At 47.7% G+C, this 65,640-nt stretch overlaps 1 protein-coding gene and 1 long non-coding RNA gene across 3 annotated transcripts; both read left to right on the forward strand.

The window, feature by feature from the left end:
- The first annotated feature begins 4,031 nt into the window (after positions 1-4,031).
- LOC139828767 (uncharacterized) lies at positions 4,032-4,839 on the forward strand. Its single transcript, XR_011740696.1, has 3 exons — positions 4,032-4,140; positions 4,299-4,369; positions 4,690-4,839. It is a non-coding gene; the product is annotated as an uncharacterized lncRNA (long non-coding RNA).
- Positions 4,840-27,868: 23,029 nt separating this feature from the next.
- On the forward strand, positions 27,869-60,533 carry CHST13 (carbohydrate sulfotransferase 13). 2 transcript variants are annotated; one of them, XM_065845673.2, is made up of 4 exons: positions 27,869-28,080; positions 31,759-31,891; positions 56,359-56,441; positions 59,199-60,533. In XM_065845673.2, exons 3-4 carry the CDS (start codon positions 56,376-56,378, stop codon positions 60,042-60,044), a joined length of 912 nt encoding a protein of 303 aa, XP_065701745.1. In that variant the 5' UTR covers positions 27,869-28,080; positions 31,759-31,891; positions 56,359-56,375; the 3' UTR covers positions 60,045-60,533. The 2 variants fall into 2 exon arrangements, with proteins under 2 accessions (XP_065701745.1, XP_065701744.1); XM_065845672.2 differs by lacking the exons at positions 27,869-28,080; positions 31,759-31,891 and adding an exon at positions 33,393-33,547.
- The last annotated feature ends 5,107 nt before the right edge of the window (positions 60,534-65,640 follow it).

Here is a 65,640-nt window from a genome sequence, read left to right on the forward strand (position 1 = left end):
TCATACCATGGCAGTCTCCTGATACATCTTCATAGCATCCAGTGCTCTGTCGTATTGCAGCTACTTGAGCTTTAACGAAGACCTTGGATGGACTTTTCTGTCTTGAGTTTGCCTAATTGCCTTTTGAACCTGTAAGAAATGCAGTTGAATTTGTGCTGCTGTGAAATACAAGGAGTGGAATTCCAAATGGGCTGCATTCAGAAACACAAGAATCAGCTCAGAGGAAAGAAGAATTGATCCCAGCGGCTAAGCCTGCCACCATGTGCCAAATATACTTAAGAACAATCTTCTGCTGCAGATGGAGTTGCGTAAAGGACTTTGTGTGAAATCCATTGCAAGGGCACACGTTTTGCAAGAACAGCTATTATTCTGGACAAAAACTGGAAGATTTCACATCCTCCTTTAGTGAAGAGAGTTGCTTCCAAAGCAGAGGTTGATGCATATTGAAGAAAAGTGCACGTTTCATATTATGTGCACACAAAAAAATGCGTGTATCGATTAGACTGTGCCTAGCTGGATTTGAATAGGATTTTTCTTGATGTATTTCCTTACAGATACCAGACCCAGTAGCACTGATTTATTTCTTGCCCATTCTCCTTCCAGCTGCCTCGCTGCTTCGTTGCTCCATGTACATCCCACTCACCACACACACAAAACTGAATTGGAAAAGTAAGTGATGCTTTCTTTGGGAAATTATCTGCTTGTTTCTGTATTTTCTTAAAAAGAATCCGTATTTAAAGTTTTTCATGGAAACTTCAATTTTGATGAAGACTGAGAGAAATTTTGATGGAAGAAAATGCCTTTTGAGCAATTACAGTTACGAGGTTTCGCTTGTCACAGATCCTTTGTTCAGCCTCTAATATTGTTTTGAGGGATTATGGGAGAAAATTCTTACATGTATTTTTATAGCATGAGGTACTAATAACTAAGATCTAGCAAAACAGAAGGATGCTGTGGATGAAGGCAGTACACAAGATGGAATATGCATATCTCCTGGAAAGCAGATGGCTTGTAAGCCTGGCGTTTTACCTTTGCATTTATAGCGTGAAATATTTTGCTTATTCTGATATAAAAAGGTGTAACACAACATAGTCCTTACACTTTCTAGTGCAGCTGCTGGTCTCTCTTGTGTATCATTTATGTCTCCCCTAAACATCATATTTGGATTTCACTCACTGATATATTTTTTCCAGTGAGACTTTCACTGCCGTGAATTATTATTTTAAGCGTGTTCACCATACAGGTCAGGATGTGTGAGCTGGAATCTCACGCTTCTAAGTGCAGGATTGGGTGGGTTTCAAAGGCATTCGGGGGTTTTTTTACAAGCATCCTTATAGGAATGTTGATTTTTAAGCATCCTGAAATCCCACGTTGGCACCACGCAGCCTGATCAGCGCTACGTCAGAAACCCTCATCATCATCATCTTCCTACACTCAGCTCGCAGCGGCGAAGAGTAAAATCAGCTCAGGGATTACCCTTCTTCACGCAAAGGAATCATTGTGACAGACAATCTGAATAATCGCTGGGGCCGGCGCTTGCAGGCACCAGGGGTTTGGAAACTCCTAGGGCTGGAATTTCCCTGCGTTCTCCCTTCGTCACCGTGCGCTTGGAGACGCGGCCTGAGGAACAGGTTTGTGTGAAACCGTGGTGATGGCTGTACAAAGTGCAGCCGTGTGTCACGCGTGTCCTCCCCCAGCCCCGTGCCCGCTGGCTCGGGAGCAGCAATACTGATGAATCATGTTTGCTTTGGCAACCTCCTGCCCAAGTGCCTTCTCAAAGCTCTTCTTGGCTGAGCTTGGGTGCCTTTGGACCCGCGGGTGGGACAGCTGGGACCTACCAGAGCTTCCTCCTGCTTTTCTCTGCTCCTGGTGACATCTACTGGTAGAACCACCTCAGTTTGTGCATTTGCTGCTGCAGAAGGCAGCGAAGATATACATCAAGTTCAATATGTGTACCTAAATGCAGTGCAGAATTTATTAGTGTAAATGTTTCTATATTTGTTCGGGTTATTCTGTGATTTGTAGCAGGAAGGCAAGGCCCTTGATGGTATTGAAATGAGAGCAGAATAAATCACTGCAGTAGGTTTTATAGGCAGTGCTTCAGCTGAGCTATGAATAAGTGAGATTGCGCTGTCGATGCCTCGAAGGCGTTTTTGTGGTTTTGTTTAGTTTGCTTATTCTGTTTTCCTTGCAGAAAGGATCTTTCGGTAGGTGGTCTCACACTATCAGAGGTTACTGAAAGCCAGACTCACCATGGGAATCGGAGCTGGTACTTTTTGTTTAGCATCAATGCTTTCTGGCTTTGACATGTCTCTTGTTGGTTTAGGGAACAGGGGTAAGATGTGCTTTTCTTTCTGGTAACGGCCATCTCTGCTTTGTTTCTTTTTTAGGTGCCTGACATTGACCATGAGACCTCCAGAATACACCAGGCAAAGAACAAGACATTATAAGTTGAGAAGGAGTAAGAAAAATAATTTTTAATAATTTTTTTTAGAAAAACAAAAATAGGTATTTAAGGGTGATAGCCCTGTCCACATAATTAGTGATGATATGTTTACTTTGGTCTATGATTCAGAAGCAAAAGGCACTGCAACTATAATGGTTTAGCTTTGAATTCTTGTGCCTGCAGGTGTTTTGGCTTCACCCAGGGTTAAGTCCTCTGCTTGCCCATCTCTCATCTTTCCTGTGTAAACTTGCACAAGGTACCGTATGGCTCACTTAGTATTTGTGAGACTTTCTGAGGCGCGGAAGACGTTTTCTTGCTGATATTAAAACACTTGATTGAAGACGTTGCCCGAATTCTCTGTGCCTTGCTCCTGTAAGGCCTGAGTTCACTGAGGACATTCATTGACAGAGGAGGAAAATCAGAGGCGGATTCAAAGTGCTTTCTAAATGCGATCCCCCCTCTGCTCAAGAGCTGAACTCAGGCTCGCTCCGTTCTTCTGAATGCAGCATCAATACGCACACAATTAAGCACAAGAGACCGGTCTTGTGATAAGTTCTTATTGATCCTGTTCTGAAGCCTGGAAAAAGAACAGAAAAGGCTTCCAAGATAGAAAGCGCTTCAGTGTGTGTGGGGGGAAGGACATCCCCAGTGGTTTGTACTTTTAATAAATCCCTACAAGAGTCCTAAAGACGGCAGCTGAGATAAAGTAATGCTAAGCACAGCAGAAAGGGAGATAAGAAAGTTAAGCTCCTCTGTATTCAGAGGTAAATTTGAAATAGTCAAGCACATTGATGGCCTGTTGAGAACTGGAGCTAAGATAGGCCTCTGAATGTTGGAAGGCACGTTTAGGGCCACAAGAAATGATCCTGTGGTGAAAAAAATGGGATCATACAATAATCACAGAGTCCTGGAAGATAAATCAAGATTGCAAGAAAAAGTTTGGTTTCTTTTCCTGTATTTCTACTTTTGGCTTTGCAACAAGCAGGTATAAAAACCCAACACAGATTTGGGATTTTGAGGGCACATGAGGTGTAAAGTTCTCTTAGATTTTGTTTGGTCTCGTTTATAATTGTAATAATAAGTAATTTAGATAAGATTGAATACAAACATACTGACACCTAGCTATTAAGCAGGATGTTGCTATGCTCACAATGTCAGTTCATTATACAATGTATGCTTAAACTAGTCTTTTAATTATGGCTTAGAAGATTATGTCCAGGAAGTTCACTAAACCTGGTTCCAGAAAGACACAAAACAAATAAGAGTTTCCTCAGCCCTGCAGGTATTTATTGTGGTAAATGTAGGTGGTTTTCCATGGAAATGTTCTCAGTTTGTCACCATTGTGCTTCTGTAAGAGGCGAAAAAGCCCCTGATGCACTTAGACTACAGTTGGACAGTGGAAGGAAGACATTGCTAAAGAAAACTCATGAATGATGACAAAATAGGAGAAACTCAAACTGCTGCTTTACTGGAATGTGTCTCTTGGAATGAAGTTGCACTGGAAAAGGATTTGAAGGTTTTGATATTACACCTCTCAAAAAGACTCGTGTTTGTACGTTAATTTCTTTTTATATCTCTCCTACAGATTTCCTGCATTTGTCCGTTCCGATGGAATACAGAAAAGAGGGGACCCTGAGAAATGCTCACGACAAGCAGAGGGTTCCTGTGATCCGCATGGACTATTCAATCTTTGGGTAGGTATTTTCCAGAATTGTTATCTACTCGGTATAATTTATAGGGAATGACACGTTTGTCGCTGTGCTGAGACTCTAATGACCCGTAGCAGGATAAATTATGCTGTACTCTCACACAACAGTTTCCTTGAAATATGTTTATTTTCCTGTGCATGCAGGCTAAGATCACAGGATGGTTCAAGACATCCAGACTGTCTCGTGAGCGCATTTGGCTATTCCTGCGGGCAAGGTCAGTTATTTCTGTCAAATTTACACATAAAATAGTAGGCTAAAGGATTCATTTTCCAGTGCAATTTGTAAGAAAACAAGTGAATCATCTCTTGATAGATATGTTAAAGGTGAACGAGAAAACTTTCTGTAATTAACTTAACTACAATGCTTGTCTACACTGTCTGTCCCCAAATTTAGGAAGATTGCAGACCTGGGCACTGACCTGTGTTGTGTGGTGGCTGAGTCCAAGTGTTTGCCTGAGTTATCTCACTTGTGTTCATTGTCCTTTCTCCCTGCCACAAGTATTTACCTTGCTCTTCCTTCCTTTCATTTCTACAGGTGATTTCTTGCCGTCTCCTTCCACTCTCTGATAGTTTCCCTGTTGTCCTCTTGCCCGTATGAACAATCCAGCAGCAGGACCGCGGTGATAAAGCTCTTTCCCAGCACAGGTTGATCCCGAGAGGATCAGGTACCCCACAGCAGGAGAATCTGAGCTCCCTCTCCAGTAACACTGGTGACACCGACTGACCACAGCGTCACACTAAGGTACCTTGGAAACCAGCTTTTAAAACACCACAAAATTAAATAGGGCCACAGATTTGTTAGGCTTAGTACCAACAAACATCATCCTGAAATACAGATCTCCACGGTGGGTGCAGAGGATGCTGCTGTTAATACTTCTGTAGCCGCTCTTTACTTACCAAAAGATCAGCATCTCGAAAGGCTGTAGCAATGGCCACAATAATTTTCCTGGCATTTGGCAGATGATTTTCCTGCAGTGCTGCCCAGCAGCCGGGAGGGGGGGCACAGGCTTTGCTGGTTTATGTGAATGGTTGCACAGGCCTGATGCTGAACACCAGGCTTGGGGTTTGTTGGGTTCAGTGGAGATAAAGCAGCAGCTTGCGGATTAAAGTTTCCAGAGTAAAACACTAGAAAATGGAGGAGTGTTCAGGACTGCACTCAAAACCAAAGCTCTTGGCACTGCTGGCAAAGGCTTGCAGAGGTAAGAAATAGGAGAGAATAGAATAGCAGGGAACTGAAGAGAAGGAAACGTCATGTAGCTGTAACTGCTGCTATTTCTGAAACTGTCTGGGGCAGAAATTGATTTGGGACGCTAGGCTGTAGAGATTTCAGCTTAAAATATATATGTATTTTATATATTAACAGCAAGGACCTGGCAAAATCCAATAGAAAAACTGAGTTTGAACATAAGGTGAAACTTAAGCATATACATTCAGATAAATTAAGATTAAATCCATGGAAATCCTCTAACAGAGTTACTATGAGTTTATTCGGCTGTAATTGTGAACAGAGTCATCTCCAGTCTGTGGGCAAGTTGTGAAAGACTCGGTCTGAGTTTTGTCACATACAAGAGTCACAGTGATACCTGGTTCCTTAGTCACAGTGATACCTGGTTCCTTGCAGGAGGTTTTAGTTCTAGGCTGATAAAACACATAATCATGACATGATAAACCTTAGAACAACACTGTTCTGGTATTCATGAAGAATTTGTTCCTCCCCTAAGCTGGTGCCTGGCTTGGGTGCCCATCTCTCTTTAGGAGCACACAGTATTAATAAAAGGGGCATTCAGATATTTGGAAAACTCCATGACTGCCCAGAAATATCTGCTCTGAGACAGGATGGCTATTAATTTATCAAGTATGCCACTAGGTGAGCATATTTATCCGCTCCAAATGAACTGAAATTGGTTCTTTTGTTGTTCATAAAATTTAATCCTCTGGATGTACTCCCCAAAATACCCTGCAGTGAAGGTCTGTGCTCACACACGTGGTTAACATCATGTCCTAAATAACAATGGACTTGGGCTCTTCCCCAGAGAAAGTAACTGTGGAGTCTTTCACTAACTACACAACGGCAACAGGTCCTAAACATTTGTGTCCAGCGGGACACACGCTGCGTCTGAGCTGTTCTCAGCTACTGGGATGAAAGTCAATAATGAAACTGCTACAATAGCCAAGGGCTTTATCAGTCAGAGGCAGACAGAAAAGCCTTCCCCTCTGTGCTCATCCCCCACACTTGAGAATCTATATATGTATATATGTAATATATATACTCAATATATACTCATCTTAAAACCTGCTGATAATTCACACAAAACTTTTGCCTGTCCGAATCAGGCCCCATTAAAAATTACTCATGTCCCAAAGACTGTCATCTTCCTCCTCCCCTCCACATATTTTTCAGGCGAAGAAAAGCATTAACATCCCATTTTCAGTTCCCAGTGCCATGACACTAGTCCTGATATTGCTGCTGGTGCTATAAAAGCAGCTCGGTCTCCCTCAGGTTTGGAGCCTAGTCGTTGGGAACAGTCAGTAAAAGCTCTTCTCGAAGTCAGGTAAGGTCCTTCTTTCTCAGCTCACTTTTAATTATAATTGCTACCACCTTCCTTTCTTTGTGAGGGCTGCAAATCCAGGTGGGGATCTGGCGAGCTGATCTCTGACAATATCAAATGTTTTAAGAACTCTTAATCGAAGGCAGCCCATGAAAGCACCCCGGGGAGCGCTTTATTCTCTGTGTTTAAAAGGACATGAAAGTACAATAGTTCTCTTTATACGGGTACAAAGCAGCCAATTGATCTTGTCAGTTTAATAAATAATACAATTGCTTCCATCAGACACTGTTAATAGACTCCTGTCTGGACTAATGTTGTACAGAATTGTACAAGTACAGAAATGCTATCTACCTCCATCTGCCCTGGATTAACCACCTCCCCCTTTATCACCTAGGAGCAAAGCTTCCAGCAGCCGGCCCTGAAGGGCATCGGGTCCCCTGATCTTCATCTCTTTCTTCATTTTAATGTGTGTTCTTGGAAGAGACGAGCTAATTTCCTGATGCATCTGTTGTCTGGCTGGTTCCTAGTATTTGTAGAGAGTCAAAGCTTGAGAATGTAAACCAGGCAGTACATTTGGGGTTGGGGTTGTTGTTGTTGTTGATTTTCTATTCATGCACTATCTACATGGTCTCAAGGTGCAAAATTTGGATCATGTTTTTCAAACACTGCAAAGCTGCAGGGGAGCTCGGATGCAGTTTTTCACCTGGGGCAATATGAATACAAGGAGCAGATATCAGCAAAATTGATCCAAGGCTTTGGTTCAAGGAGCTCAGGGCTCTGGGTTGTTTCAGGTTTGGTGCCAGAATAACCAGCTCATGCCCTTCCACGGATTCCTCACTCAGCAGTTGAAGCGGGCCCTGAGGTTTCGCGTTATCAGCACTGCTCTTTAGCATTAGATGGGGCACAGACACGTCAGTGTCCATTGGGAGAGTGCTGGTAACATTACCAGTAGATCTAAAAATGTTAATTGCTTTGTTTTCTGGCTTCTTTCCTCTGCCATGACACAAAGTGGCTTTGGGCTTTGCAGCTGAGGTATGTGATAAACAGTCAGGAACAGAATGTATTTGTCATTGCAAATAGGTTTCCAGGGTTTTCAGGATGTTATGCTTTGAAAATAGTTAATTTTACAGCAGTTATGGATTTTACATTTGTTCATATTTCTGCCTACATATCTACCTAAATATATCTTTATAGCTATATGGGTGTTTTATAGATATAAAACCATAAAAATATAGGTATGTTTTTTATATATATATATGTGCACACATGTCTTAAACTCATCTTCACTGTCAGAGTCCCCACAGGTTGTTTCCCCAGATGAAGAGAGACCCAACATGCATCTGGGAGTGTTGCTGAGCTCTCCAGCTCAGCTGGCAGAGGAGATATTGCAGTGAGTGAAAGGCTGACTGATCCCCTTCCTTCTGTTTGCAAGAAAAACACCTCTGATCTGAATGCTGGAATCAGTTATTCAATCGCTAACATATAGTAATATGCTAATAACATTTTTCAATCTATAATAACCCGAGTGAATAATGCAATGAACAAAAAAGTAAAAAGAGCTGCTGAGAGGTTATTTAGACCTCTATACCTTGTTTTTCTTTTCCCTGCTGTAAAAGGTAGGTAATAACACTGCCAGAATTCAAAGGGGCATTCGAAGGATAAATGCATCATTTACATTGAGCTGCTCAGGTATTTGAGGTACTGGGATAATATATGAAGCTAAGAGATTTTTATCTAAGCAGAGAGACATTCTGGTCGCTTGATGTGGTCCTACAGCAACAGGAGAAGTCAACAGGGATTCTTCTGGATCAGTGGGGAAAGCAATTCTTGGGAATTGAATGCTTGATCCCCAAAGCCTTTTTCCCTGAATCCCTGTGTGATCAAGTCTGTGCTTACACAGATATTGCTTTTGAATTGTTGTTGCATTGCTTGCAGAGAAAATACACTGCTGCCCTTCTACTTGCAGATGAAAAATGCTTTTTATTTTAAATTCAAAGACTAATTGATATCCAGACTTCTTAACTAGTTGGAGATATAACTCCAGAAAGAAAAATCAGTCTTTTAAATAATAAAATGCTTGTACTGAAAATCAGTTTTCTTCGCTCCTGCATCCATTTTGAATTGAGGCTACTGTGTTTGAAGGTTAAGACCTAATAATGTTTCTAAAGTCACAACTGATATTTGAAAGGCAGCTCTGTGCTCTTCTTTGAGTGCTATTGATGCTTTCAGCTGTGGCATGAAAGACCTAGAACTCTGATCTCTGGTTTTGGCAAGTCAAGTCGTTCAATTCAATTTCAGAACCGTGCAGCTGTGAAGCTTTACAGTTTTTGATGTTTAAAAAGGGCAGGGATTATTTCTGTTCCCTGTGATTTGCGAGCAACCGCTGCTTCTGTCAGCAAACCCAGGAAGAAACCTGTCTGTCTGATGTGCACCGACTGCTACTGATACCTGCGCAAACACCCGAGTAGACATTACACATCTGTCTGGACTCTCTGAGATCAAAGCGCTCTCTGATGCTCTGCTGCCCTTTGAACAGCATTTAATTGGCCATGAGACCACCACGTTTTAGGACCTGGGACTGAGCTTTGCGTCCTCAGGTCATGGAGTGAATCCAGTTTAGGTCTGCAGGAAACTGGTTGGTGTTCTCAGCCTCCTTTCTGGCACAGAGAGGGTGGCATTGTTATTCTTATTGCTCCAGAGTGTCACGGTGAAGATGTGTTTGAAGTCCCTGCTCTTTCTTATGGGGGGCTCCTGCAGGTTGTTTGAAGCACATTAGGATGGACTGCTTGGTGGTGATACCCCAGGTGTCTTCTGTAGAGGAAATTTCAGGCAGTTCCAGCCCGCCTGGATCTTATAAGGCTTGTGCCAAAATCTTCAAACACCCAATTCCCTGGGTAGCAGAAAATAGCTTCTGAGTGATGGGTGCTAGCCTGGGCAGGGCTGGCTTCAGACCAGAGCCTGAGAGACTCCTGGGCTTAGTGCTGAGCCCAGGCTGAGAGACGAGCCCTGAGTTTGGCATTCAGTGCCTCATTAATGTACCAAGGGAGAAGAACAGAGCAGACTGTGCTTGTGGGACAGGGCAGAGCTTTGGCCCTGGTGGTTTCCACTTTTTACTAGAGGAAAAGGATCCGGCATTGTAGAGTGAGGCGTACCAGGTGTTCTGTGAAGGAAAAGTAGAGTATCTGTGTGCTAACCACATGTAATGTGAGCATCAGACATGGTATGAACTTTGGGGTCACAGTGTGAACTTTGGGGTTGTCCTGTGCAGGGACAGGAGTTGGACTTGATGATCCTTGTGGTTCCCCTCCAAATTAGTATGTTCTATGATTCTGTGATTCTCTGATGGACCACGTGCTGCTAACGGAAGTTCTGTGGTGTGCACTGTTACTCAGTAGCTCGCTGTGACTCATGATGAGGATGCTGGTGCTTGAGGGTGTTTATTGACTATATGGTGCAAAAAGCTGCTTAGGTCCTTCATAGACAGACCTGAGGTCCAGGTGATGATCTCACAGCCTGGGTAGGTGTTGGATGGATGAGTGGCAGGGAGGTGAGCGCCCTGGACTGTCAGGGGACATCAGGGCACCGACAGCACTCTGCACGTGATGGGTGTGAGGAAGATGAGGAGGAGGGAAGGTGGGACATGGGCAGACGTGCGCTATGGAGGGGAGAAAGCAAAGTCAACCTGCCGGGTGTCACTTCTGAGCAGAGGACTCTGCTAAGGCTCAATTCAACAGCATGCTGCAAGCCTGCTGTTTGCAGCCAAGTCTAAGGGCACCAAGGATGTCAGTGCCTTGCAAGATTAAACTCTTTGATTCCAATCTCTTTAGCTAGAAAGCATGTTGTTTTATCTAATGCTTGTCTCTGTCTGTTTTAGGCTGCGGCCCCTGCTGAGAAAAGGTATGCATAATGAAATGATTAAATCATGCGTTTTCAAATAATCAAAGTCATGCTGTTTCAGCTATGCAGAAATCCTGTTCCTCTTATGAGGCATCGAGCCAGACTCAGAATTTCTTTTGGATTTTATATTTCTTAGAAGGACTACGAATAAAAAAGAGAATCTGGTTAAGGCCAGTTCTGCTTTCCTGGATGCCCAGGGCCAGATACGATCACATTCATATTCTTCTTGTGTCACTGCAGACAGAAAATAACTTTGCAGTCTGATTTTATGCTCTAAAGAAAATCATTCACACTGTGACAGCACTTCAAAATATTTCAATCCTTATTCTGTATATGCTGCTGGCTATGACTGCAGTGCAGAAAAAACCTGTTTCACTGAACCAGTAGTTATGGGAAGGGGTAAAGTTTCCAAATCACTCCTTTCCATCTTGATTTTGTAACTAATCCCTTGTCCCCTGCTGTACCTCCACTTTGACATGTGTCCCCTGTAACTCCGCACTACTGCAAGCTTTGGCTTCCCTGACACACATAGTTGCTCAACACTGCTTTAATATTGTGCATGGTAAGGTCAGATGGTGCTATATGAACTGCTACATATAGAATCGCCCCCTGACTTTGGGAAATCTCCCAGGGAAATGCACCCTGGAGCTGGCAGTGAATCAGAAAGACCCTCATGGTCACAGTCCAGAGACTCCTGCCGTCCACCAAGGAAAGGGCGCTTCTTAAAAGGATGCTGTCAAGGCTGATCAACCTAAAATGAAACCTTGTGCGCTTTCTTGAGTGATGGGCAATGAATGTGTTGCCACATTCTGCTGTTTGGGATTAGTTGGAGGAGCGTGTGAGAAAGCAGCTGGAAACAACCAGGGATGTTGTCAGCAAGGAGGACTCTGAGCTCCCGAGGTCATGGATGTGACAGTGAACTGATGGAGGTTAATAGGCTTATTTTAATGAAGAGGCTGTTTTTACAGGGGAGGTGGCACAGCAAATAACATGGAGCTGCACCGTAAGACACTCTTATAGGTTAATTTTAGCAGATCCTAAATACAGCCTCAGGGAGAAGAGCAGTGAACAAGTCCCTCCCTCACAGTGCCACATTTAGGAAACCGAATGACAATTGCAGTATATCTAAGAAGGCAGAGAAATTTAATTGAATAGCAAAATATCAGTTCTACATTTCAAAGAGAGGAATTATCTTTTTTTGGGCCAAGCAGAAGAATTTAACTTTGACAAAAGGAGTTATAAGAACCCTGCTTTTCCCATAATGGAAACTGTCATCATCAGTCTCATTTTTATTATGGGAGTGCAGTTCCCCATCTCGAAACCGAAACATCTCAGACCAAATGACAGTTGCAGTTTCAGAGAGCCACGTTTCAGTGCTGCAGTGATGGGGACAGAGACCATACAAGGGATGCCACCCTTGCTCTGCAGATCGCATGTTGAAGACAAGGGGATGATCAGACAGAAGGTGTTACTCCAGCAGAAAGCATTAATCAGGGACACCGAAAATGGTAAACCCAAGTAGCTATAAGCAGACAGCAGATGGAGATGGAAGAGAAGGAAATAATCAGATTCTGAATTAAGACAGAGACAGCTTAGACGGCTGCTTTCATTTGCATTCATCTAGTAAAATGAATTTGCTAGTTTTACTCTAGATATGGATTTCCTCAGATGACAAAGCCAAAAAGGCAAAAAAACTCCCTCAAAGCCAAAAAGGCAAAAAAACTCCCCCAAACAAATAAAAATGCCCAGCGTAGCAACAGTGCATTTAAAAAGCAAAGAGCAATTTCTTCCCTCCAGATGAGCAGAGCTGGATGATTATGCCGATTGCCTTCAGCTTTAAAGCACTGATGCAGAGCTTGGCACTCGTCTCTTTTGCTCGGCCCAGTGTGGCTCTTTGGGACAGGACATGATGCTGCCGCAGAAAAACCCACCTTGACAGAAGAACTTGCAGCTATTCAGACCTCTCATGTGGAGCGCAAACCTTTTCCCAACGAGGAGTTAATGTCACCAATGCCCACGTTGGGCCTCTTCCTTGCAGATTTCTGCCTCATTTCCTTGGCTGCTTCACCTCCTTACTTGAACCTAAAACTTTAACCAGCAGCCAAGAGCTGTGTGGGGTTTGGAGTCTTCAGTGCAATCTATTTGAAAAATGCCTATAACTAAAAGGTGTAAAGCCTTTAGCAGTCAAGAGTAGAACGACTTTGTGTAAATAACAGATTATACCAGTCCATATTGATTTTTCTTGCCTGAGCAATTCCTGGATCAAATGTGCTCTTTCTACAAGTCAGAAGGTGATATTTCTAACTGCACTCACCCCAAACTCTGAAGAGCTAAAATCAAAGTTTTTCTTTCTCTGCTCCATCACTGCTGTAAGTAAAAACCTTACCATGAAGACACACCTTATCATTTTGTTTCTGATCCATAAAGCTTACTTTTTAAATAAGGAAAAAGCTTCCCAGCTCCATAAACTGGGCATGGCTATGAAGAGCAATTGCACATCAAAGACATAGTTGTGAGCAGCAATTCTCCTCTTAAGTGCTCTGATGTATCGTGTCCCCTGTCCCCAATCTCTGACCCACAGACTCAAGGGGACAGGAGCGCATGAGGTCTGTCCTCTCCTCATCAAGATCCCTCTGCTCAGATCAGACAGCAGCAGACTTGTTCCTACAATGTTGATGAGAAACACAGAGCACAGTGGAGGAAGAGATGAAAACACCCAAGCCCTTGGGATCAGACAAGCTCAATGACAAATTGGTACCTGTGTTCTTTATGCACTGGTGAGTGTTTGGATTTAATAATAGAATTATAGAATCATTTTGATCAGAAGAGATCCTAAAGATCATCAAGTCCAACTATAACCTAAATCTAGCACTAAACCGTGTCCGTAAGAACCTCGTCTGTACGTCTTTTAAATACCTCTGGGGATGGTGACTCCACCACTTCCCTGGGCAGCCTGTTCCAATGCCTGACGACCCTTTCCATGGATAAATGTTTCTTAATATCCAATCTAAACCTCCCTTGGTGCAGCTTGAGGCCATTTCCTCTCATCCTATCACTTGTTTTTTGGGAGAAGACACCAACACCCTCCATGCTACAACCTCCTTTCAGGTAGTTGTAGAGAGTGATTCCCCATCCTCCTTCTCAAGGCCCGCCAAGGAGATCCTGCTTCTTCTGCCAAGTGATGGGTGGCTGACGTGGCTTGTTGGAGATCTGCTGGCAAAGCCACCAGCCGTGATGCCTTCAGGTCTGTGCGGAGGTTTGGGATGAATGAGACCCGGAGTGGGCCCCACAACAGACGTGCAGTAGCATTGCCTCAAGTAACGTTGTGCAGCCAAGACGACAGATTTCAGGAGGTGACTGAATTTCACATTCATGAGCACACTCTGGAAGGATTCTTAACATCTTTTTTACTAACAACGACAAAATCAGCATTTCAAAATACAGAAAAGATACCAAATACCAAAGGGACATCCTATTGAGGGAGAGGAAATCAAGTTGATTTGACTCCAGAAATCAAAATTGAATACTTTGAATATTTCTCTCTGTACAATAATTCAATATCTTGGTCATTAAGGTGGAGTGAATGTTGCTGACTTCTCAGACTTTCCTGAGAAAACAAGCTTACCAACAAAGAGGTGATGGTGACCAGACCTGGGCTAATAAAGCCCTAATAAGGTCCAACATGTTGTCTGAAATTAGATCAGAGCCCAGCCTACTTCTTTATCTGACTTTAACCTCTAGTCCATGTATTGGAGTGGTGGAACAGAGCTCTGTGACTCCCAAATTGCCATCAACAGCAGGGTCATCGATCAGCCTTAAATGTCCAGGCCCAGGAGTAGAATCATCCTGAAAGCCTTTAATGGGAAGGAAACTCATGCCTCTGTATTAAGTGCAGCTTAACAGCATGGGGTGTTTTCCTTCTGCACTGCATCTCCCCTTTGAGCTCCTTCCTTCCCAGCAAGAACCATGGGAGGACACTTGCATCCCTTTTTTTCCTGATTCTTACCCTATGAGAGACATCCTAGATACCAGGTTAGACCCGAATACCGGACATCCTATATCTGCAGGAAAAGAAGGCACTGCATGGTTATTTCCCCTGTCTCCATTATGTGTGTTTTGCCCTTCACATTCAAACAGAGCACTTGATCTTTCTTAGACAATTTATCTCTCTCATTCTTTCCTTTTATAGTTTCCCACAGCAAGGCCCCAAAAGTTATCTAATAAACATGGATGTTATGACATCCTCCCACAAGAACTCTAAATATCATACAGGAAACATCGCCTCATAAACGATATAATTACTGCAGAGATGAAAACCAGCACTCCTGGAAACACACGGTGAGTTGCTCTTCATCTTGTTGTACAAATTATCTCCATTCTTTTCCTTGAGTGCTTTGTTTTGTCTTGCTTTCCAAGCTCTTGTTTTTTCCTCATCGCTTGTGATCATATGCAAGAAATGTATATCTCCGGGCACAGAAATGTAAAGCGCAGTCGTTCTGAGCTGCCACGGGAATGCAGGTCCACCCAGTTCATTTTTGCCCATTGTACTGGGTGGAGCGGCTCCCCAGACACACTCTTATACACACCCTTTCTTTTTTGGTACTGTTAATTACTTTTAAGCTGCCCTTCAGGTTGGTAGCATAGCTTATTACTGTGGAAAATGGGCAGTTTCTCTCCTTCTGTGGTGACTAGTAAGTTATGAAAAGCTTTTTAGCTCGATTTATTCTGACTTCTGCCATGTCTTGCTGATTTATCCATTATGCTCTAAAATAGGGCCAATTAAACCCAGCAGTTAAACCAGATAGAAAGACATGCGTTTTCCTCCCCAAAAGGTATTTTTTGAAACAAAAAGACACGTTTTAAGCCAGTAAACTGTACGTTTTGCTTTGAACTAAGGACAGCACCGTGCAATTATCATTGACTCCGTTGTCATGGGCACGTTGCATTATCACTTTGCTTTGTTATTACACTCAGTCAAAGCAGAGAAACACAAAGGCGAAGGCTGCTCTGTCAAGGGCTCCGAGGACGGGACTGCTGAACGCTGTGTTTTAATCATCTGCCTTGTTCACATGAGCCGAAACAGCCCCAGCCAAAGTGGAGAGCGCTTGTTGGCCAACCCAAACACAGCTGTTGTGGCCCGTTTTGAAGCCTACCAGCCTTTCCGCCATCCCTTTTCAGAGATTAAGCTTAATCTTCTGTACGCGAGGCTTATGTCACCTCATTCAAGGACAGTTTCACTGATAACCTTGGAAGTTTGTTAGTTTTTTTCCTCATCCCTTGTGGTTTTGGCAGGGAAACAGCTTTAATAGAAACATACCCAGGCAAAGAAAGCAAAATAGTGTAAAACCTGTGTGGTTCTGCCACACAGCCAGGGAATTCAGCAGCTTCTGGAGAAAAATGCAAGCTGATATTTTGGTATGTGATCCAAACCAGGTAAACCCAACCATTCTATGTGATTTGAGCCAACAGGCACATGAACAAAACAGGAGCTGTGTCCTTAATCTGAGTTTTATTTCCCTTTTTTTCAGCTTGCTCTGAGATCCTATTGAAATGAAAGTGTGGGAGGAGGCAGTTGTCTAATCCGTATGGATCAAAATGTCATAAAATACCCGAGTTTCACCAGCCTGCCTCTTCCACAGCCTCATCTGTGTCGTGAGGAAGCCAAATCAGGGACGGAAGTAACTCTGCCCCACTGCCAAGAGACTCATCGCGTTGGTTGATCCAGAAGGGCTCCCGTACCAAAGATAGCCTTTGGCGTGTGGGTAACGTTTTGGGTCTGCTTTTAGAAGAGAACTGTTCCAAGAGAAGCGGAATGTCTGTCTTCAGGTCTGTGATTATTGTCAAAGCCTGGATTTGAGCTTTTTCTTTCACTGCCTGCGTGTCACAGCACTTTTGTAATGACCGCTGGTTGCTGCCTCAGTTGAATAAGTTCCCCAGACTAACCAGGGAAAAAGAGAAACCCTCCACCCTTGGTTCTTTTTCATTTTATAATTATCTGCTGTTTCTCTAGAGTTGCTCTTTTATCCTTATGTTTTGCACTTGTCTGGATGTGCCCAATGCCTTGCAATTAAAACGAAACAGCTCTACGTAGTTCACAATCTAAGATCACACGCTGCAAACCCTTGCTCATTAGAGCAAGCCCAAAGAAGAGAATAAGGCTGTTTCACATCAGGTCTGCTTGCTTGGTGAAGTTTAGTAATTTCTGACCTTTAGTTACATGTTTTGAAACATCAGCAAAATGTTCTCTGACTCACTGTTAATAGTATAATTGCCAATGTGGTGAATCTCTTAAAAATAGGTCCAAATATGTTTATATAACTGTCAGAAACTTGCATTCCCAACGTAAGGGAATGGTTGTACTTGTGTTTTGGCCTGGAGGTGTCCTATGTGCTGTGCCAAAAAGTAATAATTAAAGGGACATGGTCAACATAAAGCTAAATCTATCGAAATTTCTTAACCTGTGCTACTTGGAGATGCACTAGGGTTTCAAAGTGAAAAGTGTTAAAAGTTGGTTTTGCACCACTTAGGCTCTTTGTTCTTTCTGCAGCGCTCCGTTTTAAGTATAAAACCTGTTTTTTCTGGTTTCACTTCTAGTTCGTGTTCGATCACTCCGTGTTTCTGTGCTGTATGTGTTCTGAATTTAAAAGACATCTGCTTCACTTCAGCTGTATCCCCCACTGTCAGTCTTTGCTTCCTCTCGTTACATGCATGCTAAAATATTGCTGGCATGAATATGCGAGGAAAGTAAATGCAAAGCCAGCACCGCAGATAATTGCTGATCCTTTTAAAGTGTCCAAACCTCTCATGAGGTCTTTGATGCAGAGGCTGTTAAGCAAGACAGACTAAGGTTTCACTGTTCTCTTTGCAAGCAACAAGAGCAAGCATCTGCAATTACTTTATGAAAACAACCACTGGTGAGAATTACAAATCAATAAGTGCAATGTGCTCAGTGTACTTTATTTTAATGAAACCCTGCTTCACGCAGCGTTTGGAGTTTCTCAGCTGCCTTGTTAGGTCCCTGGCACCAAGGGACGGTGACAAAGGAGCCAGGCACCTCCTCCACCATTGGCATCGTGGGGCAGATGCTGCAAGCATGGTGAGTAATTCACCAGAAATCACAACTCATTTGGTGGCCAAGTGATTGTGAGTAAAATTGAGATCTGCATTTAAATTAAAAGGATTTAAAAAAAGGATAAAAGTGCATAACACCAAGTGCACAGGGCAGTGTGACGCTCTTGCCAGTGTCAGATGGGGTCAGACAGGGGCTGAGCTGGGTGAGGGTGCAATGCACAGATGTGCCCTGTGCAGATGTTGGAACTTTTCATGCCGAGAGAGCTGTGGATGGAGTGGGGGGAGCCGATTCCTGCCACTGTATTTGTGCACGAAGGGCTCCGAACCGCAGAGCTGGGCACGGTGCCACGGTCCCGCGGCCCTACGGCTTCTGGCCGGCAGCCGGGCTTGCATCTGGCCAGCCAGAGGAATTCAGATCCATCTGCACCCACGGCCCGTTACCGCTCAGGGTGCAGTTGGAGGTTACAGCTCAAACAATCCTTTTTCCAGGAACAATGCTCTGGGCAAGGGCTGTCTGATCCAGAAGATTTGATGTTCCCAAGAAAAAAACATAAAACAACAACCCACAATCTTCTTTACTTCAAAGCCAGGACTTTCCTTCACTTATAGGGGTTCTAACAAGATCTTGTGATCTGACATGGTCAGTCATAGCCCAGAGGGTGTGCAATAGCCCGCTCTGCCAGTGAACTCCTTGTAACAGGTCCAGAGACTGGGGAAAACAGGCAAAAAGCAACATGCCAGCAGAAAGTGTACGGTAAGCTTGAATAATGGATATGCTTGAGAAAACCATGGTCTGCTCATAAGGATTGCTCAGGCTGAGGGGAGGATCCGTGCGCCAAATCGGTCTCTACCAGGGAGCCGTCCCTTTCCCTGTGATGGCAGCGGGGAGGAGATGACCCAGATAAGGCCAGCGCACATTTCCTAAGATTTAAAAAGAGCATCGTGAAATAATTACTAGAAAGTTTAGGTCGTGCAAACGTTCAGTCGGGTCAAATGCCAATGGAAAGCACTCTGTGAGAGCCAGGCCTGTCCGTCTGATGTGCCTTAGCACTCAGCACGCTCTGTAATAGAGCAGATTAATGACCTCCAGAGAAATGTCCCCACCTCTGACAATCTACTTGTGATTTCAGCGATACATCTTCAGATGTGGTTCCTCTGAGCTTGTCATGATCAACCAGCTGACATGTATTATGTGGGACATTTTGGGGAATTCATTACACCCACAGTGCTGATGAGTGGGCGGCTGGGAGATGATCCCAACAAAGTGGAACTGCTGGGGGATAAATCCATCTCCCAAGGGGCGGGTGCTTTGCCATACATGTCTTATACCTCTTCTGATGTTGGGTTTGGTTTTTGGTTTTGTGTGGTTTTTGTTTGGTTTGGTTTTTGGTTTTTAGTCTCAGCCTTGCAATTCTTCAGGGTATCTATTTAGCTGTATTTTTTTTCTTCTAGGATTCGGTAATTACCTGGCTCCTTTCCAGTTGATGCTTCCCATGCACAAAGAGGGAAGTGTGCTCTTCTCTATTAGGGCTTTTACATATAGTCCTTCCCTTAAATGAAAAGAAGAGGGATCTTTGTCTGCACTGCATTTTGGAGGGGTTGGGGAGCCTACAATGCCCACAAGGTTCAAGGATGAATTTAGACAAAATTACAGGCACACTCAGGGGATGTTTTTGGAAGCACGTGGTGCCTTTGTGGGTCTGAGAAGATGTGGCAGTTTGGTGTGGCATTGGTACAGCTGCCCGGGGCTCGGTGGGAGATGCTCTTTGAAGAGCAGCAGAGCCCCTCCACAGATAGACATTGACTTTGTACTAAAAATGACATTATTCCCCATGCCAGTCAGCAGTGACCTGAGCAGGTTGGGATGTAAATACCCTGATATAATAACCTGCACTTAGTTTGCAGTGGAGCTGGTCTCCTGCTGCAGTGGGCATGCTTGGGAAAGGGTGGTTTTGGGGGTTAGAGCATTCCTGGCATGGGGAGAAGGCTCAGTGCATCTCTGCAAAATGCTCCTGCTCTCGCAGTGAAGCCGGTTTCTCTGCAACATTTCATTTCTAATGTCCAAAAGCACATCCCAGCAGGCTGGCCTGTGTGCTACCATACACAGCAAAACCACCATGAGAGCTTGTTTGGATTGAATTGCACGTCTGCACAAAGGGGACCCTGCTGAAATGACAAACCCCCAGGCTATGTATCCATGCTCATGTTTTGATGCACTGATAATATAATATTTCCTGGGGCAAGTTGAAGCGAAGTGACAGGTTTATCCTTTACTCTGAAAGTGAACTTAAAGTGAACTTACACTTTGAGGTGTATAAGTAAAAGAATTTGAATGGAACAACAACCAAAACAAGGATTAGTAGTTAAAAGTTTCTTGCAGGTGATAAGTTGGCAGGAGTCTAGTTGGTTTAATATTAACACCCAGACAGCATAAGAGGCTGTAAGTTAACCATGAGAGACCATTAACTTCCATCCCCGTTCACCTATGGAAAATTATTTTCTTCCCATTCTTCTGTTTTCTCTCCCCTTTGAATATAATCAAATGTAACTCAGCTTTTCAATTCAGTGAAACCTTTTGATCCTGCCTGTGTATGAAACACTTCATACCACAGTGTGGCATTTCATAGTAAATTAAATTAACTCTTCTGTATACTCCTGAACTGCGAGAGACTCTCAATAAATAAAATAAATCTGCAAATAAAGAGAATTTAGTAGAAGGCTGAATGCTTTCCATTCACTGCAGAGACATGCGGATCAGTGTTACCCTCACACGCCTGTGTAGGTACCTGTGTAGGTTCAGCCAGATGTCAGACTTCTCTGCACATCTCTTTTTCTCCTTTTCCTTCAAAGCAAAACCTTCTGTCTTCTGGAAATATCCTGGAGACAGCGCTGCAGCTCACCCACCTGCTCCAGGCAGCCCCGCACCCCTTCCCACCCACACCCTGCGCTGCACGAGGACTCCTCACCCTTCCCAGGCAATTCTGCAGGTCAGTAAAACAGCCAGAAAAACCCTCTGGGTTCGTGATACTCACACAGGATGGGTGTTCAGCACAAGCAGGCTGCTTTCAATGGCTGCATGCAAGCTTTGCAGCACGGGGGTTTCCCGTGGGTTTCATTTTGGAGGGATCCCCTGTCACAACGTGTGTGTTTTACACATTTCAGAGCCTGTGTTTGAAACCGTTTGTCTTCTGCAACGTGTGACCGCTGCTGCTCTAACAGGGTGCAGGATGGGCAGGATCACCTGCGGACACCAGCACCCTCAAAAATGTGACATCTGCTCATCCTCGGGGTCTGACCTGCAGCACGGAGCACGTGGCTCTGCCGCACACCAGCCTTCCAGGGAGACCGGCTTGACAATAAACCTGGACGTCCCACAGGGAACGTTCTCTACATGGGGGTTAGGAGGGAGCACAGATTAATTTTTTGGAGTAAACTGCCTGGAATCAAGTTGTGTAGATCCTCTGTTTTCCTCTGCCACCGACTCATTATTCTATCGCAGGCAAGTCACTTCACCTTGATGCAAGGATTAGTGAGAATGTGCCTCCAGGAGAAAAGTCTGTCTCATGCCTTTCTAATAATGGCTCTGTTTACTTTCTACTTTGTCTGTGTTCACTTGGTGTGGAATTATGGCTTTCCTGTTTGGAAGAGGATAGTGTGGATTAGAAGTCCATGTGACAAGAGCCAAATGTGCAACAGAGCGTTTAAAAATGGTAGCAAATGTGTAATTGGTTAAAGAGTTAAATGGAAAGGAACCTGTGGCTACTGGTAGGGCACAGAGCTCCATGTTCTCACCTCATCAACACACAGAAGTGTTTATGGGGCTCCTACGAAGCTTTCAAGATTCATTGTACGCTTGGCTGTGTACTTTTTATCATAAAGAGTCGTAAATGTGTCGTGTTCCCCGTGGCATTAACTTGTCTGGCAACGTGGCCTCTTCTGAATCGAATGTTTTTATAGTGGCATCACTAAACCCTTTCAGAGCTTGCCGTGAAGCATTGAGACCCACTTTCCAAAGCAGAAGCTGCTGACACCCCTGGGCTGGTGGCCTTTTCTCCTGCCTGTGCTGGCTTTGGGAAGTTCTGCTGAAGGTGTGAGCAGAGCTCTTCATTCCCAGCTGCTGCCCCTCTGGTTTTACAGAGGACTCTGCAATGTGGGAGACTGGGAATAGAGCTTGTCAGGGAGTGGGGCTCTGGGGGACTGCTGTTTCTTTAATGAGATGCTTGGGGGGACTCTCTTTTGCAGATCTTTTTGATGTGCTTGAATAGAAGTCTGATCCCAAAGGGTACTGCCCTGCAAACATCCATCCCAGTGGTCTTCAGGGCTCTTTGTGTTTGATGTTACTTCGACAATTCACCTGTCTTGCCTAGGTAATAGCTGTAATATTCCCCTAGAATCTGGTGGAAGAATTGAGATTCCAAACCCAGGATGCTGTCATTATACTAAGCTCTTTTTACGCAACTGTCAATCCAACTTGTAGGCTGGGGCACCCACTGTGTGCTCCTGCAAACCACTGCTTTCCATCATCTCCTTCTCTAACCTCAGGCTCCTGTACAGCTCTGCCTACATCTTTATACAAACTATACCCACCCCTTCATCCTCAAGTTTCTAATGCAGAGAAGCCACAGCACCTGTCTACTGACCCAGCGGTGTCCCCTGATGTTTCCACTCCTCACCTCCGTGTTGGAATGGGTAATAAAAATGCTGCTTATTTCATCTTTATTAGGCTTTTTAAAAAGACTCGGAAAATGAGATGCTCTCTATCTGAGGCAGTTTCAAAATTCATGAGCTCAGTTAACTGCATGGATTAGAAATCACCTGGAGGGCTTTTTTTTCAATCTGTGAAAATTTAAATTCAGCAACCAGTGTTTCCTCTGCAAGAGAGGGTAAAATTATCACTTCTCGACTGCAAGGAAAAAGCTGCTTTCCCTGACTTCCTTACAATGCTTTAGGTGTTAGTGATTAACAGTACCAGCCTTCATTTCTGTCTTTGTCATCCCAATACCAGATATCGTGTGTATGGTAAGTGATGCAGGTACACCACCTATTGTTAAAATAGACTAGCACTTCCAGCAATAATAATTTCATTTCAGCTGCTTATAGTTTTGCCAAATTGCAACTATTTGCGTTGAAACTTCTCAATCAGAGAGTGTCTGCTTCATGCTGATTAAATTGATCCAAATTTCAGCAAAAATGTTTCAGCTGTACTATGGCCAAGATTGAGGAGATGTGCTACTGAATGTTGTTCTTACTACTTACTGTGTTGTGGTAAAGGTTTCTCTCCTTTTTGTAAAAGGAATTCTACCACCCACACGTGTTGGACTTGAAACTTGTCACGTCTTAGATGTGCTTTCTGGTGCTGGGCAGAGCTGTCCTGAGAGCCAGTATGAAACCAGTGGTAAAATCACAGCCCGTTTCATGGCCTCCTGTCACAGTCTGTCCCCTGGATAATTTGCTTTCCCTGCTCCTGTCCTCTCTCCAACCACCCAAATCGAGCAGCTCGCTGCTGTCCCCTCTCCCTCTCTGCACGAAATCCACGCAGGGTCTTGTTTCCCATTCCCTCTGTGGCTGAACCCGTGTGAATCTGCCCTTGGCTCCTGAACTGGAGGATGGTGGTCCGAGAGCATCTCATGTGGTCAAATGTACCTTTTTGCCCTCCCTGAAGTCAGCAAACAGATCTTTCACCAATTTTCATTGGTTGTATGAGCTTGGACAACCACGCTGGGAACATTTTTCAGTTTTTCCAACCCCTCTGGAGTCAGCCACCAAAACTGGGAGCTGATGTTCCCTTTCCTACTTTCCCAATATCTTCCCTGGCTTCCAGGTCCATCTTTGTCTCAAACGCTGTTCTGGCACCTGCCTCTACCCAGGTGTGTGTAGGGGTCCTGGGAATTGGGTTAATTCAGATGCTGATTTGGTACCAACTCCTGTACTGTCAGAAATGGCACCTTCTGCATCTGGAGGGGGTTTGGACCCTGATCTGCTGGGAAATGCTCGTGCTAACTGGGTTTCTTCAGGCCGATGGTTAATTTTGCTGCCAATATTATTGAGGGCAGACGGGTGGAAGGGCTTTTTGGATAAGGAGAAAAATAGTTCTCCAAAGCTATGTAAGGAAAGATCGCCCCCCCCTATTTTGGACTTAATAGGATTTAAAGTTGGCACGGAAGGTTTGATATGGGAGAACAGAGGTATTCACATCTGTCACTGCAACTAAAGAGCTTTATCTGAGCGCAGCCCAGAAAGTCAGGTGCATTTGCTTTCACTGCTCTTGGATCTTTCAGCAAAGTACTGTTTTTAAAGCATTTGGTTCCCCAGCAGGATTTCCAGCTCTGGTTTCTATGAGATTAATTGTTTCAAAAGCTGGAGTGGATGGAAAGTTTTGTTGGTTATGTCCATATATAAAAATCACCACTTCTCTGTGCAGGAAAAGCTGATACTTTTAGCACTGCCATGTGTTCCTGAACAGTCTAATATTTCACTCAGCTATTACATATTCTTACTTTGCTCAGCCATTATTTAACAAACGAAGAAAGCACACGAAGTGATTCTATGTTGTTGTTGATTTCCTTCTCCTTGATAATCTTCTCATAGTAATTTTTTTTAAGGTTCACTGTCACATTCGCAGAAGTCAACACGCAGTTGCAGATCAGACTTCTTGGAACTCAGGTATGTGAGACACTGTCCGAAATGAGATGTTGCTTTGTGTTATTCATTACCATTCCTAGCCTGGGTCACAGAGGCTGGGATTTAGGATTAGGTTTCTCTTTACTGTGCCCTTGTCCTGACTGACTGCAGAACACATTGCTGAGACTCCAGCTGAGAATGGTTTTCTTTTCTTGGCTTCTGCACAGGCCAATTAAGATTTCATTGGAAAATGTTAACTAGTGAAGTGTATCCCTTCTTTAGAGAAAGCTGTAGCAACCACATAACTATAAATTCCTGTGTAGTCAATCAGTGGCTCACGAGATCCGTGGAGTCGTGCCCGCTTTGTCAGGCTTTGGAAATCTCGAGAGCAGGTCCTGGAAAGCCAGCATCAGCCTTGACTCGCATGGCCGGCTGATTTAGCACCATGAATCTCTGTTGGGCTCTGCAGGAACAGTTTGCTTGGCTACAAACCAACTACCAGAGGAAATACAGCTAAGAAAGCAGAATAGGAGAGGACAGCAAAGCCATATATACTGCACTGCAGTGTGGATGAGAATTAACTGTCAGGGTAACACAGCTTTATTACGTTTTTTTCCCCCAATTCCTAATCTTTTCCTTGCATGGCGCCAGAGTTTATACTCCGGGCCAGCCATATTTCTAGATAATGTGTAGTCATGGTTCCCTCTCATTGATTATCTTACTGCTCAGTTCCAGCTGCTTTGCTGGGCAGCAGGAAGCTTTTCCACATGGCCTGTGGGCATCATTCAAAAGCAACATGAACCTGGTGCTTTCAGCCCAGAGGGATTTGATCCCCGTTCAGCATGGGACTGATGCACAGAGCAGCCGCTGGATCTCACCAGCTTTGTGGTACAAAGCGGGGGTCAGAACAGGCGCCTTGGCCTCCCCACACCATCCAAGCTTGGATGGGGGTCATGGCGCAGCACTCCTCGAATTTATATTTCATTCAGAACATGTCCTTCTCTATCACCCCTGCAATTTGAGCAGTACTTTTTAATTTCTTCATTATTTATTATGTATTCTTAGTCTTGCTTTGATAAAACCAGGAGGCTGAGGGTGGCTTTACTGCCCCATCTCATGTTTGGGAGAACCCTTGGAAGGACTGGAGGGCTGCAGGGGCATTTCAGGGCATAAGCCAAGAGAGGCTGACTGAAGCACTTTGTTCAAGCTCCTCCACTCTCTTAGCTCCAGGATGTGAAACAGAAATAGAACAGAGCAAGCTTCAGCGCAGTTCTCATTGCTTCAGGTTTGAAACATTGAAAAATATGCCTGAGCTACCTTGGGCTATATCTGGCTGGTGTTTCCTGAACATGCCCCCATTGAAAGAGATAATAATGTTTTGTTTAAATTCATTTCTGAAGTTTGAAAACCAATTTCTTTCCAAGACTGCCCAGTTCACTGAATCGAACCTCTGCACAGCAGCCTATTCAGTTGCTGCTGTAAACGGCTACTGCTGGGGTTTTTTTGTAGCTTTAACCACAGAAGTAACAGGAAAAGAAAACAAATAATCAAATGAAACAAACAAAACAAACAAAACCCACCAAAACCTTATTATTTGTCTCTTTGGTTTTGGGTTTTTTTTCTTTCTTTCTTTCCAGTGACACTGGCTGCACTGTTACTTGGAAAGGAGGTTTGGGGAAGGCATATGACTGCGCTTTCTTCCTCAGCTGAGAGAGGCATTTGTAGAGAACATCTGTAGAAAAGAATCAGCTTTTTCTCTCCCCCCTCTCACTGAAAGCAAACTTCAGAGAAGATCAAGCTCATACGTCTTTCTGTGGATTATTTTAGCCACACTGAAGAGGGCAGAGCCCGTCTCGTTGCAACCAGCTGGAAATACAGCAACTGCTTTAAAAGTCCAGGAGCTACCTGCCATCAATATATGGATTTGGTAGCAGCCAGGCAGTTATTTAACATTTTCGGCAATGCTAATGTTACTGCCCAAGAGCTCTGAGAGAAGTCTGGCCATGCCCTAAGCAGTGCAATGTATCATCAGTAACTCAGCCAGCGAGACCAGCTGTGCCTAAACAGGAGGTCACCCTGTGGGTCAGGCTGGTACCCATGGCAGGTTGGACGGGCATGTTGTCTCTGGGCTGCGCCTAACGCGATCATCTTAAAGGTCTGATCCAACCTAAATGGTTCTATGATTCTTAAAGCACTTGGAAACTGAGAAGCACAGGTTTATGTTTCTGGGAGCACGTGATGCAGAAACTCGTGAATCATCACTCCATGGTTAATATTTGCAAGAAGAGGCGAAGGCGTTACCTGCAAACCTTTGATCTAAGTTGCTTGGGCTGCAGTCTGCAGGGCCACTGGGGCTGTTTCTCCTGAATTAATTGTGGTAGTAATAAGAGCTCCAGCTGCAAATCCAATGCCCTGTCCCCTTCTGTCTTTGATGGGTTCTGCAAACACTGGACCAAAGTCCTCATTTGAAAGATTTCTTTATAAAAGAGAGGAGCCAGCCGGCTTGGCTTTCTCTGCCGAGACTTGGAATGTGCTTTCTCCACTCCATCCTAAGCTGATTTGGTAACTTGCCAGGACAAAACTTCTTGCAAAAGACACCTCTGGATCGAGTTTCTGGAGGTGGCAGACACCATGCCTCCTAGATCTGGCTCCTAGACATTCTGGGTAGGTGGTTGTCTGGTTTTAGCAGTGCTGGGGTTTACTAATGCAGACATAATTCAATTAGGGCACCCAGAGGATTGGAGAAAAGCCTTTATTATTTTTAGTCTAAATAAAAATAGTATCTCAGGCTTCCTAGAAGAGTGAAAACACAGAGAGTCATGGACGATTGCTGGACAAAGAATACTTATATGCTTTTTCAGCCAGGGTTTCCATGTAACCAAAGCTGTTTAGATTGGATTTGACCAGGCCTGTCATGTCTAGGCAATTAGTTCTCTATGCTTAAAATTGCAGTAACAAACCTGGGTTTGACTTTATGGCAGTACATGCAGGGTACAGCCTCACAAATGCTATTTAGAGGATGATGATTATTACTTTAATCGTACCCCTTCAGTAAAAAAGAAACTCCGTTTTAGTTATGAGGGAATGTTTCAGCAGTGCTGAAGGGATTTAAGAACCTGAAGACTCATCTAACCGTGGTCAGTGAGGGCAGTACCTAAGCCACACGGGTTCTTTGAAAACATCACTCCATTCATTGTCTTCTTTCATTCTCCTCTTCCTCCAGGACCAGGTTGCTTCGTTGTAGGGACCCTCAGCAATGTCAGTATTTCTGGATGGTCTGATTATTCTGCCAAGATATGGGGTCAGGAGAGGAGAAGGGACAGACCTGACCAGGCTTCCCTGATGCAAGAGGGCAAGAACATAGCAGACATCCATCCCTGCCTGTAACACAAGGTTTTAAGGAGAAAGGGAACATTCTCAGCGTGCTCATTCTGTGGTTCAGGAGACTTTTATAGCACTGCTCTGACCACTGATGGCAACTTATGTTAGTTTTCTTTTTACAGACTGTTTTTTTTTTCCCCTTTGTATTTGGAGCCACTTCAGATGGATGCGTGTATAACAGCAGCAAAGAGAAAGCTGCAGGGAATAAGCACTCTCCAGCACACAAACCCCTGCCGAGAAGCTGCTTCATCTGGCCATGGGCATTTCTCACCCAATACACCCCCTCACTCTACTCTCAAGAACAAATTTGCTTTTGCTGAGACCAAGGGAGTTGGAGAACGAAACACCCCAGATCACAATCTTGTGCTCATTGCTGCTATGCTAAGAAAGGGAACTTTCCAGACAAGGTACTTAAACTAAGGTCTCTTTCTCTTGTTCTATATCTTGGCCACGGGCTGCTTGGACATAAAAGATCACAAGACCAGATCATTTGGTCCTGGGGTTCTGGTCATGATCGAGTCAATGTAAATAGATTGAAGTCCAGGAAACAGGAAGATCTTAAGGAATGAGAGGGACAAATTCCCACTTACAGAGGGAAGCTCGAAACACGTTTTTCTTGCAAGACCTATTTGTGCTTGAAATGCTCTGACTCCTCTTTCCCAGCCACCATAACCAGACTGTAAAAAAGAGCACTGAGTATACAAGTCCCTGCTCTGTGCAAAGCCTTGCTCGCAAGAGATCTGTGTGACACAGTAGAAAAATTACCTCTCTCCATCCCCTCCCTATGAATTGTGTTCCCTTGCCATGCAGAAGCTGTGCTGAGTCGTTTGCTGTGCGTTGATGTACGATGGGCAGGACCACAGCGGTAATTTGCTCCAGGGTATCCAGGTTCTCTTTAGGCAGAAAGATCATTAGCTGGCTCCCACCTCAGCCCTGCAGCAACACTGCAGCATCCCCTTCTCTTTGTGCAACCTGTAGCTGTTACAGGGATGGCAGACAGAGCTGAGCGGTTGCAGCCGGTGCTTTGGGCAGAAGGGAGAGAGGCTGCAGCTTTCTGCTGGGAATGTGCAGGAAAAGAGCAAAGCACGAAGCAAACGCTGACCGCCGGAGTCTCGCGCTCCTGCTGGGAGGTTTGACAGGTTTGCTGCTCTTGTTGTCGGAAGGAATGGCCATTCCCAACGCTGTGCTAAGATCGAGGGCAATTGGCTTTCCAGTGCGTGTCTGTAAATCACATCCCTTCCTCGTGTGAGCCCCTAAATCAGACATCAGCAGAGAACAAGCTCCCAGCGGGTGACAGTGAATAAACTAACGAAATATAAATGCCCGGTACAAAAGGCAAACACAGTCCATAGTTGCCACCACTGAGTAAATGGCTGATGGGAGTTTCCTTTTGATGCAAGCGTTGCTGGCAGAGAGTAGCCCTCAGAGCCTGTAATTTGGTTTGCTCCCATCACTGCTGGTCTTTTTAAAAGCAAACAGCTGCTGCTTTTTTTTTCTCTTTTCTCTCCTTTTTTTACATTTTTCTTCTTTTTTATTTATTGTGGTAGCAAGAACGCTAAATGACTGATTTCTTGAACGCTATTTTGACGGAGGCCAGCATTTCACAATGAGAAGTGAGAGCTCAGCTTTTAGTTCTTGGTCTCTAGGAAGATTTCCCAGAAGATCAGGAGATAATTGCAGAAAGATCTCTGGGAAACGATTAGCATTTTGTTTGGGAACAGGAAGATCACCAAGCTATGCAATTAGCCAGGTGACAATGTTAACTACTCAGGACCAGACTATTCGCACTATCCTAACCCTTAGTACTTTTTTTCCCCTGACAAGGCATATGAACCTGCACAACTTTAGGCAATATACACTGTCATACCCCCCAAATCAGTGGGATTTCCCAGGGTGTGAAGTGGCTTTTGAATCAGCTGCTTGTTCCCTGCCCTGTCCCCCTGAGACCAAGGAGATTCCTCAAGGCATCAGTGCTACTTTATATGAACAAGCGGCAAAATGTGGCCACAGATTTAAAAGATCCACCAAGCATCTTGTTTTATTGTAGGTACTTTTAATTCTCCAGTTACCTCTCCAGAGGTATTGAATGTAAATTCTACCTTTTACCCAATCTGTTTCTTTTATATATACTGAGCCTGCAAGTATTTACTCTACTACTTAATGGTGAAAAGTCCACCCCAGTGTGATTCTCTGCTGCTTTGAACTATGGCTGTTGTGTATCAGTGCAAAGAGGGCATCAACACTAGTGTTTTAATGGAATAATATTGGAAAACTCACATTCTGCAGGTGAAAAGGACTATAGGAGATGGTGGAAAGTCAATGTACTCCCTGAGAAAGCAACTATTCCAGCTTGGTGCTATTAGAGTTAATCTTTCCTGGTTAATACAAAAATGTGCCTTGCGTGTCTTTCAGGGCAAAATGTCTTGGGTCCCAGTTATGACCAGGATGGTTCAGATAAGGTGGTGGGAAATTTTTTTTAGGGCTTGTAGAGCTGAAAGGGATTTCTTGGCAAGATCATAAGGTGTCCATCTTGGGGAAACTGTCAGAATAAGCTGCACACACATCTGCTCAAGAAGGGGACGAGCTGGGGCTTTGCAAGGTCCCTCTCAGCTGACACAGAAATCCTGAAGGGAGGGTGATGTCTAATGCAGTGCTTAGAAAACAGAGAGGGAGAACCCACAGCAATCTCTGTGAATATCTCCCCAGATGTTGGTTTCTGAAGAAAGCCTGTAGTACATCAGTGTAGTTTCCTACATATCCGCCCAAGCCCTTGCTGGCTTGGTAAAATTTGGGGGCTCCGGCTGCAAACACAGTGTGCACTGGTGCCTGGCCACCAGCAGATGGAGGTCTCACCAGCATAAGGCCAGGGCAAAACTATTTCCATGGCATTCAGGCTCCAGAACGAAATAACCGGGTGCAAAATGAAAATATCCTCTAGAAAGGCTCCTTTTCGTGGCAGCTGGAAAACCAGGTTTTGAGAAGGAATTCAATGGACTCCTCAGTTTCCGATGTTTAATTTCCCTTCAACATGATCATCAGACCAAAGCTTGGGGTTAATCTCGCTCAGTGGCACCGAGGTCCTGGGAAACAGCAAGGCATTTGGGTTAAACCTCCTGGGAAGACAGTAACGAGCACTGCTAATGAGCAAGGAGGGAATCAAGCATGCACTGCACCGAAGGCAGCGCATCTTTCTGCAGGCAAAAAGCACCCCCTCTTCACTCACAAATCAGATGCAGTCCCAGGCCTCAGCAGGAACAAACAACTTTCCACCGTACCATGTTATTAGTACCTTTTGACCATTATTCTTGGTTATCAACCTTGCCTTTACAGCCGTAAATAGCTCCTCCATGACCTGAATGCCATGGTGCGGACAGGCAGCATGGTGGCCCTTCCACAGCGAGTTCACGGCCTGGCAGGGAAGGAGCCATTGCCAGTCTCTAGCAAATCCTAATTTCTCAGTTCTTCCAGTTAACCTGGCAAAGCAGCAGATTGAGAGAGCCAGGCTCAACGCTTGCCCGCAGAACACCGCCACGCTTATTTCACATGTGCCACTGAGCACTCGTATTTCATGTGTGCATTGCACCTCAGTTGTTCTCCAGTCAAACCAGTGGGGCTTGGAGAGGGAGGGACGGACTTCTCCAGTGCGGTCTGAATCTGATTTCCCTTAGAAATAGGCTTGGAATAATAGTTCTGGAGCCTGAGAGCTTAAGTTTAATCTTCTGCGCTTCTGGGGTGACCTCTCTCCCCAGGTAAGCACCAGGCACCGTTTTCTGCCTCGTGGGCTGGGGTTGCTCTTTCTTTTCTGTATGGTGGGGATGCAGGGAAGGGGAACGGTACAAGACATCAATATGTGGGACCGGGTTGGTTTCTCACACATAGAACTAGGCAACAGCAAAGCCCTGACCTCCCAGCAGCTGGTGTCATTGTCACCTGACAGCTCTTACCATAATGTACCTCTTTCCCCTTGAAAATGGGTTTGTCCTTCTAAAAAGAATGTTTTAATGTGGAACCAACCTGATTTGCAGATGAATGCAAGTAGGAATCCTATAAAATCTTCATGATGTGCTTCCCCTTACCTCATGTAGCCCGGCAGATGTGAGCAGCGCGTTCACCTCGGACTGTCGGAAGACTGGCCATGCATAGCTGATGTGATCACAGATGGCCCCGGCCTTGCCTTGCGGGTATGAAACACAGACAGCAGCCAGCAGGACTCAACAGGTCAGTGTCTGAGCTTCAACTGCCATGTTTTACTGTATTTTCTTTTAAGAGAATGTCCAACTATGGGTGAAGTTGGGTCACTTGTACTGGTTTTATTTCTCCTGCTGGACCCAGAGAAGCTGAGCTAAGAGGATGACTATTTTCCTTAGCTCCTGTGAGAGCCTTGGTCCAGATTTTCCAGTGTTCAAGTACTAGAAGATACAAATAGTGAAAAACTCACCTACTGTCCGAGTGCACCTTCCAGCTCCTGGAAAACTACTGGAAGGGGGTTCCCACTGCACAGGCTGGATATGCCAGTTGTGGTCTCATTTCTGTTGCCACTCTCTAGACCAAGGCTGACAAACTCACAGGCATAGTTATATTTATACAATCCTAAAATTACATTTTGCCCTTTGAAGGCAACTGCGAGGCTGATGTGGCCCCTGGTGAAAATGAGTTTGCTCTAGAGCATCCAACAGGGACTTTAAAGAGCTGTGTGATTTCATGGTCATAGCTCAACTTGGCCTGCAAGGTGCTGCTCAGGTTTTTATTTCATTCCAGCTTAATTCACTGCAATGAATTCCTCCTCCTGGTTACTCTGCCCTAAATGAGTGCAGAATGAAGGTCAGCATATACACACAGGCAGGCTTCCTTTGTCATTCTTAGTGGCTCCTCCTTGAGCTGTTCTCTTTTTTTTTAAAGCTAAGCATTTTGGGGATGAAGAGAGAAGCAGTGATTGACTTGTCAGTGGGAATCCGGCTATCTTTCTAATTTGGCAAGTGGCCTCTGAGTAGATCTCGAGTGTTTTACAAAGTTGGGTCAACAGCATCCCTGCTATTTCAAAACCAGGGCAACAGAAGCTCAGAGCTTTTTTTGCCTGCAATTACAGAGCCTGGAGGTTAGAGGACGCGGTAAGAGAGCTTTGCGCTCTTGCCTTCCAAAATCACACAGAGATTAGTGGAAAATTATGTCCTCCTTCTATATAACGCCATTGTTTGAGTTAGAATTAGTCAGAAGCATTATTGCTTTCAGTTAAAGACTGCACGGCCAGGGGGTAACAAAAAAAAAAAGGTATATTTTTAGGCTACAAAACTTTACGCTTCCGAACTGCTGAACGTGCTGCGAAAAGTCCTCAGGAAACTCCGCCAGCACATCAGTAACTCTTCCCTTCCCCTGCGAGGAGTTCTAAAGCCACCTCGGCAGTTCGGTGGGGAAGCCCGTACTCCCGAGCGCAGGCAGGGAGCGGGCACAGCCCGGGGCGAGGACACCCCCAACCCCCGGGGCCGCACCCCCAGCCCCTCCCGCTGCCCCCGCCGCTCGGCGGGGCTGGATGGGGCGAGTCGCGTTGCGGGCGCCCAGCGGCAGCCCCGGCGCTGCGGGGCACTCGGGGGGCCAAGTTCCCCTTCCCGCGGCCGAGCCGCTCCGCTGTCACTTCCTGCCGGCGCCGGCGGGGCGAGGCGGCCCCGGGGCCGCGGGCGCGGAGTGGGGCGGGGCGCGGAGCGGCGCCCGGGGCGGTGCGGGGCCGGCGGGCGCTCGGCGGGCCCTGGCCGCGGGGCGCTGCCGCCGCCGAGCCGCGGCGGAGGATGCGGCGGAGCCGGGCGGCGCGGCTGGGGCTGGCCGCCTGCCTGGGCTCGTTCCTGCTGCTCGTCTTCTACTTCCAGAGCAGCCTCCACCCAGGTGGGTCCGCCGCGACCTCGGCGCTTCTCGGCGGGTCCCCCGGCCGGTCCACGGAGCGGGTCGGGGTGCGGGCACCGCGGTCTGTCCCTGTGCCGCCTCCTAAAATCACTTTGGTGTCGGTGGGAGCCGGTGTGGTGCGGAGGGGCCGTTCGGCGGGGGGGTTGAAGTTGGGGTCAGCCGGTGAACCCGTCCGGAGGTTGCACATTTTCTCGGCTGGGACCGTTGAACTTCGCTGTGGTGTTTGCTTGCAACGTGTAACCGATTTACCGGCTCAGCGCGGCCGTTTTGCAATGAAATTGAGATTTCACTTTTCAAGCAGGCTGCTTTTGGGTCACTGTCCCGTTCGGTGTCCCCGCGTTCACTGAAAGCAGGACATGAAACTGGGTCCAGCTCCGTGCGGTCCCGCTGGGGTCAGGACAGACAAAGGAGCCGCTCTGTTCCACAAGTGCCTATTTCACATCCACAGTCACTAAAAGTCATGGAGAATGTGGTTGAGTTGCTCAAGGGACCTCTTTAGCGTATGCTCTTAGAAATATCTGCCACATTGGGAAACAATTCAGTAATAACAGAACTGAAATATAAACAGTTTTCTACTGGAGGGGTTATTTATCTCCCTGTCTGCTTTCTGTTCTTCTGGGGAAATTAGCTCTTCTTTGCTGAGAGACGTTATTGGGTAATTCCTGTAGTTCTAACAATGTACTAATGCGTTCTGATTACAGCAGCAATCCATCAATGGGGCCTTTAAAGTTGCGTCTTAAAATTCAGAAGACTGATTTGACTGAGATGTTAGTGGAATTTTATCAGTGTGGGCTCAATGAAATGTGCTTCTCCTTTAATAGGGGCTGCTTCATCACTTTAATGTTTTTTCCTAAAATAATTTTTAAAAAGGCTTATACTTGTTGGCTGAATAAGATTGAAGAGGAGTTGGGTTTTGGCAAGCATTTGGTGTTTCTATAAGAGCATGTGAAGTTTGTCAGATGAATTCTTGTAATCCCAGAGGACCACAATCAGTATTGTATTCTATAGTAACTTTTTTTAATAAACTATATATGCATCCTTATTTTAGCATTGAGACTGTTCAGTAGAAAGAGCAGCACTGAATTGGCTCCAATCTCCAGGGCTCCTAAAAGAGAGAGAATTGTGTTTTACATGGGATTCGCTTTCTAGTATTTGACTGGAAAATGTGGCTCTTTTCAGGACTCTGGTTTTCAAAAGGAGACTTCGATGTGTCTGAGTCAGCAGAACTTTCTGTGCTTGCTTGGTTTTAATCCCTTGCATGATCTCAACAGTTTCACAGAGAGTTCCCGTCAGGTCGGAGCAAACCAGGTGACAGTAATGGCAATGGCATCTCATGACGGGTTTAGGGGGTTTTGGGTTTGGAACGCTTCCTTGAGAGGTGCTGGCCAGCTGAGGCTTTGCAAATGCCCTTAATAGGCTGCAAATTGGTTTCCTTCATATGGGGCAGGTGTGATTTTTGAAAGGTCCTGTAGAAGGTGATAGATCTGGGGTAGGGATCCTTAACTGGTGGTGTTTGTCACTCAGGGGAAGCCTGAATGTGGTGAACAGCTGCAGATTTGCCACTGAAGGTTCACAAAAGAGGTAAATTAAAGTGATATTGATGTTCTCTAAAATCTGATTATTTTCTAGCTACACAGTTGTCTTCCTGTGTCCAGCCTTCATTGGTTTTTTCACCATTCCTTTCACTTGTTACTCAGTGTACAGTTTTTGCTTTCATCTCTAGTTTTGCGAGAAACTCACCAGCAGAGGAAAGGTCATTGCCATATACAGAAAAGAAACAAGCTAAAAATGGCTTCTTTTTTTTATCCCAAAGGAAAGCAAACTGAGGCAAACTACTTGAATTTTAGAAGTTACAAGTTATAATAATAGGTAAATAATTTGAAGACAAAAGTGTAATCTAGAAGGCGATGGTTGCCTTGAGGTTATTTGGAGTTCATTTGGTTTCTATATAATAATGAAGAAAAACGCTATAAAAAGCAGCAGTGTTGCAAGTTCCTCCTGGGAGCAGTCAGATCCTTTTCTCCCTCTTTAGGAGGATTCAGCAGGTCACCTTTCCTGGGCCACCCGCAGTCCGTGATGTGTAACGTGCTGAATCAATCCTTTCTAACAACACGTCGAGATCGAACCATCCTGTGACCAGGGCAAGCGACACAACCTGGGAAGAAAACTGATATAAGTAGAAACCTTTTAAGTTTGAGAGCGCTAAGGGCTCACTTGTCTGGAGGAGCAGGAATTAACTCCTCCGTTTGCATTTCCCACTTTCAACGCCATCGGGGCAGTCGAGCGCTGGAGCGGTTTGCACTGAGCTCTGTGGCTGTGCTGAAATAAGGGTTTCTTGTTCTACACTAGGAACACCCACATGCCAGCATGTGCTGAAATAACTCTGTTCCCAAGTGCTGCTGAGTTGGTTATTTTGGTGCTGGGCTGAATTTGCTTGTACTGAAGTCAGTGGCAGAACCCCCATTGTACCTCCTGGAGGCAGAGACGGGCTCAGGTGTGTTTGCCAACCTCACGGGCACTCGGGAGAGGAGGGAGAAGTCTCAATGCTCCCCAGGGAGAGCATCCGTATGGCGGTTTGAGTGTGCATTGACTTCACACCTCTGGTTGCTTTGTTTTGGCTTTCCTCGCCTTTGGCTGGACCAGCAAGTGGTGGTGGGGACGTAATGACCTATCTGGCCTGTTGGTTTCAGCTGTCTCACTCCAGAATCGCAGATACATGGCCAGGAGCAGAATATCCGCATTGCAGGGAGGTGTTAGAGTGGTGCTGAGCACGCTGGCAGGTGGAATTTGCGAGGACTGTGGTAGTGGGCAGTTATGGGGTTTGGCCAGAGCCATCCTCTTTCAGCATCTCCAGGCTCTCCTGCGTTTCGCCTGGTGATGTGGGCAGGTACACTCAGCTCCCGGGCAAACCTGCGATCTCAGCTTGGTGCTGGGAGGGATGTGGTCCATCAGGGGGACTTGGCTTTACTGGTATTGACCCACGCCGTCCAGGAGATCCTGCCTGGCCTCGGCATGATTGTCATCCATCTTCTGAGTTGGTCTTCCTCTGCTGTTCCTCCAGGGATGGTGCATCGTTAGTGGTGGCTATGCTGCCTTCTGCACACCATGCATTTTCTGCATATTGAGGTTGGAATAAGCAGTGGGGCTCTCTGTCTGCTGTCTCGTCTGACCGCGATCATAGCGAGTCTAGACTGGCACGGTGGTAAATGCTGGAAGCCGCTGATCCTTGTCTACATCAAAGCTTTGGTCACCGCTGTTCTTAGGGGAATCGCACAGTTTTTACCACCAGCGGTGGAGCTGGGGATGACTGTGCTGGTGCAGATGTGGGGTGGAGAGAAGAGAGGACATCTGAAGGGGGCAGAGGGAGGTCAGTGGCAGGTGGTAGGGCCCTGTGTTCATCTGCATCTGCGGTTTCTGCAGACCTTAATTAAACATGCTGTGGGGCCACCCCAATGGCAAGGTCTTTTGGGGAAACCATGAGTAAGTAACTTATACTGACATCCAGAGAGCTGGCAGTTTTCAGGCCACTAGTGAGGGGCCAGAGGGATGCGTGCACCGACTTGTAGTCTCCTAAGCAGTTAAAAAGCAGCTCCTCTGTCCTAAAATTATGTATTTCCTAATGAGAGGAGACTGAGTGCTATATGAAACATTTTACATAACCTTCCCCCTCTTAAGGCTTCCATCTCTTATTTGATAATAAGTCCTCTTGCAGGCCAGGGGACAATCCCAGAAGTATTTGAAGGAAGAGGCACCTTTGGGAGCCTGAGGCAAGGAGGGAGGGGGAGATAATTTAGTTTGATCCCAGGAGGCCATTGCATAAGAGCTGGGCTGTTCTTTTCTTGCCCTATCCTTCCTGTATCAGGTCCAGTGACCTGTGCGTGCTGGAGGTGGCTGGGGGGGACAGAGGGCATGGCAGCGGGATGGGGAGCGCTCCGCTTCCAGTTGTTTCTAGTTTGTTCCAGCACTGAATCACCTTCTCCAGTAAGAAGGAAAACCCCCTCCATCTCAAAATGCTGCTTTATTTCTCCTCTGGATCTGCCGGACTGAAGCATCCAGACGTTGCTTCTTATATCTTTTTAGCAGCAGTTGCTTAATAGTGGTTCCTATACCCCCCATCTTCTTCCACAAGCTGCTTTTAGCATGAGTTGTAGGACTTTCACGAGGCTTTGCGGTTTAGACATACTCAGCCTTCGATCTGGCTCTTTCACAAGAAACAGCAGAACCAGGAGCACAGTAGTGCCCAGGTTGTGATACCACTCCAGAAAGGTTTACGAGCAGCAAAGCAGCAAGATCCCTTTCTCCATCCTTATCTGCTGCTGCATCAAGCAGCTGAATCTCCTCTGGGCACTGACAGAGCAAAACCCCCTCCAGCCGCTCCTGGAGCCGAGGTACCACTTCACCACCCCAAGAGAAGAGGATGAGGATGTTGCAGGAGGATGAGCAGCAATGCCAGAAGCCGCACCACCACACATAATACATATCACAGGCAGGAAGCTGTCTCTCACCATTCTGGTGTGGTTAGTTGTGGTGGAAACAGAAGATACCCATTGCCACCATCCTCTGCCAACTTTGGGATGGTTTCTGTTGCCCAGCCCAGCATCTCTCAGCACCAGCAGGTCATGGAGAAGCTCTTCTGATCTACGCAAGTCTGTCCTTTCAAGTTTTCTGAGCTGTGCATCCAAAGTCTGGAGTTGCTCTTGTGAACTGTCAGTCAGCTCTGACTTGTCCTTCAAGATTTTTCCCTTCAGGTGGGACAAATTACTATACAGTGATAGAGATTATGGAATTTGTAAGTGGTTTGACTGAGGTCCTGCAGAGTACTAGTCTCTGAACCTACAAATGCACCCAGACCTCAGTGAACGGAGATACACACTTAGATATTAGCAGACCCTAAGAAACCAGGGATTTGTTTTTCAGAACAGGAAAGAGCTTATTTTAGACCTCAGTTCCTCCCCATTGTTTAAAGGTATTTTCAGGCTGAAATTCAGGCGCTGCCTTGGGACGTGGACGCGGTTCGGCTTTCAGAGCCTGGGTGATGTTTGCAGCTGGCTGACACATGTCCGCAGCCTTCCAGATAACGAGGGCGACGCTGCCCTTGCCCTGGCTAGTGCTGCAAGCATGGCCAGGGTTGTGAAATCTAAGACACCCTCTGAGATAGCATTGTTGTTTGTTTTTTGGTTTTTTTTCGGTTTTGTTTTGGGGTTTTTTTTGTTTGCTTTTGTCATGGGGCAGTTTTCCCTGGCTCAGATTCCTGCTCTCAGTGCTCTGAAGCCCAGGATGCACCCTTTGAGGAGCCAGAGCTCAAAGTACAGCGACGTTTATCAGCCAAGGCATTGGGCAACTTGGGCTGGAAAGCCCTCAGCTCTACCTTTTTTGAAGAAGACATGAAATGCTGGAGCCGTGACCTGTCGTGGTAGAAAAATCTGCCCCGTCCGGTGCTGAAAGCAGGGCAGTAATGAAGCCCATCTGCTCCTGAGGGCCAGGCTTTTCACAAGGAATGCTTCTTCTAGTCTTTCTTGGCTTTCTATGGTTTCCTGAGAATCTCTGATATGTGTAAGGAGGGGGCTTAGTGTGCTGGGATTTAACTCTGTGCCTGCAGGAGAGATTCGCATCCCGGTGGCTCTGCTGGGTGGATCCAGCCTTTGCTGGTCCCGCGTCCCTCTGGTATCCCAGCCTGGCTGTTTGGCAGCACGTTGTACCTGCATTTCCTGCTTTGTTCCCACTCCTCAAACCCCAACACTCCTATTTATCCTACAAAAAGGCACATGGTTTAGTGCCAGAGTCAGGTTAATGGTTGGACTTGATGATCTTGAGGGTCTCTACCACCAAAATGATTCTATGATTCCGTGGTTTGAAGGACTCCACAGAAGCATCTCCTGGGAGCAGTAGGACCTTTGTCTGTGTGTCGGTGCAGGAAGGACCTTCTGGTGGTTGTCAGGAAGGTCTGAGGCTGGGAGATGAGTGCTCACACAGTGGCCAGGGCACTCCTGGGGGTGCTGGGGCTTGTTATGTGCTGCATTTTCTTTGCTTCCCACAAGCATCTGAATGGAGAGCAGGACAAGCTCTCCATCCTAATCCCAGTGCAAACACAGCTGTCTCTTCCAGGACTTGCTATCAGAAGCCAGGAAACTACAAAGGCATTAGGTGCTTAACTCCCATTGCTCCCCCTTGGAGCTGAGGACCCAAAGAAGAGCTTAACTCTTTTTAACCTCTGCAGTGCCAAGGAGTGGACATTGAGGCTCTGAGGCACAGCTGGGCAAATGCCCAAAGCTTTCCTTGTGGTGATCTGAGAGGGAGGGGAGCATCTCGCTGAGTAGCTCTGGGGTGACCGTCACCATCGTCCTGCCTTCGCTTCAAGGCTTGCACCAGTGCTGAGAACAGAGACAAATGGAGCTACCCTAAGACCTGGGGGGATATTTTTCCCCTCAGTAAAATAATTGATGGGTGGAGGGGAGTGACTGCTGTCAGTGGAGAGTTGAGCCCTGTATTCCCAGCCTGTACTGTCCAGGTCAGACCAGTCTGTGCTTTCCCGTACATGTATCTGCGCCTGCGGAGTTTGTGCTGCTGTAAACTGGGACACCCCATCTCTGTCCCCTGTCTGGATCTGCAGCTTTGGGACAGGTCTATATTCAACTACTAGCACTCTACAATTTCCCCACTGTTTCACATGGATCTTCTAATTTTTCTCTTCAAATACAACCACCCCCTTGGCAATAAAATGGTTTCAGCAGGGCCGGATGGTGGGAGGTGTTGCTAAATGTGGTACCTACACATGCTGCTGCCCTGTGCAGATCTCCCCCTTCCCTGATGCTCATCTCCAGATGCCAGGATCATTGCTTCATCACCAGCTGCCATGGTTTATTCTGGCCAGCCCGGTTTTTGCTCTGTTGCAGGTTTGCACCCAATGTAATTCCAGTAAAGTCAGTTGTAGAGCTCTGATAAATAGGGTCCAACCTCCAAGTATGTCCTTTGCGGGAGGCAGCACAGTTGGTTTCAGCAGCCACCAGTGCCTGTTCTCCTGTGCATGAAGCCAAGGAGACCCAGCAGCCAGATGAACCTGCAGCGACTAATAGCCTTGACTACCCCCCCACCATTTAACAGCCCCCACGTTTCCTCCCCGTCTCGCCGGGCTGAACCTGGCAGAGCACAGTGTTGTCCTGAAGTGTGCTCTCAAGGGATGTTGTTCGACCTACAGTCTGAGCCCCGCAGACAGGACAGCGATTGCAAAAAGCAAACACACCACACTCCCCTGTGCACACACGCTCCCCTGCACTTGGCAAATACATCTCAGCAGCAGCCCTGGCATCGCTGTGACTTGCCCTGGGCTGCTGCCTGAAAAATGGCCTTTCAGTAGGAAGAGTTTGCGAGCAGCTGTGCGAGAGCCCTGTGGGGTCTGGACCCCAGCTGTGCCATCGGAGATCCATGTTGAAGCTGGTGCTGTCCCTTTGCCCACCCAGCCTGGTGGCACCTGTGGGTGTGGGGACATCTTTACGCTGGCTTGCCCGTGTCAGGGAAGCTGAGCTTTGCACAACTCTTTTTTGGACACTGTTGAGCAGGTTTCATTTTTCCCAGGCCCTTTGCAGCAGCCCTTACTGGGGTGAACATGCTTTCAGAAGATCCCTGCCTCGTAACCCTTTCCAGCGCTCACCTCTTGCAGGGTTGGAGGCAAAGATCTGTAGAAACCTGAATTTTGTTTCTAGATGGACCAGATCTTTTTTGTCTCAGAGAAGGAATTCAAAATCTGTTCAGCTTGCGCAAATCCATTCTCTTGAGATGCCTGGGATGGTACTGAGCAGGTTTAGCTTTAGGGCACTGAGGTGTCCCACCCTGAGCCAGTCAGCGGGGGATTCCTGCAGCCCGGCAGAGGAACAGCCTGGCTGCCCTGCCTGCTCCTGTTTTCCCCATAGTGCCCCTGAGCTCTTCATATTTGGATGAGCTTTCATTAGATAAAAGATTTATAAATTTATGGGCAGGCAGACTGATGGGAATTTGGCTGGGCAGAGCTGGGAGTTGGTCTCTCATGGGAGAAGCAAGCAGTTTTTCTCCCGCTGGTTGGTACTGCAGCAGCTCTGTCACCCTCGGGCTCAGCAGCGACATCCATAGCAGAGGTGTCGTGTCACCGTTTACCCATGCTTGAAAGCATGGTCACATGACCCACATCCTTTGGCAGCTCCGTGCTGAGGTGAAAATCACTGTTTTGTATTAAGAATGGTTGAGAACCTGGTTTTGAGGGTGCGAGTCCATCTGGATTCGGTGTCTGCCTACTCTTGCTGTTCCCGGTCCTTCCCTGCACAGTGGTGAGAGCTTCTTGCACCTACAGCTGGACTGTCCGAGCACCAGCCATTCCCAGCCCCATGGACAGCCCAGCCTGGCTCCTTCGAGCCCTGTCTGCCTCCCTCTCTGTTAGCATGTCCTACTTTCTCTCCACCTTGTCAACGATCCTCCCTGATGCATTGGGGCAATGAAAAACAAATGCATTTGGTGTTCCCAGCGGTGCCGCCCAGCCTGATGGCTGTCACCAAACCCTTGTAGTGGCGTGTTGCATTCTGAAGCTCTTTCTGCAGCTGAGAGATGCTGCAAACTGCCCTGCCCCAGGTCCGAGTTTGGTGTCATGCTTGGATGAATCCGTTAGGTGGTCATGTAAACAAACCATGGCTGAGTGCAGGTGCTGAGACCTGCTGTGCTGAAGAAGCACCCAATTCTGGTGAGACACAGCTTTTTCGTAATGGGATTTAATTTTCATGGACTCTACCAGAGCGTTATCCAGCTGGACTTGAAGCTGCTTTCTCCCCAGAAAGTCTGTTCTGAAGGTATCACTGTCTCTGCAGTGGCTCAAGTGGCAGATCCGCAAGCCTCTAGCTTGGGCAGGCGTTGGCAGCTCTACCCATGGTGTGTATGCACGGAGGAGACGTGCTGGTGATCATTTTGGACCTGCACGGTAATTAATGCACAGGGCATGTTGTGACCTGTGGGCCCCTTCCACCCCGTGTCACCTCTGTGGTATGGGGGGATGCTGAGGTCACGAGTCCTGGCTTCTTGTCACCGCGGTGTTCATAGCTTATTCTTCTCTTTGTAAATGCCACTTGATTAATAGCCCTCCATCTCTTGGCTGCTTTCCCAGCCTTTTCAGGGAGGGAGCAGCGGGTTTAGAGTTGTCCCTTGGAGCGGTCCCTGCACGGCCTGGGGATTTGCAGCCTCATCGCTGACGTGAAGCCTGATCCAAACCTGACCCACGCCTGCTCTCTGGACAGATGTTGCTTCACTGGGCAGTGTTGACATGAGGTTCAAAGGTGATGTTTGTTTGGAGCCGCCGGGTGTGGGTATCTCTGGGGCTGGCTCCCTGGTTCCAGAGGGCTTTCTTCAATGGGAAATTAGTACAAAGTGACTGGAGGTCAGAAGCTCCACAACCATTCCCAGTCGCTGTGCCCTGCAAGCGTGTGGCTCTGCCCAGCTCCCCAGCCGCAGGGGAGCCTCTGCACAGTCGTGTTTCTCCGCAGCACGGGAAGGCAGCGAGTTCAGTCCTGCACACATCTGCAGAGCCGGGCTGTTCCTTTTGGCAAGGGTGCGGGGGGAGCATATTCACAGCTGGGTCTTTTCCAAGTTTACTCCTGGCAGTATCGGAGAGATTGATTTCCCTTTAGCTTAATAGGAACAGCAGACACAGGCACTCTGAGACTGACGTGACGCTGGTGGAGTTTTGCTTTAGTTGCCTATGAGCAGCCGCTGCTGGGTGGGTGTAGATGCAAGAGTCCTTGTTCTCTTCTTCCTGAGGTCTCCATTAGACTTGATCATTCCCTGCAAAATGGAAGGAGATGTCTTTAGAGCGTTTGCTGGTAACAGCCATTCTCAGGGCTTGGCCAGCAGCAGGGAGATGAATCCAAAAAGGACTCAGATGAGGTGCGACCTGTGATGCTGCATTTATTGCATCTCAGTGCTGCAATGATACTGGAGATGTTTGTACCCCCTGTTCAATGTGCTGGCTTTTTGGTGGCTTCAGGAGATGCCCACTACTAAGTGCAGCAGAAGGAGGCACAAGGAGTGATGCAATGAGAGAGATGCTAGAGATGGTTTTCATAGCCTCCAACAGGCTGTAATTAGCTCCTGTCCTCCTCTGCAAGCTCATGCATCTCTTCAACATGTTGTAAAGCCTCTTGCTCTGTATCTTGGGGCAGTGAATCTCGCGGGTTGATGACCTGCGGTCACATAGAAGAGCAGGACACAGAGCCTCAGCTGCTGAGAGCAGAGGGCTGAGAACTGTGAATCAAAGCTGGGGGGGGATGACTGTGTCCACCGTAGTGTGTTAGGACTGTTTTGCTGAATGTGCATTTTTTTCCAAGATCTGCTCGTTGAGGCTTTCATCAATTCCAGATGCGCGAAGCTGACAAGATGGCGTGATGCATATTCAGCAGGCAAGTTGTTGAGCCGCATGACCTTAGAGAGACTTCATTTTTTCTTGTATGAGTGTAGGTAGCCTATGTGCAGAGGGCACAAACAGCGCCTGCCTGAACCAGACCTGACTTCGGCGAAGTTTTGAGCAGATCCAGCCTCGTCCCCCAGCACCCTGGGCTGCTGTGGCCTCAGCAGCTGCGCAGAAGGCAGCAGGCTGGTGCAGATGGGCTCATGGCTGGGTAGATCCATATGGCTGAGCCCAAGAGGTTTTTCTGCACCTATGGCTTGCCTGAGCCTGCCCCAGCGATGGGAGCCTGCAGGGCTGTGGGTGTGCAGGGGAGAGATGGGGCTCTGGGGCAGTTGAAAATCAGCCCCAGTGCATCCCGGCAGGGATCTCTGCCCTGGCACTGCCAGCGCAAGCCCTTCTGCTGCAGTTCCTGTTGAGCAGCAGACTGGAAAGGAGGGGTTTATTGACAAGGAATGGAAATGCTGGCAGTTCAGGCTTGCATTATATATGCAAGCAGCCAGCCGGGGCCAGCAGAGCGACAGGCGTAATGGGGAAGAGAAATTGCTCTTGGAAAGCTTCTAGCTTGGCTTGTGAGAGGACTTAACCATTTGAAAACAGAAGGTTGCGTGGTACTTAAGCACAGATATTATATTTGCTCACATAGGCCATATTCCTGCTGGATAGTGTTAATTTTCTGTTTCCTGTAAAAATCTCTATCGCAATCCTTGTGACAGCAGAGAGGTAGGCACGCTGCTCTGGTAAAATACATCCCCTCACCTCAAATGCCTGTGATCCTTCTATTAAACCTTCCTGACATCTGCCTTAGGCTGGTTCCAGGTGACCAGAGTCTCTTGCCAGCACAGGGACATGTGGGTTTAGATGGAACAACTGAATGGGACGGAGTGTCCAGAGCAGCTGCCTTTGGCTCTGGTCCTGCTCCGATCCCCAGAGATGATGCTGTGGCATTTGGCTGGTTGTGTGAAGCAGCTGGATTCTTTCTTTCCCTCTCTGCATGATTTATTGTGAGCTAATCCTATAGCTGTCACCCTTTTCCATCACTTGATTAGAGTTTCCCTGGCTGATCCTTGACTCAAGTTGACTAAACTGGAATAAGAAAGCCTGCATTGAAGAACAGTCAGAGCTGTCATTGTCTCTGGGGACGAGGCAGCCGCACAGCCAAGGGCCAGCTGTGCCCGAGTGGGGACACTGTGGTGGTCCAAGGGGTGCCAGCGGTGAGAAATGAAGAAAAATGACCTTCAGAAACATGAAGGCAAAGTAAGCTGTGTGAGAAAGCAGGAGTCAGGAAAGGAAAGAGCTTTCATGAGGCATTACAGAAAACAGAGAGCTTCCGTATGTAATTTTAGTATCTTAATGGCAATGGTAATAACTTCTTCCTAAGTAAACCTTCCAGGATCTTGAGCATCAGGAGTAATGCTCTGGTGGTTTTAAAGCATCTCCAGCAGCCAGATCTCTGAATCATAAGTCGCTTCTGGAACCAGCGACTGCCAGTCCCTGTGCTGGCTTGGGTACGGCCAGCGCTCCCCAAACAGGAGTCATCCAGCTGAGGCCTGGGCAGACTAGGGATTTCAGGTTTCAGAGTCTCTTCCAGGCAGTTGTTAAAGGCCGGGCAGTCTCCTGTTAGAGGAGAAATAAAATAGGCAAAAAATGAAGTTAGATACTTATTCTCCTGCCCAGTGGATGTGACATGGAGTAGAAATCTGCAATAGCGCAAGACTCAGTCTCATGTCAGGACTTTAGTGTTCTTTTCGTAGCAGCTTAAAAAAATACATACATCTGAAAACACCCCCCTTGAACCTCCCATCCGCCTTTGTGGCTGCTGTCGGAGCAGTTGTGTATGGCATATGGAAGGCGGAGCTGGCTGCAAACCCGTTAATGCTAAATCATCTCGCAGCTCCAGCGCTAACGGCAGAGTGCTGAGTTTGCACTGCAAACACGGAGCTCTGTGGGCTGGGTTTGTCGTCCAAGCACAAGAAGCAAAACGCACACACGAGCCCATTGTCTCTTTGGACACCAAGGGCTCCAGCAGCCTGCTGGGAAGGGACCCGGGACGGGGGCTGGCAGGGGGTCACGATGGCTTTGCAGCACTGGGAATGCTCGCACGCCTGGGATGGTGAATTCAGTGCTGTGCTTTCCCATTCCTGCGAAATCTGTAAGAGGATTAATAGAAGCGGACCGTGTAGATGACGTTGTCAGCAGTGCCTGCCGCATTTCTTTGGAGCGCTTTCAGCAGAGATCCCTCTTTTTTTTAGTGGTTTGGAGAATCATAGAGTGTCCTGAGTTGGAAGAGACCCACAAGGATCATCAAGTCTGACTCCTTCTCTGCACAGGACAACCCCAAAATTCACATCATGTGAATCTCAGGGTGTTGTCTAAATGTTTCTCGAATCCTCTCAGGCTTACGGCTGTGACACCTCTCTGGGGAGCCTGTTCCAGTGTGCAGCACCCTCTGGGTGAAGAACCTTTTCCTTATGTCCAACCTCAACCTCCCCTGGCACATCCTCCTGACATTCCCTAGGATCCTATGATCGGGTGGAAAAATCCAAATGGCTCTGAATATTGGACCGGTGTTTAGAACACCATGGGGCACACAGGCTCTGGTGTGGCAGTGACATGTTAGACCCCAAGGAGTGAGGATGAAGAAGCTGCCCATTGGAGGCAGGCCCCTTTCGGTTGAGGAGGGGATGGCGATGCGAAATCGGTCTTATTGTCACATTTCTGTAGTCGTGGCAGTGCCAGCGCCACGTGTGACCTGTCAGAAGGCCCTGCTGGGGTGTGATTCTTGGTTCGGATCTTGGTTGAGACATGTTTGAGCTAGAATAGAAGGTTCTGAAGATCAGTGACGATGGGGACAGTGAGCAGGGGCCTGCGGTTGGGAAGGGGTCAGGTCAGCTGCAGAGCTGCCACCTCTGTCTCGTCAGCCGCTCAGGAGGCATTTGCCATCGTTCCTTGGCACAGTGGCATTGCCTCCCCTACAAAGGTTGCCACAGCATTTGGGAGGCTGGACTGAGGCATTTTTTTATGGAAGTCAATGTGTCTGTGTTGAGCTGGATCCAGAAGGAGAAACCTGGAGTCTGGTGGCACTTTGTGCTGGAGGCCAAATGCCCCGTATCTGCCATCTGCTGTTTTATTGCATCTGGCGTGAGTCATTGAGCATGGAAATGTTTATGGGTAGGTGACAGTCACGAACAAGGGACATCGCATCCCCGCACTGAGGGAACAGGGAGCGTCCAGCTGCCTTTTGCCAACAGGTGGAAAACGGTGTGGATGTGTTTAAAACGCTTGGTGCTCCTGGGCTCTCCTTACTCCTGTCTGCCCTCAGATTTCTGTGTGCGAGGGTACCTTGCTGGGAGTATTTTGCACTTTGTAGGTGGCGTAAGTGCCCCAATATCAGAGAGGTGACGCAGCTCTGCTGCCGCTCCATCCCCTGGTGCAGCGTGCACAGGGTCCTCGAGAGCAGATGTCTATGTACAGACATCGGGGATCTCACACACGGCTGGAGGAAGGTGTGCCTGGATTTTTGGTCTGTTTCAGTTCCCTAGAGCTGTACGTTTCTACCCCCAGACATTCACCACAACCGCTGCTGCTTCTGGCAGGCTCAGCCGTTCCCTGTCTGGCTGGAACGAGAGCAGGACCTGTACTCACCCCTCTGCGTGGCTCTTCTTCCATCACTTTCCATAGAGAACAGTTTAGGACCTTTGTCCACGCCCTGAATTAGCATTTCCTGGAGGCATCGCGCCCCTTTGTCCCTCTCTCGCCCATGGACCGTTGCCTTCCAGCCAGGCACATCCCGACAAGAGTGAATGGTTTTTCCTGTTAAAAGCAGCGCGGTCTGTCAAATTATCCCATGTAAAACAGTGACTCATTGTCCCCTCTCTGGAGTGTGTTTCTTGGCTAGAGGAAGATGGTCATTAGTGCCAGGGAGCCTGGCTGCTGTTACCATCCCGTTGTGCCACACAGCCCTGCGACTATGGAGAAGCTGCAAGGTGCTGATTGCTGCAGACAAGGGTATTATTTTTAGGGGATGATGCCTCCTGTCACCTCCTTCCCAGAAGAAGTCATCTTGGACATCGGGGAGGGCCCATGCACAGGTTGTAGCAGGGCAGTCAGGGGTGCCCCATACCTTCAGACCTCTGTATGTGCAGGAACTGTGTGGTTTGAGGATGGAAATGCTGCAGAAGGGTTTCTCCTGGGGGATAATACCTGTGGAGTGTGTGCATTTGGTGGAAGGAGGCTGGAAAACATTGGTTTCCCTCTTGTTTAGAAGGTTTGTACAGCTGGACCTCCTCAGAAGTGAGGACTGTGACCTCATGGTTCCTCTTCTGAGGAAGTGGCTGGGAAGGAGGTACTGGGGATGCTTCGTCAGCAGAGACGTGGGCTGAAAGTGGGTGTTGGGGATGGGGTGCAGCCTTCTTCCCTCCTCTGCACCCCTCCCTCATCTTCCCCTGAAATGGCACTTTATGGTAGCAGCTAAAACATCACTTTCAGGTGACCGTGGTGTCTGCGGTGCTGCAAAACCACCTTCTCCGATATGCAGATGTGTGCAGGTTGATCCATCCAAGCTGATGGGAGAGGAGATTTGTCTTTGGCTGCCGCAGCTTGTCGTGCCTGTTGTACGTATGCTGTTGTCTATATAAACCTCCTCATGTGCGTGTCCTTTCTTGCCTCGCTCAGGTTTGCCTCCGAGCTGCTTTTATTTGTGGTTTTTCCCTTAGCTTTGTGGGTAACCTCCTCACAAGGCATCTCTGTTTAGCCCTCTGCAGTTCCTAAGTGCTGGGAGGTGAGGGGAGGCAGGGGGGGGTTTAATTATTTGGTTTGGCTGTTTCAGAAGAGCTGGGGGGGATGGTAGAAAATGTGTAGCAGTGGAAAAAAAGCCTGAGCTAAGCTTTCAAGCATCCTCGTGCTGCTGGGACGCGGTTCTGTCTGATCCAGCCAAGCTCAAGTCACTCGGTTGGTTTAATTTCTGCTGAATGAAACAGATGAATGCAGGAAAGCAGACGGTCGCTTACTTGGTCATCTTCTCCATCAAACAGCAGTCACTACCTTCAGCAATGTTAAGTTGGTGGGTCCGGAGCTTGTTGTAGGATTTTGGTGTCTGGGTTCCCACATCACCTCGGTTTGAAAAGTATCTTTTTAAAAAAAAAAAAGGAAACAAACAAACCCTTGTGCTTAGATGGCAATGGAGCGAATGTGTTATCCACCAGTACAAGCCCAAACAGGAAAGCCGGAGCTTCCAGACTTGAACTTTGCTTCGTTGAGACCAGCTCTGTTCAGTCCCATAGCTCTGATCCTTCCAGACAGGGCTGCTCCTCACGCAGACCATGGGCCACTGCCCAGGGCTTCGGCTGCTGCTTCCACGTGGGATTTCTTGGCTTCTGTGCCCTGGACCATCCTCACACAGTCGAAGTGCCCAGCTGCCAGCCGGGCAGTGTGTCTCAGGCTTTGCTGTCAAACCAGGAGGGAAAGCTGAGCTCAGACGGCAGGAAATGTCTGGATCCATCACTGCTGCTCTCAAGCTCTATTTTTTTTCTCTCTTTTATTTTTCCCCTCTTGGATGTTAAAATCGAAAATTGGACCCATTGAGCAGGCAGTGGCTCTGGCGAGTTTGGCTTTGAATAACGCAGTCTCAATGACCTCTCTTAAATTAGATGGCAGGATCCTTCTCCTTGTCTCTTGGGCGCAGTTATTTTAATAGCGAGGAGGCTGTCATCACCGAGCAGGGCTGATTTCTGCAGTCAGGGTCAAGTGAGCCATCACTGGTGCAACCAACACACTTGCTCGTCACCCACAACAGGTGCTGGAGAAAAGTCAAGAAGAGCAAAGTCTGGAAAAGCTCATTGCTGTGCCCACTAAGAGATCCTGGTCCTGATTTCTGGCTCTTCCAGTGTTGATCTCTTTATGCTATAGAGTTCCTTATGTTGTTTCCCCTTTTAATATAAAGGGGTAATATTGTTCTTACTTGTTTCCCACTGTAAACTCTTCTTTATTGTACAAATACAGTTTGGCTGCACATCTGTGCACGTGCCATGTGTGCCAGGCAATCAGTTCGTGTCACCCCAGTATTTTCCTATGTTTAAAATCTGTTGTGATGTGGTGAATTCACACAAATGTGGTGGATTCACACACACCCCTTCCCTCAAGAATTTTATTTTGTTCTGAGGGTGAGCATCTCTCTGATGCCCCCAGGACAGGCTGCTCTGAGAGCTCTTCCCATAGTACAACCCAGCACCCATCCCACTCACCCGCCGGGACTCGCAGGCTGTAATTAACACCCAGACTGAGCATTTTGGCACCACAGTTATTTTTTTCTCTTTTTTTAGGTTGTGAGCAGACACAACAGGAAGCAAAGCTGGGGCTGTGAGACAGCGGTGGGGTCAGGATTAGCTCCTTGGTGCCTCTGGGCTGCAGGCTCACGTGCAAACACGCTCTGTCTCTTCGCTTTCCTTGGCTGGAGACCACTGCATCTCCAGGCTTTAACCCTCTCCAGTGTTTCGTATTGGAGACCACGAGTGGAGCTTTTGGCTTCTTGTGGCCCCCAGGGTCCAGCCTAGAAAATGCTCCATCCTCCAGGCCAAGAAGGGTTGGGATTCCTCCTGCTGCATCTCTGCCAGACTCCCACTGATCTGGGCTTTCCAAACCTCTTCCTATTTGGCACCTGAGCAAGTGGCCACGAGGATGGTTGGGCTTGGTGATCTCGAGGGTCTCTTCCAGTCAAAATGATTCTATGTCTTTCATGTGGAACACCTCCCATCGTGCTCTGCTGGCCCTTTCCCAGGGGACAATCGTGTCCCAGCACGGTCCATACCTACAGCCAGCCCTTGCAGCCTCCCATGGGGCAGCAAGTCCTGGGATGGCCCTGTCACCTCACAGCTCTGGATCTGCCTTGGTCCCAGGAGAGCAAAGCTGTCAGTGCTGCAGGTGAAGGTCGCCAGTGGTATGGATAATAGTATTCATGCTTTTATTTTTCTTTTTGCTGCTATGGCAAATACCTCACCTGAAACGCTTCAGGACTTCATTTGCCTTTTTTTATGACTGTCACAGTGGCAGCTGATAGCCCAGAACTAATGCATCTGGGACCTCCTGCCACTTCCAGCAGCAAAGTAGCAGAAACTGCTGAATTCCAGCATTGTGAAATTAAATTCTGTTGAGTTTCCACTCCCCTGGTCCAGGACAAAGCTTTAGTTTCCCTGTTTGGTTTTTCCGTCTCTCCCGGCCTGGCAGCTTTTCTCAATGCTTTGTCCATCATCAGCATCTATTTTTATGTCAACTCATTCCCAAAGTACTGATTCCAAAGCCAATCTTGGCGATATTTTACCAGAAATGCCTAGTGTTTCACATTTAAATGCCACCTGCTTTCCAGTTGCTTGTGTCCCTTACAGCTCACCTCTTAAACTTCATTTTCTCCGAAGTACTTATTTCCTGTGTTATGTCCTATCGTGTGCATTACATTTATCTGGGTGAAGATCTACCACATATGCTTGGTCTACAGAAATGGCTTATTTTATTCACAGATGAGGTTGCATGGGTATAAGCTGCGCTTAGTGAATGCCATGTTGATTTTATTCCCCTGTGCAGTTGCACCCACATCTTTTAACTGTTTTCTTTCCTTCAGACTGTTTTCTAAAGCGTCGGTAATGCTGATGTCAGCCTCGCAGGCTTGTCGCTGCCTGAATCCTGTCTCCTGGCCAAACTCTTCAATTCAGGCGCTGGATTTGCTGTTGTGGTTGCAGAGAACCTCCCTCTGTAATTAAGAGCCTCTACAGCCAAACCAGCAAATTCTTTCACTGGTGCTTCCAGAAGTCTGGGATGGGCATGATCCAGTCTTTCCCTCACCTCATGTCTGTCTGTCTTTGCAATCAACTAGTACATCTAAATATTCACAGCTTTAAAACCTATTCCCTTTTCCAAAGAGAGCTGGCGAGTTGTTGGAAGCGGTATCGGTGTCACAGCGCTGTGAGAGAACAGCTCTGGTTTTGGTGGGATGGCACTAAAATCTGGGCTGGCAGGGGAAAGGAGGGAGGGAGCGTGTTGCCTTTTTAAGCTCCAAAGGAAAAACTGAAAGCAGAGGAGACTCCCAAATGAGCCTGAGCTCCCTTTCAGGCTCATCTGGGTGATTCTGTTGATGTTATTGCCTCAGCATGGGGTTTTCGGTCCCTTGCTCTGCGTCACTCCTATTGCCTTGTCTCGTGCTTTGAAGCTGCAGGGGATTTGGATTATGAATATACACTGTCTTGATACTTGCTATCCAAATGGTGATCCAGCAGTTGCCAAGAGTTGATGTTTTCTCCCCATTAGAAACTCAATATACCTTGGCTAAGTTACCTTCCTGCTTTCAGATGCAATTGTGGTGATGCTAAATTTCCAAGGATTACCATTGCACGTGGTAGAATCTGGGAACCTCAGTAACAAGCTATAAAGTCAGGAGGAAAGGCAGGGTGCGAAGATCTTGGTAGCCCCCGATGATGGAGGATCCTGCTGTACTCAGGGCCATGGTGCCAAAACGCAGCGTGAACCATTAATTTACTCTGATGCTACTCCCTGCTTAACACTGTGATATATTTCAGTATTCCTTGGCCTTACCAAACTTCCTAAGAGTCCTAGGAGCATCCCAGAGATAGGTAAACCAATGGTACTTGGGATGAGGTGATTGACTTGCTCTCAGCAGAAACAGGTGGAAGAAGACGGATGTCTAAGTGCCAGTGCCTGCCTGCCCCCTTCCTCCCTCCTCCTCCTCACGGTCCAGGCTTCATCCTGGGTCTGATGGAAGAAACAGGCACAGATCAAGAATCGAACCTTTCCCCAACTCCCCCTGCATGTTTGATTTTTAATTTCCAGCTGTACAGTTTAGCCAGTTGTGGAGTCTCTTGAGCTCGGCTTTCCTAAGGTGGACTGTTATCCTCTTGGGGTAGGCGGTGAAAGCGAGGGCAGGATGAGGAGAGACTGCAGGATGAGAGTGTGTTGTGGAATGGCACAATGGGACAGCTGGGATGGAGCAGATGTGATTTTGTGTCCAAGGGATGGCCAAGCTGTGTTTGTAGGCAGTGTCCATCAGGACTTGGGGTCTGGTGACCAGGGGAGGCCAGGGAGGAGGATGCAGCAGCAGAGATGTTGTAGGTACTGGGGCTGATGGATGGCAAAAGAGGGATGGCTAGAGCTTGAGGTCACGGGGCAGAGCTGTGTTAGGTGGCAAAGCCAGGTCTGAGTGCGGCTGGACTCGGGTAAATCACTGGCTGCAGCTTTCCACTGGCTCAGGCAGGACACGACAGCCCTGGTTTGCCTGCTGCTGTGATGGCCAGTGCTGTTCTGCTGGGTGATCCCGGATGCTTTGGGCACAGACAGCCAGGACTTGTCTCCATGTGCAGCTGCTCCGACCCCAGCCCTGCAGAGGACAGATGCTTTGGTCCCAGGGGTACACGGATTGGCTGCTGCCCCCTGCACGCACCAGTAACTGTGATGCTGTGCTGAGCTGCACACAGCTCCAGCTGTTGCATCTCCCTCACTGCTGCAGGGTTTAACACTGGCGTCAAAAGCCATCCCCATGGCCCAGCCAGGAGCCCGTTTGCTTTTCCGCTCGGGACGGCGAGTGTAGCGCGAGCAGACGGTTTCTGAGTCTGAGAGAGGAGGCTTCCTGCAGTTGGATGCTTGTTAAAACCCTGCCGGCGGGCCAGGCGTTTGCTTTTGCTCTGAAGGGTTTGGCGACCGCCCCGGGCAGGGGATGGTGTCGCGGTGTGGGAGAGCACAAGCTGTGGAGATGCGGTGAGTGTGCAGTGCTGGCGTCTGCCCCTGCCAGCTCAGCGCTCCCCGGCTCCACCAGCCGCACGGGAGCCGCCTGGCAGCTTTTTTCCTCTTTTGTTTTCTTCCTCCTTTTTATTTTATTTTTTTTATTCTGGAACTCTGTGCAGCACAAGCATAGAGGGGATCCTAGGGGGTGTGCTGCTATCCAGAGGAGATGGATTGTTCTTTGCCAGACCTTGTGCTGGGGAAGGGCTGGAGGAAATCCATTTTGCAACGTTTTTGCTGGGGCTGTTGGCGACAGCCACGCGAGGTGCAGCATCCCTGGCCAGGCTTGTTCCCCTGCCACAGCAGCACCAAACGGCACAGCCCAGAGCGGTCAGAGCACGGATCTGTCCTGCCCGACCTCTGCTCGCTCCCTGCTTTACTGCAGATTTGCTTTTTGTTCACCCTAAAGAGCCTCCTGCCGAGCCAGCTCGCTCCTCCGGGGCCGTGACCTGACCCTGCACCGGGCACTGCCGCCTTTCCCAGGGAATGCGTTTCCTTGTGCCCCTGCATTTGCATTTCTAGCAGCTTCAGGTCAGCCTGAACCACCCAGGATTTGATGTCCCTTGTAAGAAAGGTTCTGGTTGATGCACGTGTTATTCTCAAAAACAAACGCCTCCACATTGCTTTTACTAAATATAGGACAAGTGAGTGCTGCGGTGCAGGGCGCTCGCAGGCAGCCCGTGGCAGGGTCATGCTCTTAAATCGAACAGGAGTTTATCAGCCCCAGCCAGGAAAGGGACTGGAGTTTAATGCTCTCTGCTCGCAGATTGGGGCTGCAGCGCGTCAAGTTTTCAAGGTCGATCTAATTCCCTGTCATTTGCAGAAGGCTGAGCCTGGAAATGTGAAACAGGGCTCCTCTGGGATGAGCATCTCAGCCCAGCGCTGCGTACGTTGGATCTTCCGTTTATCTCTCGTTAGCACAGATGCTGTTTCACCCTCCTGTGGGGTAACTGATACAGGGGATTGAGGAAGAAACTGTACCTTCTCATTAGGTCACATCTCAATCAATCCAGTGCTGCAGGAAGTCTCATTTCCCACAAATGCACAAGCGTACAGGCATTGCTGATGAAATCTGGTGAGGCCAGGCAGTCATTTCCCCCTAATTACCGCTCCGAGAATGAACAGTATTTAGCTTTGACCCTGGTGACTTTGTGCTTTTGGAGCAGTTTTCACTTAAGCAAAATATAAGCACACAAAAATGAAGATGGGATTTGGATTTTTTTCCTTCTGGTTGTTTTGGTTAAAAATATGCCGCCTGAGGCTTGCATAACAAATATCGTTTTATTTGGTGATGGTCAGTGAATGAAAAGCTCCAGAGCCCGAAACAGTCGTGCAAAAAGCTTCTGTGTTAGAAACCTTCCTGTTGCCAGAAACGGATTGTGAGAGATGTTTTTCCCTTCACCACATATGTCCTTCTGACATTTTAGAAGGTCCCTGTAGGACCAGGAATTTGGAGGGCTAGAAGAACCTCCCAGGCCACGATCTCTTGAACAATAAGAAACATCCTTGTCCATTTTAAATCTCACAGTGTGATTTCTTCCATGGAATCCAACACCAGGACTGCACAACCTAATGGTTAGAAACCTTCTCGTATGAGAACTGTTGTGGCATTGTCTGCCAATGGAGAGGGTCAGATACGAGAAGCAGAGGGTGGGTGAGAGGTGGGACACCTGCTCAGTGGTGTTACTGCAAGCGAGAGCTTGTGTCCATGTTGTAGCTGGCTCCATAGATTAGATTTGGGTTATCCACGTGGTTCTGCCCACGGTGTGCTGGGAACGGGTCCCTGGGGCTGAGGGATGGCAGCTGAAGCAGATGCTTCATAGCCTGGAAAGTGGTTGCATCCCTGCATAATTTATGAGCATCAGAACTTGAGCATCAGTCACCAACTGGGTGTCTGGCACCGCATTTGTTGCTGGCAACATCCAGCCTCAGGTTTGGTGCTGCAGCAAATAATCTTCCAACATCAAACCAGATAATCTGCGTGGCAGGGAAAGGGTGAGGACTGTCTTCAGCTTCAAAACTCGAGGAGATGTTGCTGTTTAGAAAGGAAAAAAAACCCAAGGAAATAGCAAATAAGAACTTGAAATGACTTACCACATCAGATGACTAATTTGTCTGTTAATGACTGTGTCCCTGGGCCTGGCGATGTAAACTCCGAGCCCGTGGGGGCTCAGTGCAGAGCTGTCGCTGTTGGATCTGCTCCTCGGCTCTGCCGAGCCCCAGTGCCATCTCGACCCTTGACCCGGTGCTGATGGGGGTCCTGTCACCTCTGGGGTCATTCCCTCGCCAATGCAGCCAGCACACACGGGCGCTTCCCAAATGCATGCAGATCAGACTGTCCCCAGGTGCTTTTGAAATGGTAACAAGCTGTTACCTTTATTTATGGTCTTTTATTTGTTTAAAGGTTAGGTCAGGATCTTTTGAACCCCAGCTACAGGTTTTGTTTAAAAATAAGGGGGAGGGACAAGAATTGCTTGAGCATCTTCCCCCAGAGCCAAATGGATGTATCTCTTCTCAGAGATGGCAACTTGGGCATCTCCAGAGGGGGTGAGGGAAGCTGCCATTCCAACCCTGCTGATTCTTCTCACTCTTTTTGCAGCTGCAGAAGACAGGGCTATGAGATCCAGCTGGCAGGGGAAGGCCGGTCGCAGCCCACTCCAGGCCCTGTACGAGAGTGACCAGGTAAGGGGACAGGGAGAGGGACATGGGGGTGAAGAGGGAGTGGGGCGCTGGGGGTTGACCCCTTCTTCCAGCCCTCTGGTGTGTGGGGCCCTGCGCCATCTCCCACCACCCCCAAGGTCCTGAACCTCTGGCTGTGTCCAAAAGACCACATTACTTTGGGGAATAATTATTGATGAACAAATCTGCTTACGGTCCTTCCGGGGACTTGGGCAAATGGTTTCATTACCGGTGGGCTGAGCTATAACTGGCCAAACCCAGGAGATTTCGCTATCTGGATGTTTCAAAGCCAACTCTGGGTCATCACAGGAGGGCAAGAGCATCATTGCTACACTTTCTGAGCTAAAATTGGTAGATAGATGCTTCTATATTGGGAGCTATATAGAAACATTCACATATGTATATGCATATATATAGAAACCTCTAGCAGGGGATGTTACGATAGGAAAAGGGGTGATGGTTTTAAGTTAAAAGAGGGGAGATTCAGGCTGGACATGAGGATGGGCTTGAACTGGATGAGCTTTGAAGGTCCCTCCAGCCCAACTGTTCTACGGTTCTATGATAGGGCGAGAGAAAATGGCCTCAAGTTGTGCCAGGGGAGGTTTACATTGGATGTTGGGAAAAAATTCTTCCTGGAAAGGGCTGTTGGGCATTGGAACAGGCTGCCCAGGGCGGTGGTGGAGTCACCATCCCTGGAGGGCTTTAAAAGGCATTTAGATGAGGTTCTTAGGGACATGGTTTAGTGCTAGAGTTAGGTTGTGGTTGGACTTGCTGGTCTCTTCCAACCAAAATGATTCTCTGATTCTATTCTATGATGCCTTGGCCATGATGCCAGCAAACCCTGTCCCTGCTAGAATGTTGTGGTGATACTTAACTTCTCTGGCTTTTAAAGAAAAGGGTATGTAGGGAGTAATTCTGCTCTGAAGTAACTGCAAGACCTGCAGTTATTCCAGGGGACAGCAGTTGAAAAGTAGTCACATTTATTTGTTGCCATGTCTACAGACATTGTGTCTGTATGTCTGTCTGGTCCAACAGTTTTGAATTATGCAAGTGCAGGGAAAAATACCTGAAAAACACCCCACATTATAAGTGCAAAAAGGGTTTCCAGTTTTAAAAGGTGATGGAGAGCCTCAGAGCAAGAGAATCTTTCCTGCTGAAAGTTTTGGCTGTGTTGCAAGGAGGTGTACCATGAGAATGCCTCTTCAGCTGTGGTTATCATCTCCCTAGGGGCTGTAGCTTCTTCATATCCAAGTAGCCAACTATGTTAAATTCCACTCTTGGTGGCAGTTTGAGTCTGTTGACCTCCATCTGAACATTTTCCCTTACCATCTCCCTTTGGAAGGAGCAGGGATGGGGTGCTTTCTCCCAGCCATGCCTTAGGTTACTGTCCATGCATGTTCCTGGAGAAAGTGGTCACTATGGTGACAAGGTTATTTCTTTTTGTGGAAATTAGATCCAAAAAAGCCTGAGTGTGGTTCATCCCTTGCAGGAGGAGCTTTTTGCCCAGGTGTTAGTATCCCTCTGAAGGTGACAGGTCTGCTGGATCATCTATGAGATGGGCAGTTTGTCTCAGGATCCCAGCTCCTGACAGGAGCTTTACATCTCCACAGAGATGCCTCTCCCAGCCTCTGGTGCCTTCCAAAACCCCTTATAGGCCTCCAGGGTGAGGTGAAGGTGCACCTGAAGCTTGGCAAAGGGTGTCCTTTGGCATGGACAAATGATGACAGCAGCAAAGCTGTAGGGACCAAGGAGGTGGCCTGCCCTTGCCCTTCATCCTGAGGCTGTAGAGACATTTGCTGTGGTGTCCTGTGACACTGGCAGGACTGTCTTCACAACCCCAAAGTGGAAGCCACCGTCATCTTGTGACATGGAGGTCATTGCGTCAAGTTGAAGCAAGAGCTCCGGGGGGGTCAGAGCTCCCCCAGGTTAACAAACAGGCAGTGAAGTCGTTAGCGGTTGTGGGCTGGATGAGGCTGTTGGAGATTCCCAGCAATGACCTCAAGGCTGAACACGAAACCTCCCAACCCTTGTTAGCGAGCAAGTGGGCAGGAGGAGGAAGGGACCTTCCCCTTCTCAGTTCCTGGAAACGGGTTCCTTCCCCAGAGGTTTTTAATGACATTTTGGGATTTCTGATGAAAGCCGTGACAGAAAAGGTCACATCCCCAAATCTGGAGGGGGGTTCAGCTGGGCCAAGGGTCAGGGGACTCTGGGCTCCTAGGAAGCCAATGCAGCAGCTGCCAGGCCTTGGCACAAGGATCAAAAGGGATAAAGAAAACGGACCTCCCCATGAGTAAAGGAGACTGAGAACAGAGCTGAGGCATCGGACTGGGGTGTGTGGAAGAAAATATCCCTCAGGAGAAGAAACCCCGAGCTCTTGGGAAGGGCTTGGAGAGGTTAGACCACACATGCCCCTCAGGACTGGTGTAAGGGAGACCTTTAGCTCAGTGTGTGTGGGTGCTATAACAAATATTTGGTTACTGACCCTCTCTACAGCTCCTGTTCTTCCCTCATCCCCTTTGACTTCTCATCTGGCTCCTTACCACATTTTGTTCTGTGTTTTGCCCCCCAGCAGGTCCAAGGATTAAATGCACAAAAGTTGAGTTCTAAGTCAGTGCTGTCCCTAAAAATCTCACTTGCGTGACTGCCAAACCCAGGAAAGAGGAGGGGATGGAGACAGTTGTGGACCAAGTGTTGTTTGTAGGCCACAATCAGCTTGGGCAAGCTGGTAACCATGTCTTTTTTTACTCTCTCTCTCCCCAGTTTGAGCAGTCGTCACTGCAGGCGGTTCACCAGCAGAGACGGGAGCTGTTGAGCAACATCTGCAACCGTTACACCCGCAAGCGGCGTCTCCTGCGGCCGGATGACTTGCGGCACTTGGTGGTGGACGACACGCATGGGCTGCTCTACTGCTACGTGCCCAAAGTGGCCTGCACTAACTGGAAGAGGGTGATGATGGTCCTGACGGGGCAAGGCAAGTACCGGGACCCACTGGAAATCCCCGCCAACGAGGCTCACGTCTCATCCAACCTGCGCACCCTCTCCGAGTACAGCATCCCCGAGATCAACCACCGCCTGCGCAGCTACCTCAAGTTCATCTTTGTGCGGGAGCCCTTTGAGCGCCTGGTCTCAGCGTACCGCAACAAGTTCACCCGCAGCTACAACACGGCCTTCCACAAGCGCTATGGCACCAAGATCATCCGGCGGCACCGGCAGGAGCCCAGCGACAAGGCCCTGGAGCGCGGGGACGACGTGCGCTTCGAGGAGTTCGTCTACTACCTGTTGGATCCACGGACTCAGCGGGAGGAGCCCTTCAACGAGCACTGGGAGCGGGTGCACTCGCTCTGCCACCCCTGCATCGTCCACTACGACGTGGTGGGCAAGTATGAGACCTTGGCTGAAGATGCCAACTACATCCTCCAGTTGGTTGGGGCTGACACGAGCGTCAAGTTCCCATCTTCATCCAAGACCACCAGGACGACAGACGACATGACGGCCCAGTTCTTCCAGGACATTAGCCCCTTCTACCAAAGGAGACTGTTTAATTTATACAAAATGGACTACTTGCTCTTCAATTACTCCATCCCCTCGTACCTCCGCATCCGATGAGGCAGGGGCTGGGGGGAGAGGCGCGGGAGAGCTGGGTCACTCTCTTCTTGCCGCAATTCCTCTCCTCCCACCCTGTGCTCCTCTCTTGGTTGACTTCTCCCCCCTGCCCTCTCCATTACGTTTTGCTCCACATGCTGATGCCTCGGTCATGCCTGGTCTGGAGGGAGGACACCTCTCAACACACTGGGGCTGGAGCTTTTCCTTCCCTTCCCTTTCCCTCCCACCCTTCAATATCTACAGGGGGATGGTGGTGGGACTGGACACTGCTGGACAGGAGGGCTTGCCTTGGCTACGGACTTTCTTTTAGCTAAGAGATGCCTCTGTAGATCCAAATCTTAGGAAGGCTCCTTTTTTTTCGGGCAGGATCCCTTCAGGTCTTTCTCCTCCTCCTTACTGGGCTGGTTGGGGGTGGATGTGGTGTGTTGCGGGCAGGGTGGAGCATGTCAGAGACTTGCATAGAACCAGAAATAAAGCAATAATTTAATGTAAGATTTTGCTTTTGTTTAAAATTACTCCCCTTTATTTTCAGCTTGTTCTTGTGCCTCCTTCCCCATTGCTATGGAAGGCAGTGGTGTTATTACTGTGACCGTGCGTTTCTCCCTGACAAAGCCTGGAGGGCTTTTATGTTCCGCTCTTTCCACATGCTCGTGGTTGGGATGCAAAATACTCCAAAGAGAGAGGAGGTATGAGCTGATAGACACTGAGCTTTCTGCTGAACTACAACAGCAGAGCAGTCAGTGCAGGTGCCTGCGCGTCTCTGAATTTCTGCTCAAATCCAATAAATCCAGGCCCCACACCTCCTGGATTTCAGGACAGGGTGGTAATTGGTTTTGCAAAGCTGTATATAGGTGACTGCGCAGTTAAAATCGCGTCCTCACAGGGTTCTGGCTGGCAGGACCCAGAGGCAGTGCTGGCTCGTTGTCCCATCACCTGTGCTGCTCAGCCGGTGCCTCTCACATCGCACTGGGGGATGGAGAAAGGTCCTGGGGCAGGTTGGGGTTGTAAAGGGCTTGGGTGAGCACTGTGCTGGGATGTGCGAGGTCACTGCGGTGAGGAAAAGGTGATGCTGGACGGGGAAGGACAGAGAAGAAGAGAACGTGTGTGTGGGAGAGAAAAATGAGAATAAAAATGGGGACAGAGACACCTAGAGGAAAATTTCCCTTTGGCTGGCTGGCTTTGGACAATTCATTCCTTGAAGAAGAAAAGGGGAGGAGGGGGCAAAACACAAAAGAAAATGACAAATCCAGTCCTAGGATTTTAAATTAAAACCAGTCCAAGGAGCTGTATTTTTTTTTTAAAAACCATATTTCAGTCTTTCCTCTTTTCTGTTCAGCTTTGGCTCAGTGGCTGCCTTTGTAAATAAACACACTAGTAATAGAATTTGCTGTAGAGTGTATCTGCTGGCTCGGCTGCAAACACTTGACTTATTAGTGCAATACAATGGGAGTTTTTATAAAACCCCAGTGCTCTCAGGCTCCTTTAAAAATAATGTTTTCATCTAACAGCTTTCGGCTGTTATATCTTAACCTTTTTCTTCTCCGCCTCTGCTCGGCACCTCCACGCTGACACTTCTCCTTGGTTGCTCTGTTTGGAGATTGGGTTTAGCAAAGCCATGAACAAAAAGAAAAGTAAATAAAATTGGTGGTGATGCTGGCGGTCTGACTGATTCTCCCAATCTCGACTGGAGATCTCACCGGAATGGCCTTTCTTGTGCTGTGTTAGTATCTCCCCGTCTAGCTGAAACTCAAAAGCACAAAAACAGATTATATGATGCAACAAATTTCATCGGCGGCGTTCAGGCTTGGAGTGCATTCCTCCCACTTTCTCAGGAGTCTCGCATTGCCTGCTTAGCATTGCCTCTGCTTGGAAAAAATCGTTGTTCAAGTCACCACAAGCTCTTTTCATTGCTTTTGGTCATGAATCATAATTTGGGGGCAGATTCAGAGAGAGAAATGGATGTATTTCTTTTTCCTAAGTACTGCTCACTGCAGGTAACTCTTAAAGCTGATGGCACAGTGAGTCGCAAGGAGAAATACACAGCCTCTTTAACCATTGTCTGTGGATGTTTAGGCAATATCTGGCTGGCCGGGAGCCCCTTTGGGCTCTCTGTGGAGTGAAAGCAAAAGAATGGCACGCTCTGGGCTTTGTCATTTAGCCAGCTGGTTTCTAACCTTTCCTGCAATGGTGGCAACTGGGAGACGGTCCCAGTCGTCACGGCTGTCAACCAACATCCCCATCAGACCTGACCCAATGGCCCAAACAGCAAAGCCAGGGTCTGCTGAGATTTGGACTATGACAGGGTGTCTTCTGCATCACATAGGACCTTTGGAAATACCCACCTTTGGGATTTTTCTAAAAAAAAATAATAATAAAAATCCACCAGCCACAATCCAACCCATTTAGGTCATACCCTTGGCTTTCTCCCTGCCTAAATAACCACTTTTTGAAGTAAAACCTGCCCATGCAAACAGAAAATGGCCACTTTGTATTTTTGAAGCTACTGCCTTCAGCCTAGGCTGGAGCTTTCGGGGCCTGGCAGCGCTTTGCCCGGGCCAAGGGCAGCGGTACCAAAAACCGCCGCAGGACTGGAGCAAAACGGAGTAATGAGGACACCGTGTGACTGCTGATCCTAACTACAGGCATTTTAATTTCCTCTATGACTTCAAGTGCTCCTGGTTGGTTTTTTTTGGTGTGCGTGGGGATGGGGGGGAGGTTGGTTGGTTGTTTTCCTTTTTTAAACTGTTCCACTGCATCCCTTTTTCTTGCTAGAGGAAAAAAAAAAATCAAGGTAACCTAGGCTATCTCTCAAATGTAATTAGATTTGGGTTTTTCCTGTATTTGGGACTAGGAATGCGGTAGCACTTGATGTGCAACAAGGGCTTGAAAAGATGCCCGAGGGCATCCCCCCAGGAGAAGGGCACAGGGTGCCACCCCTCGGCCCCGCTGGGACTGTTCCCAGCAGGAAGATGGTGTCTGGTGATGAAGGGCATGAATGCACTACCTGGATCCTAAATGGGACCAAAACACAGCCCTGTTTCTTAGTGGCAATGGGGATTTGGTGCAGCTGCCCTGTGGGGCCACTTACTGTGTCCTGCGCTGCGTTTTGGCCAAGGTTTGATGATGAGCAGAGGTGGCGACTCTTCTGGAGCAGCCCTGTGACCAACGAGGTGAAGAGAGGACCAACCATCCTACCCGGAACGAGCACGGCTGCTGCCACCTGGAGAAAGAGCAAAGGGATAGGACAGCAGGGACCTGTGCATGGACTTCTTTTGGTGCCCTTAAATACAAGCCTTACACTGCCAAAACAACCCCAAGTTGGTATTTCTGCAGGGTCACCCCAGCTCGGCAAGGGGAGCCTAAAGACAAATGGAAAAATCCAAGTTAGATGTGATGATTGCACACGGCTCAGCCTCAGGGAAGGAATAACCTTGCAAACTCTATTTAAATCCTCCCTTCCTCACCCCCCCTCAGTCAAGTGCTATTAAAATAAACAAAAGAAACTAAGTCAATAAATAAATGAACAAACCGTGACTGTTGCCATATGAAGTAGCATTCAGACTTCTGAGTTGCCGAGTGTCCCCAGTCCCATTTGAGGCTTCTGGTACCACAGGGGTCCCATCCTGTTCTCAGGCTCCAGGGCTTGGGGACAAGCAGCTCTGAGGGAGTCAGATTGGCCCTGGACTTCAGTGCAAGGCTGGGGAGCTGCTGTGGAGCTGTGACAGCTCCAGGGACACAAAAAGCAAATAAGAACAGTCTCACTTTTATATGTGCATGTGTGCACACATATACAACATAAATAATTCTATTATTATCATGTATAATAGAAATATTGCAAATAATTGAAATACAGGTGATAATACATGCATTATAGGTAATATACGTGTATAAAGCATCCATTGCAAGAATGATTAAACAATGTTTTATACTTACATATTGTATGTTTCATAGAGTGATTAGATTTGTATATAACTGTAATACTTCATAGCCATTTGGTTTATGCAGGTCTGCATATGCTCATGTGTGTGCAACATCATATTTACACAAACACGTGTGCATTCCCAGACAAGAGGCGCCATCTTCCCTTCCTGCAACGTTGAGCTTTGCCACAGTCCAACGTGGCTAAAACTGAGCCTGTCCCTTCCTCCGAGTTCCACCAACAGCTCTGCTGGCTCCAGCCTTCGGGCACTTTGCTGCGGGTATTTCACACTACGGAGCTGCTGGCCCCATCCCTGGTGGCCCATGTGAAGCTGTTGACTTTCTCCTTCCAGTGGAAGAAAACTGAGCTTCAGCGATAGGGAGGTTTCCTTGCAGAGCTTGCTGTGCACTGCAGATTGGGTTGTTTACCAGCTGGAGGATTAAATAGACTTTCACTGAAGGGAAAAAAAAAATATGTAAGTGTTTTCAAGTATGTCTTGGAAGCAATGTCTCGCTTGAAGGAGGCTTTTCAGACTTGCTTGTATTTGCTGGCTGGCACTTCACTTGTCCCTGGTAAGGATGCTGCATCTCACACAAAGTAAGAGTTTCTGGAAAAATACTGTGTTAGGATGGAGGCAGTGAAGAGAAGCTGGGGGGCAGGGAAATAAATGCTTTGACTGTTCCTGAGAACAATCTGCTCCCATCTCTCTCTGTGGCTGGTGACAGCCCCTTCTTTGCTTGCAGAGAAACTCCTCTGCAGCCAGCAACGAGGGAGCCCCTGCCTGACCCTCCTCCCGTTGCGGGAGGGGAACGATGCCTGGACAACCTGGTGGCTTCTCAGGCTAGACATGGAGATATTTCTTTACACTGAGGTTGCTGAAACTCTGGTCCAGGTTGCCCAGGGAGGTGGTGGATGAACCATCCCTGGAGACATCCCAGGCCAGGCTGGACGGGGCTCTGAGCAACCTGAGCTGGTGAAGATGTCCCTGCTCACGGCAGGGGTGGCACTGGGGGAGCTGGGAAGGTCCCTCCCAACCCCAACTATTCTGTGATTCTATGATTCTTGCCTTGCTGGGATGAGGATTGAGCTCAGTGCCACCACTGGGAGGGCTTCATTGGAGGAGCAGGTTCAGGTGGAGTTACAAGAATGCTGATCCAAACCACGCTCCAGGGTCATATATAACCTTCATTAGCAAAGGCCCTTTTCTTGCACAGGGAAAGAAAGGAGAAAACAGTAAACAGGCTGAAAGCCAAATAACTAGCCTTTCGCTGCCCTTAAAAAAAAATCCCCTTTTATTGAAACCATTTCCTTTGGTTATATCATTTCTCTTGAGCCTGGAAGCAATTTCCAGTCTTAAGTGTGTTCCCTGCACTAAGTTCACGGGCAGGAGGCTGACGCGTGGCTGCCCACCATGAGGTACCCTGGAGAACAGCATGTCCCTCTGTGCCCTGTGTGACCTCCCCACATCAGCTCACAGCCCCAACACCTCCTGAAAGGAGGGAACCCCCAAACCCAGCATGGGTGAGGTACAGCACAGGTCACCCGGGCCCAGCTGGGTAGGTAGCTGTGTCCCAGTAGGACACAGATGGCATCCATTACCTGTTCCCATCCATGTACTCCGTCAGTAGTGACAAGGAGAACAAGCCAAACTCTGCCCAGAAATCCCCCGATGAAAGGAAG

Source organism: Patagioenas fasciata, chromosome 10 (assembly GCF_037038585.1).
Source record: "Patagioenas fasciata isolate bPatFas1 chromosome 10, bPatFas1.hap1, whole genome shotgun sequence".
Lineage (NCBI taxonomy): Eukaryota > Metazoa > Chordata > Aves > Columbiformes > Columbidae > Patagioenas > Patagioenas fasciata.

What these genes read in the sequence shown, in the direction of transcription:
- CHST13 (XM_065845672.2), top strand. Translation starts at nt 33,454, where the DNA reads ATGCGGCGGAGCCGGGCGGCGCGGCTGGGGCTGGCCGCCTGCCTGGGC. An exon ending in CCAGAGCAGCCTCCACCCAG is followed by an intron (nt 33,548 to 56,358) that starts GTGGGTCCGCCG and finishes CTCTTTTTGCAG; the next exon opens with CTGCAGAAGACAGGGCTATG. An exon ending in CCCTGTACGAGAGTGACCAG is followed by an intron (nt 56,442 to 59,198) that starts GTAAGGGGACAG and finishes CTCTCTCCCCAG; the next exon opens with TTTGAGCAGTCGTCACTGCA.